This window comes from Oryzias melastigma, linkage group LG2, assembly GCF_002922805.2.
Source record: "Oryzias melastigma strain HK-1 linkage group LG2, ASM292280v2, whole genome shotgun sequence".
NCBI lineage: Eukaryota > Metazoa > Chordata > Actinopteri > Beloniformes > Adrianichthyidae > Oryzias > Oryzias melastigma.
Genome location: NC_050513.1, coordinates 16,848,878 through 16,920,652, shown reverse-complemented (window position 1 = coordinate 16,920,652; position 71,775 = coordinate 16,848,878). Strand labels below are relative to the sequence as shown.

Genomic DNA, 71,775 nt, shown 5'->3' with positions numbered 1-71,775 from the left:
CCATATGGTTTACCTTTGGGCTGAATTGGTGTGCCCCATGGTGGGTTAGTCCACGGGTTGCATGGTGGCTCCATCTGAGTTTGCCCACACTGGCTTGAGTGTGCACTCAGTAGTCTCACTCGCTGCGTAGTGGAGCTTGCTAAGTCGCCAGGCAGATTGTTAGCTCACTACGCTGTTCACCGGGTGAGTGGTGAGCGTAGGGACTCAGACCATTGACTCCCCACCTAAGGCAGTGTCACCATGAGTGTATCTTAGCCACCATGAGTAAATGAATGTGTATGTACAAGTAGGTGAAAGGGTTTGTGACTGTAGAACGCTTTGGACTTTCAATAAGCTATGAAAGTGTTCTATTGGTTGGCCCATTGTGATGAAGAAGGATTTGAGATAAAAAGCGAAGCTCTCAATTTACCAGTAACTCTTTGTTTCACTACTCGCCTTTGGTCATGATCAAAGAATGAGGCCTCAAACACAAACGGTTGAAATGAGCTTGCTCTGCTGGGTAGCTGGGTGCTCCTTTAGAGACAGGATGAGAAGCTCGGCCACATGGAGAGAGCAGGTTGAGGTAACTTCGGCATCTGGACTGGATGCCTCCCTGGAGAGGCGTTCAAGGCATGTCCCACTGAGTGGAGAACCCAGTGAGTACCCTAAACTCCCTGGAGAGTAGGGCTGTGGATCATCACTTAGGTGGTGATCCAATTCGATTCACAAATCAAGAGCAACGATTCACGAGTTGAACCACGATTCTTACTTTTTTATTATAATGTTTATTGCTATGTGTATGTCTATTTACTAGATGGATGAAAATTGAAATTATTTGTATTTAATCATCATTTATACCTTTATTTAGAACAGGTGATCAGAATCAACTAATCTGATTAAAAAAACACAAAGATTTAGATAAAAAGACATTTTTTTTGTGGTCATTTTAAAGTTTTTTTTTTGTTTTTTGTTTTTCAATCTTCTGGTTCAGCAATAAAACAACCTAAAAAGGATAAAAAATCAATGCTGTTTTGGGTCATTTAACAACAAAACCTGAAAATGTTCTACAAAATTTTATATCTTCAAAGTTCTTCAATATTTTACGTTCTAAGCATCACATATTGCTGCAGAGCTCCTATGAAAAGTCTTTTTTTCGCAGCAGAATCAGCTGATTCACGTTGATTACATCCACCTTTCAGCAGCGCCAGGCTGTTTCTTCAGAATAAGATGGAGTTTCGTTAATTACATCAAATGTTGAAGAGTTATCATAACCAAAAGAAGGTAAACACTGGAGCTAAAGCTCCGATGTTAAAGCTAATTCATTTTCTCAGAAGTTATGTCTGTGAGCGAAACTTCAGTCTCAGTTTTTGAACGGAAAAAAGCTCTCGCTAGTTTTACTTTGAAAACCGGAAGCTTCATCGTCACGAAGATGTGTTTGCTTCCGGTAGCGGTACCACGCCTCTTTCGGCTTTATTTTAGTTCATAAACTTAAAATCCGACATTAATCTGCCTTTCAGAGCAAAAATACATCGTCCCCAATTGATATTTTGATCATCTTTTGTTACAATTTACGACATTTATAAAGATCGCGAATCAGCGATCTTGGACGTCGCGAATATCCGTACTCGAAATTCTGGGAGCAGATCGCGATACCCGAGCACCTGGATACTCGTTACAGCCCTACTGGAGAGACTACATCTCTTGACTGGCCTTGGGATACCTCAGGATCTCCTCAAAGGAGCTTGAGGAAGTGGAGAGGGAAGTCTGGGTATCTTAGATTGCTGCCCCAGGATCCAGTCTTGGACAAGCGGAGGAAACTGGATGGATGGACTTTTACTTTGATCATCTACTTCAATCTCTTTTTCTGAAGAATATTTTTCTAACTAAGAAAAAGAGAATAAATAATCTAGTTGACTGTAACTCTAATTCACCTGTGAACTCAGAATGAATGTTTAAGTGGAATTATCTCTGTTCTGATAACCACAGCATTCATGATGGATTTATGATCTGAGATTAACCAAATCCAAAAGAACTCTTCAAACACCATCATGAAAGAAACTCACTTCTAATAAAACCATTTTTTTTCATCAGGTTTCGTCAGAGACTCAGAATTGAATCTGGATCTGAACTCAGTTGTATGTCCTTCAAGAGTGACCAGTCAAAGGGTCGTCTTATTTATTTTAAATCATCGGCATCTTCTGGTGCAGAAAGGTGAGCTGTATGTAAATGTTGAAATCGAGTCAAATCTGTGAAGTTTTCCTTCTATGTTTGATGTGAACTCAGCTCCTTCTCTCTATCTTCAGTGTATTAGTCTCTTTGTGCATAAACAGAATGGATCTGATTGTTGTGATTCTCCACAGAGTGGACCAGCAGAGCTCAGAGACTCCCAGTGGTCCGTCTGTCCAGCAGCATCAAACACAGCTGGATTCCATCTTTCTGGTCTGTACATGAACAACAACTGCTTTTCCATCATTCTGTCCACAGTCATCTCCATGCTGCACTTTGGAGACCAGTGGATTGTCAGTGTGTCCAACATGGAGCTGATGTTTGGCTCCATCACTTCACTCTGATTGGCTCATTCATCTAGAATTCTGTTGCAGCTGCTGGAGGACAACATTGTCACTTTTGTGAAGAAGGAGCTGAAGAAGATCCAGAAGCTTCTGAGTCAGAGGGAGGATGAGGAGGAGGATGAAGATGAAGAGGAGAGGAGTAGCAAAGAGTTACTGATGAAGATCACAGAGAACTTCCTGAGGAGAATGAAGCAGGAGGAGCTGGCTGATCGACTGCAGAGCAGTAAGAGGATTTCTCTGAAGGTTTCAGCTGCTGATAAATGAAGATTTACTGATGTCTCAAAACTCAGTTGAGGACTACAGATAATTTATATTACTCTTAATTAGTGAGATATACTGTTTTTTACATGAGTGTTTTTCCCATTTTGTATCAACTTTAATGAAGTGCCTAATGATTCCCTTTGGCATCACTAATAATGAATGAGAAGACACAATTTTCTTGAGTTTGATATTACAGTGTTACCCCAGAAATTGTAAAGACAGCCCCGTTTGGCAAAAATTGACTATACCAACAATGTGTATTTCCACCATTTCTGTCAATGACAGCTTGGCTGCAATATCTCATGCTAGCCTCGTGATGATGTTCTGGGGCAATGTGTTCCACTCTTCCACAAGTGCTACATGCAGTTCTGCCAGGTCAATTGAGGGTGGGGTAAGATCATCCAGTCTCTGCTACAGGTGGTCCTAGACCAGGTCAGGCCAGAAGTCATTGATAGCCATACAATATGAGGCCTTCTCACTTACTAAAGCTGAGCTGTGAAAAATCTGGCACCATGTGGTGGAGTGTTATCATCCTTGAACAGAAAGTTGGTGGAATGCAGGTAGAATTGGGGGATGACCTTTGATGTCTCTGAGGTAAGAACGTGCAGTGTCTGGGGCACCCACAATAACTAAATTGGTTTTGCGCTGGCTGGTGTTGCTTGCCCAGACTGTTACACCTCCTCCACCAAAGCAAGCCCTGGGGACCATCTGTTTTGCATCATTTTTGTGCGAGGTGACCCAACACTCATCAGTAAACAGGATGGAAGATCATTGTTAGATCTGGCATTAGTCATGGGACCAGGACCGGGGCAGAATGGGATACAATTCTTATGGAATCAGTGGGTCAGTGTGAGACACACAGAAGCTGGAACCAATTGTTTAGTATCAGTCACAAATATAACAGAGACAGGGGATCCCGGATGGGAGCCGCAACAGGGGAAATCCTCGAGAAGGGCCTGGCACGCGTCTAGAGCTACATTTGTGCTTGTCGTACCAGCCTCTTCCCACAACCCGCCTTCCATGCGGACACTGCCCCGCAAAAGACAGGGGCAACTGGAGAGCCCTCACAGTGTAGACTGCTAAAAGGGTGAAAGATCAACCAATTTAGGTCAGTCACACAATACGTAAACTGTGCATAAACCATGCATGATTGTTGTACTGTTCATATGCAATTCTTAGTGATTTGTGCATTAGTTACATAATATATTATGTGCACCGTATGCGCAATATAAAATACATTGGTGGTATGTGTGTGAAAAGTCAGTTAGACATACTCATCTATTGAGTGAAGTAGTATGATCATGAATGGCTGATGAACTTGGAATGACTTACTGGCAAAAAAAGCTTTTGTTAGCCGGATGATTGTTGAATTTGATGCCACATTATGAAGGTTTTTCTCGATGTGTAAAAACATAAGAAAGGTGTGTCTTTTATCCCGATACAATTACCTTCCTATCCACAAAATCTATGAATTAAAACACTGTGTATACAACAGCCATAGAGTTTCTTACAATATCCCAAAGTTGCTGTGAGTAGTGTATTTACTCTCTTGTGTCTATTCAGGATCTCCTGCTGCTGCAGTTTGTCGACATGAAGTCCAATCTGAGCAAATAAAGAAGTTCCAGTGTGTGTTTGAGGGAATTGCTAAAGCAGGAAACCCAACCCTTCTGAATGAGATCTACACAGAGCTCTACATCACAGAGGGAGGAACTGGAGAGCTGAATGAAGAACATGAGGTCAGACAGATTGAAGCAGCATCCAGGAAAGCAGACAGAGCAGAAACCAGCATCAGACAAGAAGAGCTCTTTCAACTCCCAGCTGGAAGACAAGAACCAATCAGAACCGTGATGACAAAGGGAGTGGCTGGCATCGGGAAAACAGTCTTAACACAGAAGTTCACTCTGGACTGGGCTGAAGGCAAAGCCAACCAGAACATCCACTTCATATTTCCATTCACTTTCAGAGAGCTGAATGTGCTGAAAGAGGAGAAGTTCAGCTTGGTGGAACTTGTTCATCACTTCTTCCCTGAAACCAAAGAAGCAGGAATCTGCAGCTTTGAAGACTTCCAGGTCGTCTTCATCTTTGATGGTCTGGATGAGTGTCGACTTCCTCTGGACTTCCACAAGACTCAGATCCTAAATGACCCTAGAAAGTCCACCTCAGTGGGTGATCTGCTGACAAACCTCATCAGGGGGAACCTGCTTCCCTCTGCTCGCCTCTGGATAACCACACGACCTGCAGCAGCCAATCAGATCCCTGCTGAGTGTGTTGACATGGTGACAGAGGTCAGAGGGTTCAATGATCCACAGAAGGAGGAGTACTTCAGGAAGAGATTCAGAGATGAAGAGCAGGCCAGCAGGATCATCTCCCACATCAAGAGATCCCGAAGCCTCCACATCATGTGCCACATCCCAGTCTTCTGCTGGATCACTGCTACAGTTCTGGAGGATCTGCTGAAGAGCAGAGAGGGAGGAGAGCTGCCCAAGAGCCTGACTGAGATGTACATCCACTTCCTGGTGGTTCAGGCCAAAGTCAAGAAGGTCAAGTATGATGGAGGAGCTGAGACAGATCCTCACTGGAGTCTAGAGAGCAGGAAGATGATGGAGTCTCTGGGAAAACTGGCTTTTGAGCAGCTGCAGAAAGGAAACCTGATCTTCTATGAATCCGATCTGACAGAGTGTGGCATCGATATCAGAGCAGCCTCAGTGTACTCAGGAGTGTTCACACAGATCTTTAGAGAGGAGAGAGGCCTGTACCAGGACAAGGTGTTCTGCTTCATCCATCTGAGTGTTCAGGAGTTTCTGGCTGCTCTTTATGTCCACCTGACTTTCGTCAACTCTGGACTCAGCCTCATGGAGGAAGAACAGAAAAAAACAGAGATTTTCAAACTGAAATGGAACAGCTCAGTCCAGTTCTACCAGAGTGCTGTGAATGCAGCCTTACAGAGTCCAAACGGACACCTGGACTTGTTCCTCCGCTTCCTCCTGGGTCTTTCCCTGCCGACCAATCAGTGTCTCCTACGAGGTCTGCTGACTCAGACAGAAAGTAGCTCACAGACCAATCAGAAAACAGTCCAGTACATCAAGAAGAAGATCAGTGAGGATCTGTCTGCAGAGAAAAGCATCAACCTGTTCCACTGTCTGAATGAACTGAATGATGGTTCTCTTGTGGAGGAGATCCAACAGTGCCTGAAGTCAGGACGTTGCTCCACAGATAAACTGTCTCCTGCTCAGTGGTCTGCTCTGGTCTTCATCTTACTGTCATCAGGAGAAGACCTGGAAGTGTTTGAATTGAAGAAATACTCTGCTTCAGAGGAGGCTCTTCTGAGGCTGCTCCCAGTGATCAAAGTCTCCAAAAAAGCTATGTAAGTACTTTCATTGATACAGTACCCATCAAAACATCTGCTTTGTATTGCATGAACAAAACTGGGAATATGTATTTCCTTTTTGCTAGACTGGCTTTTTTTCTTGACATGCATGTTGACTGTGGTGATAATTTGTTTTTTTTTCTATTTATTAAATTTCCCTTTGCAGACTCTGTTGCTGTAAGTTGTCAGAGAGAAGCTGTGCAGCCCTGTCCCCAGTTCTCAGCTCTCAGTTCTCCAGACTCAGAGATCTGGACCTGAGTAACAACAACCTGCAGGATTCAGGAGTGAAGATGCTTTCTGCCGGACTGGAGAGTCCACACTGTGAATTGGAAACTCTCAGGTAGAATATGTCACTATTTTAAGTTGAACAACGGACTTCAAAAGTGTCTTTCGTTGGGATTGTAACAAGTACAATTTCAACAAAATGGCTTAGAAAAACAAAATAGAGGAGATGTGACAGGAAAGGAGATGATAATGATAAGACTATTCATAAGCACTATGATCAGAGTGTAAATAAAGAAAAACAGTACCTTACTAGTACAGAAAAAGCACAGTACAGAACAAAGTACACGGGATGTTGAATGGGAGGGTCAGGGTACCAGGGGTACCCCTGAATCACTGCCTCGGGCAAGCTGCTTCCTCCATTAGCTCTGCCAGGCTTCACCATTGAACAAGGGAGGGTATGAATTTCTGGTGAAGCTAGAGTCACGATCAAGTCAAGGTTTTATAATCCCAATCTTCTCATTGCATTTTTGCCAAATTGTTGTCAGAGGAATCAATAGGGTATCAGGTTGCTCAGTGGGTGAACCTTTTAAATTTCCCTTTCTGTATGGGTGTCTTTGGGGACCTTGCTGCCATAACATTATCGTCCACAGTAGAACATAGACACTCAAAAACCAGACTATTGAGTCACAGTGGCTTGAGCTTAGACACATCAAAATGTGAGATGGGCACAAAGAGGACATATAAGACTGAGACAGACAGCCATAAGACTAAAAATCCTGGATAGTGTAAATGGACCAACAAACCGGAGGGCATTCGTGGCACTTCAAGCATTGAGGGAGGCCCTTTGTGGAAAGCCACACCTTTTTTTTAGGGAAGTATATTGGGGGGCCCAGTTCATGCCTGCTTGGCAGCATCCTTGAATCACTGCATAGGCTAAAGCATAGGATCTCTTCTCCTCTTGGATAGTCTCTCTTCCAAGCTCTATGGTAGCACCAGGAGGAAATATGGGCCAAAAGCACAACAACCTCTTTATCCAAATAAACTAACACAGGGGGTTGATAACCAATGACAACAGAAGGGAGACAGATCAGTAGAGTAAGAGGGCAACACAACATTGGAAAATTCAACATATGCCAAATTACCAGCCCAAGATGTGGATCCTTAGAGTACAACCACTCTCCACTTGCTAGATAAACCCTTCCGACTGGCTGTTTGAGTGAGCGTGAAAACCAAAAGACATAACAGTAATAAAGGCAATCGCCCTATGAGCCAACACCTGTCTGTTTTGGACTTGAAATAACTCTCAATAAAATAAGGCATAATTAAAGACATATTTGACCTTAGAAAATCACAAAAATTCAATTGAATAACTTAAAAAGCATGCTTACAGAAAAGATGAAAGACATGACATGTTTAGAGAACCATGGAGAAGACCCAGGAACAAGAAAATGTGTCTGCTGAACATGCAGAAGGTATAGGAATGTCTATCACTCCTCGGACAATCTTCTTTTCAATGTACATGTGAAGTGTGACAGCAGGAAGGAAGATATACAGTGGCTCTAGGACTTTCTCTGCATTGTTTTATGGTCAAGATAGAGCCTTAACATTCTCGTTGCCCAGTCTGTAAGAGAACATGAAGTTAGCCTAGCAGAAGCATCAAGCTCAATGATAAACTGACATTCTGGGTTGAGCATGGTTAGAATGGGAGTAGATATGAATCTGGTCTTGTGTTCATGGAAGCTTCAGTAGGCCAGAAAAAAGTCCTGTTATGTTTAAGTTAGTACAATTGAATAATTGACTGGCCAATTCAAATGAGGTACTTTCATTTGCTGAGATTACATACTTAAATTGCAATCTCATAGTTTCTTATGCATCGTGTTTTGAATTTATCTTTTAAAAATTCTCTCATTCACTTTGCTTTTCAATTGTGCTGCAAAATATTTTTTTAATACATTTTTTATTCATTCCTTTTCTAGATTAGATGACTGTAAGCTGTCAGAGAGAAGCTGTGCAGCTCTGTCTTCAGTTCTCAGCTCTCAGTCTTCCAAACTCAAAGATCTGGACCTGAGTAACAACAAGCTGCAGGATTCAGGGGTGGAGCTTCTGTCTGCTGGACTAGAGAGTCAACACTGTAAACTGGAGATTCTCAGGTCAGGTTAAAAAAAAGTCTTGGTTCCATGTTATCTCTTGTGTTTTTACAGGTTTAATCAGAAAAATACAATCCAAGAAAAACATTACCATAATGCACTTTTGGGTTGTAACCCACCAGAATGGCATCAGTGTTCAAAGTTTTAATGACTATGTTTTCTTTTTTTATGCGTTTGTTTCCAGAGTCTTCTACTGTGACCTGACTGAGAGAAGTTGTCAAGCATTGTCTTCAGTTCTCAGTAGCAAATCATCCAATCTCCAAAAACTGGATCTAAGTAACAACAACCTCCAGGATTCAGGAGTCAAACTGTTGTCCGCTGGAATAAAGAGTGCACACTGTAAACTGGAGACTCTTGGGTAGGACTGTATTGGTTTAATTTATTTTAATTTGTCTATCTGTGAAAATGTAACTACTTACAATTTTGAGTATTTACTATCAAAGATAGGGAACAAAGATTTGAAAGATTTAAATCTATGCACAATGTACTATGTACACATAACATTCCAAACAATACCAGACTATACTGTACTGTACTATACTTTATTGTACTATACTATGCTATACTACAGTATACTATGCTATGCTATATTATACTACGCTATACTTATACTACACTACACTACACTACACTACACTACACTACACTATACTATACTATACTATAACTTACTCTTTTTCCATTAACTGATAAAATAGTTGTTTTTCTCAATACTTTACTTTTTGAGATGTATTTGTACAAGATGATGATTGACAAATGGAAGTTAAGTCCCTTGTAGGTACCATATATGCTCAGCCTGCAAGATCGGCTTTGGGGGTTTGCGACTTGATGACGTGTAAGATTGCGATTGGTCCGGACCATTAGACCACCATCAGGTGACATGGGATATGACACACATGCGCCATAACAATGCACAGAGTCTTACTGAGTAAACAATCGAGGAGGTCAGAACAAGTACGCAAAGAATCACAAAAGTGGGGCGCAATATTTGCAATAAATCGCAAAAACCTTGACAACAAAATAATCCGATCGAGGGGAATCATCACAGGATAACGATCATTATTTTAATAGAGATAAATCAGGCTGGGAAGTGGGAAGTTCGTGCTAAAATGGGTGCTAGCGAGTACAATGCTAGTTTGTTGATGGTCGCACATTAAAAAAAAAAAAAAAAGAAAGTGGTTGTTCACACATATTTTTTTAAAAATACATCCAGTCACTGTTGAACTTTTTGGTCGCACGGACCGGAGGAAGTCCTGCTAGAATATCCAGCGCTCACTTTCTGCTCAGTGACATGAACACTGAGGAGATCAGTCATTAGTGAAGGAGCTGTCAATGCAAAATAATAAATATTAGCTCGAGCAGATCTTAGACACTTCTTTTTCTTTCTTTCTTTTTTAAATAAACTTTCTTGTAAACATCAGTTTCAGTACAGAAAAACTGTTCAAAATAACTAAGTCGCTTGTCTAAGTGGCGTTAGCATACTGTGATGTCATCACTGGTCGCAAGCCCCCAAGCCGATCTTGCAGTCTGAGCACTTGTGGTACCTACACCCTGCAGTTCTCTTACACCTTCTGCCATTTGTGTTGTGTTGTGTGTCTGCAGCCTGTCAGGCTGTCTGATCACAGAGGAAGCCTGTGCTTCTCTGGCTGCTGCTCTGAACTCCAACCCCTCCCATCTGAGAGAGCTGGACCTGAGCTACAATCATCCAGGAGAGGCTGGAGTGAAGCTGCTGTTGGCAGGGCTGGAGGACCGACCCTGGAGACTGAAGACTCTCAGGTATGGAGAAGTCTGCTGTAGACACACTCATGTGACCTTCACTTAGCTTTGAGGCTGGACCATCACATATTCTCTGACTTACTTAGTGTCTTTGTTTCTTATTTCAAAAGTCAATTTCTGTTTTCTCTCTTAACTGCTGCAAAGGAGCAATGAAGTTGCTTCATTCACAGACTTCAGCTCAGAAAGCAGAAGTGCCAAGAAGCTGAGAAAGTCTGCTCATATGTGGTGGATCATTGTGGTCAGCAGATGATCAACTCATTGTTTCATGAACCTGGTAGAAGTCGCGCAGAGTGGTTTCAGCTCATTTTAGCACCTCCTCTTCTTCTTCCTGCTGCTTCAACAGAACTTCACAGATGCTGTATTAAAGTGTCATGATGTTAGCATGTTCCTTCATCACTGCAGAACAATCTAGGGATTAAAGTCATGCAATCTCCATCTCCATCCTTCCTTTAAGGGTGGAGCCTGCAGGAGTCCAATGGATGACTCCAGGTCTGAGAAAGTGTAAGTGCACTTTTTCTTTTTGTTTTATGACAACAGAGCAGCTCCCATGTGGGCATCTTTGGATTGTGTTTGTTTCTCCACCAGATTCCTGCAGCCTCACAGTCGACACAAACACAGTGAACAGAAACCTCAAACTGTCTGACGACAACAGGAAGGTGACCTTCGAGAAGGAGCTGCAGTCCTATCCGGATCTTCCAGACAGATTCGATGTGTGTCATCAGCTGCTGTGCAGAGACGGTCTGACTGGTCGCTGTTACTGGGAGGTCGAGTGGAGAGGAGACGTTTCTATATCAGTGAGTTACAGAGGAATCGGAAGGAAAGGAAACAGGGAAGACAGTGTGTTTGGAGCCAACAGTCAGTCCTGGAGTCTGATCTGCTCTGATTATAGTTACTCTGTGTGGCACAAGAACAGAGAAACATACATCGGCTCCTCTTCCTCCTCCTCTTCTTCCTCTCACAGAGCAGCGGTTTATGTGGACTGTCCTGCTGGTGCTCTGTCCTTCTTCAGAGTTTCCTCTGACTCACTGATGCACCTCCACACCTTTAACACCACATTCACTGAACCTCTTTACCCTGGGTTCAGGTTGGGTTCTGGTTCCTCTGTGGTTCTGTGTAGCGATCAGAGTTATGGTTGTGGTTCTGAGAAACTCTGTTGAATGAAGGGTTCAGTCTGTACATGTCTGTCTCTTTGCTCACAAACTCCTGAAAATAGTTCCTCGTAAAATTGTCTTCATCTACAGATAAAGTATTATTTCAGGATACAAATGTTTTTAATGTTCCCTACCTCAGTAGAAATCAGAGGGTTATGTTTGGAATTAACCCAAAAAAAAAAAAAAAATCTTTTTTACTCCTAAAAATGTAAATAAATACACCCCCCCCCCCCATATTTTTTCAGATGTTGTCTCATTCTTCATAACAATCTTTATGTTTACATTTCTTTGAAAATATTGATTTTTATTTCTTTGACTTTATTCTGCAGTACAACGGTGCAAAAAGAAGTATCCCATCACCAAATCTACAAGTTCTCCTACTCAAAAAGATGAGAAACTTGTTTCCCATTTATTGTTTTTGACAAATACAATTTTATCCTGCAGGTTTTCACAAACTGTTGTTGGAATTTTGGTGCATCCCTCCATACACATCTCCTCTAGAGCTCTAATGTTTTCTGAGGCTGTTGCTGGGAACTTTCAACTGACATGGTTTCATTTGACCATCTCCCAATCTTCTTCTGGATCATTGAGAAACTTCACATAAAACTGGACATGTCCTGGTTTCATCAGGGGAACCATTGGGGCTGTAAGGCTTTGTTGTCTTGGCGGTGCAGTGTGTTACTGAGAGTAACCTTTGTTGCTTTGATCCCAATGTTTGGTTCTGGGATTTTTGCTCATTTTTGTGATCATTTAATGAATTAAGTGATGCGGGGAGACTTTGGCCAGCAAATTTCACCTTTTGTCACAAATTGAGCTTTTTCAAATGGCAGGTTTTTATCTGCTCCTGATCAAACACCATTTGAATAAAGAAATACTAAGAAATGCAGTTTTAATCTTAAAATATTTTATATAGTTGCTCAATCATGAGCAAATGCCCCAAGAATATGAGAAAAACACACAAAAAATGTGATTTTCATAGGAGTCAGTCTTTAATACATTTTTGAGAATTGTTTTCTCACAAAACAGATATTTACTCACATGAGTCATCATAAAGCACAGCCACTACTTTTTGTATCTGGTAAATATGCAATAAATATGCACATAGATCAATATACAAGTATATTAAGGTAAATAAAATATACACTTATAATATTAAATAAAAAAATAAATTGTTAGAATTATACAAGTAGAAAATGTATTTCCAGGACAGACTAAGACAACATGCTCAGTCTCACCATAGAAGACGACCATAATGGTTGACTTAACAACTGTAAACAAGACATGATAATATTACAAAATTTGACTAATAATCATTAATCAACAAAAATTTAGCGTTCGTTTTTAAAAATTGCTGAAATAAAATCTAATGAATGAAAAATGCCAAGACAGAGACTAATGATATGTTTATACTGGTGGAAGTCAGAAGATACAGCAGTTGCAATTCATAGCAACACATCTATATTTACATGTTGGTGCAATATAATTAAATTACAAGAAACATTTAATTCTGTTGTTAGTTCTTAATGAAAGTGAAATTCATTGTATAGAACCATTACACATAAACAAAAATATTTATTCTAGGGATAATGATGACTGTGGCTTAAAAATGATGAAAATCTAAAAATTTGCATCTAGAAAATCACAATATATATTCGAATGTTTAATGTAAGAATGTTGAAGTTTCCATACCACAAACTATCATCAGCCTGTGGCTTTGTGTACATTTAATGAAAGCTCAGGTTGCTTTCATAGTTGACATCAAGTCATCCTAATTTTTGGGTATGGTGTTCCTCTTGATAACAGTTCATAGATTTTTTTGTAAGATCAGATCACGGCACTTTGCTGGCTGATCAAACAAAGTAACATGTACATTAAAACAGATTTACGTACCTTTGGTAGTGTGTGATAGTATATGTAACTTTAAAAATATTACAATTTCCTCTTTCCTAGGTAAACCCTTATTGTCTTTTACATAACAAGTGGTCCGCAATTGCAGTGTTTTCTGAGATTTTAGTGATCTAATCTTTGTTAAATTTATGACTAGAAAGACGCTTCTCTTCCAAGTGAATTTTCATGTGGGTTACAAGATTAGATTTTTGTATAAAACTTTTATTACAATATTGACACGTAAAAGGTTTTTCTCCCGTGTGAGTCCTGATATGTCTCTTAAGAGTGGAATTTTTGCTAAATTTTTTTCCACATGGACAAGAAAAAGGCTTTTCTCCCGTATGAGTTCTCTTGTGTTTTGTGAGATCATATTTTTCACTAAAACGTCTATCACATTCTTCACATGAATAGGGCCTCTCTCCTGTGTGAGTTCTCATGTGTCTTTTGAGACTAGATATTTGACTAAAACTTGAATCGCATTCTTTGCAAGTAAAAGGCTTCTCGCCGGTGTGAGTTCTGATGTGTGTTTTGAGATGAGAAAATTGACTAAAACTTTTATCACATTCTTTGCAAGAAAAGGGCTTTTCTCCTGTGTGGGTTCTCATGTGATATCTGAGCTGAGACCAGGACCTAACACTTTTACCACATTCTTTACAGATATGTCTTTTATTACCCTCAGTTCTCTTGTGGGAATTATGAGTAATTCTTGTACTTTTACTAGAGTTCATATGGGAAAGTCTCTGGTATCCTTCTTCATCCTGACTATCAGTTACAATAAAGCTCTGCTGGCTGTTTAGATCTGCTTCACTGTTCTCATTTTCGTCATAAATAGGAATCTCCATAAAAGTATCAGTCTCCTGCTTCAGATCAAGCTGCTCTTCATCCTGCGTAATGCAGAACTCTTCTTGTTCTTCTTTAATCTCCAAAAGTTCTGTTTCATGCTGTTTGATCTGAGAAGGCCCTGGCTCTTCCTGCTCCTCTTTAGTCCATGGAGGTTCAAGTTCTTCCTGTTCCACGCTTACGTTCCCCTGCTGGTTGTAGCGATCCTCCTCTTGAGACATATAATGCTGGGGAAGGACTGCAGGGACACAAACAAAAAAGAGCCATTTTAAAAATATTTTGTGTATGACTGACTACCAGTAAAAATCCCAATCACCTCAGTCTGAAAGCCCTGCAGTTTTGAACCTTGATTAAAAAAAAATGTAACGTCTTAGTTTTACTCAAACTATGACAGTATAACATGATGTTGATCTTTTGTGATCATTATCATTCATATTATACCAAAAATGACCAAGAAATCATAATTTACATATACCTAATCAAACATATAAAGTATTTCAACGCATATAGAAACACAAATAGATTTCAAATCTTTTAATGTCTGTTCAGAACTTCTTTTTATCTTTTGTCAATCTGTGGTTCCAAGTGTCCTCTTTTATGCTGTGGGGTGCTGGGGGAGGGGGACAAACTAGAAGGACACAATTAACTGAACTGCCTGATCAGGACAGCAGGTGGCGTTGTGGGACTGGGTCTGGACAGAGTGGAGTTGATGGTGGAGCGAAGGATCCAGGTTAAGCTGAAGAACATTCTGGAGAACACCAGCCACCTTCTGTACTGAGTGTTCTCTGGTCAGAGGAGCTCAGTCACCATTAACCGCTTTCGCTCTCTGCCATGCTCCACTGAGAGATACGGGAAGTCCTTTGTGCCCAGCGCTATTCGACTCTATAACGCTGCTGGGAGGGGTGGTGGCAAAAGACAAGGTCACTGATCAATGTATTTATTATGGAGTTACTATCATTTTTATGTATTTTACTCTTTAAATTATAAACTTTTAAAGTTACATTTTAACGATATTCTTAACTTACTATTTATTTTATTCTATTATGGGTTTTGTTTTTCATTTTTTACTGCTTAATCACATTTAACTGTGTGGGTGATGTATGGAGCAAGGACAGTGACATAATTTCCATAAGGATTAATGAAGTCCATCCATCCATTGCTTATCAATACATATTTATAAAAACAAAACATTGACATCTTTGAACTTAAGATATAGATACACCTGAACGAAGGGAATCAAACATAATTAGGGCTTGGATATCTGGGAATCATGCAGACACTGTGGCCCTTGTGGACTGGAGTTGCCTATTCCTGGACTAAACGAGAGGTGTAACGGATCACAAAGCTCACAGTTCGGATTGGGTCACAGTTTTAGGGTCACGGTTCAGATCATTTTTCAGATTGCCACATTTTCTCAACTCTGTAGTAAATATGGTCTTTAAAAAAATAACCTTTCTCAATATCTCCACATTAGAAATTACATTAACTCACACCTGAAACATTTTGGAGTTGACACACATTCACGGGCAACAGATGGATGCTTAATGCTGCAGTCAAACTCCCAGAAGATGATTTCCCAGAGCTATAAAATTTTACATTTACAGGACATTCTCTGACCCTTTTTTAGATAGAGGGAAAAAAAAGAAGTCCATGCGGCATTTTGAAACTTGGGTGTTCAAGGACATTAACCGACCAAACAGCACAATACATGCACTGTGCAACTGACAGACAGACAGGACTCTCGTGCAGCCCCACAATGATGTCATCACTTCCATAACGAACCTGTGTCTGACACTACCGTCTGATAACCGGATTGGCGGAGAGGAACCGAAGCCTGAAAGAAGCTAAAGACTGCAGAGCGCCTGTTTACCGCTTCAAGATGGCGGACCTGAATCCTTCAACAGAAACAGCCATCGGTCCACTAGAACTTGGACCAGAATGTTCTGGAAGATGAAGGGCTTCTCTCATTTGTTGGAGTGAACATACCTATATCATGGAGCTGAAGCTGTGGTTTCCAGCAGATATCCAGCAGTCTGCGCTGACGACAGAGCTCCTGCTCGTACTGGACGATGGTTCCTTCACAGAGTCTGCAGATTTCTTCAGCAGCAGCAGCTAGTCGCTCGCTGATCAACTCTCTCAGAGACTGAAGGGAAGACATGGTTCCTGCAGCTGCAGAAGATCTTCAGCTCCAACAAACACCAAAGTCCTCTGAACAGCAGCAGCTCCGATCATCTGCTAGTCTCACAATCACAGCCACGCTGTCTTTACGTTCAACACGCATTCACTCATTTACGACACTTTAGCTAAAGAGGATTGTTCGGAACCGAACCACGTATCGAGCTTTCTGTCCACAAACGTCCGGACAAAATATCACCGTCCTCTGAATACAAGCTAACGCTGCTAGCATCTCGTGCTGTTTACTTCCGGGTCATGTGATGAAACTTTTATTTTTATTTTTATTTTTTTTATAGACGTATAAACAGCTAAACATAATCTAAATGTGGATCAGATAGCTTCCAATATTTATTTAAAACATTTTTATTCAGGAAATAATAAACAAAATTAAATATAAACTGAAAAAAACTTCTTCTGAATAAAGAAATTGCTCAAATGAAAAAATATATATATATAAAAATCGAATAAAAACATAAAAATCTGCCTCTAAAGTGAATAATTATGAGAACGATTAAACATGAAATAACAAGCAATAGTTATAAAATTAATTTTTCAAAGTTTTAAGAACATTAGAGAAGTTGCCCAATTTCCGAGAAAATGTAACACAGTAAAAGCAAATTTTTAAAATTAAACATCTTCAGGATATAAACTTTTTTTAACCAAAAGCTTTTTCTTCCTTATGTTTCTTTTCAAAGACTTTTTCAATTAAAAAAAAATTGTTCCAGAGAGATTTTTTTAAAACAAATACTTCACCTAATGTTGAGACAAAATTGGTTTTTTTATGTCTTCCTATCTGTGTGATAAATAGTAAGACTTCTATTATTTATTGAAGTCTTCTGCAGAAAATAGGCTTTACATTTAAAAAAGTTTTTATTTGTTTGAGACATTCTAGAAAATTATGAGATTTATCTGGATTTAGATTAAAATTCTTCAAATAGTTCAACTAATAGTTGTGTCACCATGAAAAAAAGGGTTTTACCCAGAAAACACCAAAGAAAAAGGAAGCTCAATAATTAAACTGTGGGAAACAGCAATAAAATCAAACTACGAGTCTTTCAAACTTAATCGGTCAAAATGGTTCATCATTTAATGGTAGCCCCGACATTTACTCCAAAAATGTGTCAGTCTATATTATGGACTGAGGTCCATTGAAGATCAGAGTTGGCTTATGGGTTCATTTTGAATTGAATTTGGTCACAAAATGCAGAAAACACCATATTAACATTTTAGGATTTATTGAAATGATTAGAACATTGTATAATGTTCTGATTAGCACTGGCTCTGAATGTTTCTGATCTATTTGAATCTTCAATCTCCATTTCAAAAGTCTACAATTTTCCTGGAGTCCCGCCTCCCTTTCCATCTTTGCTCAATAATCTATGTTCAAACCAGTTCTAATTATCCAGACTCCTTTAACTCTGACAAACACTTACTGTTCCTTTCCTGAACTGATGGACTTGAAGTCAGGATTAAGATCCTTATCTGTCACTCTTGAAAGGACACACAACTGGATCCAGTTAAAGATTCATATTTCTGTGTGATCCTGAAGGGGGAAAAAATATTTAAAACTCACTTTTCTGTTATGGAGGTTTATTAGATGATCTTCCATGTTGCTCTATTGAACTCAGATCATGAACGGACTGATCAGCAGTGACACAGTCTGTTAAAACGCCTCCTTCTGACAACTGTTTGACACTGCAGGTAGTCAATCCATTAACATAATATCCACCAGATGGAGACATGGAGCTGCAGCAGCAAACACTCCATGATGGAGCAGCATTTCACTCACTCACTCACTTTGACAAAAAAACGACAAACTTCCTGTTTCTATGATTCAGAAAACATAAAGCAGATCAACAACAACAGACACAAATCAAAGAATGAAGAGAAAAGAAAGAAAGACATGAATTCTTCCTCTCAAAGCTCCAACAGAGACTTTCAGATGAACTTTGATTCTCTAAAAGATTAGGATGGAGGAGAACAGGAAGGTTTGAGAGTCAGAAAGGAAATCTTCATGACGTTTGTGTTTCTGACTGAAACTCTTTATTCTATCTTTGTTCTGGAAAGTTCTGACAGGAAGCAGCAGTCAGCTGATCTGTCCCACTTTGATGCTGAAGACCACAGTTAGTCTGCGTCTTTTTATCAGTGCTGGCCTAGTTTTCATGCCAAAAAGAGCTATAAAAGAAAGTTCTGAGAACTCTGAGAACCAGCTTTTGTTAAAACTGAACACAAATATCACCCTGTTTGAGAATGAGAAGTGAATCGCCTCCAAGTCTGCCTTAAATTTTAATTTACTTAGTTTTACTACTTTTTTTTCTGGAAAAAATGTTTGTGCTTTTTTTGAACATTGGAGTGAGACTGAGACTGACTTCTTGCTCTATTTTTTATCTATGTTTTTCCTGCCATTTTGAACCAATGATGTGTTGAATTTCATTTCTATAAATATTAGGAAATAAGACTAAAAGGTTTTTCGCAGATTTCTTCGTATTCTTTGAGCATACATTCAGTACGAGGGAAATACTTAAGTTATTAAGTTATAATCATAAAGTTATTAGTTTGGTTGCATTTTTAAAAAAGGAATATTGATTAATATTATGACTAAAACACTTTAGTTTGACACATTTATCAATTTGATGTTTCTAACCCGCCACAGACCAGAGAACTCGTGCTGTGGTGATCTGTTCACTTCAGTATTTTGGCCTCACAGGCTTCCATCCATCCCCTTTTACTGTAAAGATGATCCTGAGAGCAGCTGTGACTGAAAGAATGTGGAATCTTCCAGATGAACGTAGAAAGTCTAGAGAGTCTAATAATAAAACTTATACAGTTCTTTCTTATGCAGTCAATGGTCAGTTCCAACAGATCAGATCAACGTTCTGCTCTCTGCTAAAGAGGAAGAACGTCTCCCTCTGAGAAGAATCCAGAGTTCATGATCACAAATCAGAGCTGATCAGACTGTATGGAGCCAAAGAAAGACTTTTTCTGACTGAAAAGAGGAGGAAAGAAGAAGTCATCCACATGAAGCTTCAAGTTCGAGGAAAAAGTACCTTCTGAACAAAAATACTCGAGTACTGAGGAAAAGTCTGATTTATAACTTAGAATAAAACATAGTGGGGTAAATGCAACACAGACTTAAAGCATCACTGTGAACCAGACCCATTGATCCTCCTCCAGATCAATAGGAGAATTCACTGTTTCAATCCAAACTGAACAGACTGGGGATCAACCTCCGCTTTCTGCTGCTCTCTGACTCCTGGAAAGAAGGGCCGCTAAACCGATTGAAGTGAAATTCAGAGAACTATTGTTTTTTCCAAAAGGAATAATTCCACACTTATTATTTTTTCTATAGACTACAGTTTAATATTAATTGCATCAGTAAAGGCAGTTTTGCATCATTTGCTTAAAAAAATAATTTTTATTTTTTTAACAGATCTGTGAAAAATGAAAAAAAAAGAAAATAAAAATCAATTTAATTTTTTTAATGTATTTATTCAGTTATACCGTGGAATTGTTTCTTTTTTCAAGACTAAAGTAAGATGACGTCATGACAATTTTCTTAATATTAAACCCAAACGTAATATATATGTTTTCCATTTATTTTTTCTTTTATTTATAATTACATGAATACAATCTATTTTGAACATATCGGAAGAATTTTGAATCATACTGAGGTCCAATCACGCTGTTTCTTTTAAATGACGTTTTTGGCACGTGACCCGGAAGTGAACAGCAGGAGATGCTAGCCTAGTTAGCTTGTGTTCAGAGGACGGTGATACTTTGTCCGGACGTTTGTGGACAGAAATTACGATACGTGGTTCGGTTCCGAACAATCCTCTTTAGCTAAAGTGTCGTAAATGAGTGAATGCGTGTTGAACGTAAAGACAACGTGGCTGTGATTGTGAGACTAGCAGATGATCGGAGCTGCTGCTGTTCAGAGGACTTTGGTGTTTGTTGGAGCTGAAGATCTTCTGCAGCTGCAGGAACCATGTCTTCCCTTCAGTCTCTGAGAGAGTTGATCAGCGAGCGACTATCTGCTGCTGCTGAAGAAATCTGCAGACTCTGTGAAGGAACCATCGTCCAGTACGAGCAGGAGCTCTGTCGTCAGCGCAGACTGCTGGATATCTGCTGGAAACCACAGCTTCAGCTCCACCACATAGGTAGGACACTTCTTCTTCATCTTCCAGAACGTTCTGGTCCAAGTTCTAGTGGAGCGATGACTGTTTTTGGTGGAGGATTCAGGTCCGCCATTTTGAAGCGGTAAACAGGCGCTCTGCAGTCTTTAGCTTCTTTCAGGCTTCGGTTCTTTTCCGCCTTTGTTGCTCCTCACTTTGAGACCCAGAAGTGGGGGAATTATTAATAATCAAAGTAATCTAAAACATAAAAAGGAGCGCCTTTGTCCAAAACTATGTCCAAAATCGGACACAGGGGTTTTGATATGATCTTTACAAAATGGAAAAAGATCACTGAAAACATAGGGCTATTATGCACTGAAACACCGTAGACGTTTTATTTCATGAACTTTAAAAAAAAAAAAAAATTAAGAAAATGAAATGGCATAAAAGCAGTTTATAAATTACATCATCACTTTTTTGTCATTTAACTGTAAACTCCAATTCAAAAATGCTGAAAAAGACAGATTTACGAGAGATTTCCTAATTATTCCTCCAAGTGATCAAATTTGATATTTTTAATAATGGTAATAAAAAACGGCCTAAAAACAGTATAATGTTTTGGGTTATTGTTATTGTTTATCATAAGCTGCATTCCCTTTACATATGTGCCCAAAACTTGATCAAAATTCTGGAAATGTTAAAAAAAACCTCAATTACACAATGACATTGTTTCCATTAAATAAACACAAACCAATTCACACAATGTCATTCAAAACCATAGTGATGTATGAGAGGTATTGTTTTAAGTTGATTCGCTAAAAGGGAGCATTTGGATGACGTCACAGCATTAGTGGGTACATAGACCATTGACAGTTCTCAAAACTGTCAAAAGAAAAAGAAGCATTTAGTCAGCCACCAATGGTGCAATTTCTTCTAGTTAAAAAGATGTATGAGGCCTGTAAATTTTACCTCAGTTATAAAAGAGAATGAGAAAAATAAATCAGAAAATTACATTGTTGGATTATTAAATAGTTTATTTGTAACTTATGGTGGAAAATACTTTATTGGTCGATAACAAAAGTTAAACTCAATACTTTGCTATATACCTTTTGTTGGCAATGATAGCAGCCAAACATTTTCTGTAATATGGCGTTTATTCTATGTCAAAACTCTGCAGAAATAAGACATCAGCCTCTCGTGAGCAGAAAAAGTCCTCGCGCGCGAGAGACTGTGACCTGGTCCCTCTGCAACGAGGGATGTATGCGCACTGGCAGAATCTCAGTGAGTGTGTGCATGCTCAACGTTTTGGTCATGTGGGCTCCTACGAACACCGACTCTGCTCGTGAAGAAACGAGGGAAAAATTAGCTTTGACAACTGGGGCGGGCACAGAGGGCTGCACTGACTTTCTTCTGATTGTTCTATTTTGAGGATAATGACGCCTTCTAAACCGACGTAGACAGGAAGTTTATGTTTGTAGAGGAGGTTGTAGCCCACCTGCCATGCCGAAACATTGTTGGGACAATGACTTTAAAGAACGGCTAAGTCTTTAGAAATACAGTGCTATCCCTTAATTGTGGGGGTGAGAGATTGGAGATTTCCGCGATTACGGAGAAGCTCCTCGTCGCCATCTGACCCCCCCCCACCCTTCTGAGCATGCTGTGTAAACATTTATTAAAAAACATTGGAGTATTGCTAAACATAGTTGTTTTTTTAAAATCCAGAACAAAAGACTGTGTACTTTACACGAACTGTCACTCTGTCTCTCTGTGCCTCAAAAAAACGATTAAAAACGTACGTTTCCTCCTTCGTGTAAAAGGTCATCTCCATACAGAATGTTCCAGTTCCATCCATAATAAACTGCCCCGGATGATAATTATCCCCCGCTATTATCAGGAAATTTTCCAGCTGATGTCATTTCTTAATCAGAAATGCGAATAAATGGGATAAAACTAAATATCTTTAGAGAAGTTATAGAATTCACAACACATTTAGTGTGTTCCTTTAAATGCTGCCACTGTTACTTAGCCAGTGATGAATATTTCTGGCAGCTTGTTTACGAGTAAACTATATTAAAACAGTAACACCGGGCTCACAAGGCTAGAGTTACAGCTCCGATGCGAGCTCCACAGTCTTTACGTAACTTTAAAAGTGCGGGAGGAAATCCCACTGCAGGCGTTTACGACCTACGTCTGCGGTCAGGCGTTTGCAGCGTTGCAAATCCGTTTTGTTGGGTTCAAATTTTTGCCGGATGACGCAGCTGAGCCGCAGCGAATAAAGGGGGGGATTACTGGTACTTCCTATATAAATGGCAGGTTATCTTGTTAACGTAGGTGAGCTAATATGAGCCATCTGCTGTAGCTGGACTGCTCCCGGATCGCACCTGAGCTGAAACGCTAGCCGTGTGAGCCTGGGGTAAGTGTTTCAATAGACTAATCAGAAGAAAGCCCTCTGTCTCTGCCCCTTATTGTCAAAATTCATTTTTCATTCATGCGCAAAAAATTGCCCAGAGACTGCGCAAGCACACAAGACCAAAATGTTGCGCATGTGCGCGCTCACTGAGATTCTGGTGGCGCACAAGCATCACTCGTGCCCGAGCGAGCAGCTCATGCATGTGGAAGTAGACAGTCTCTTGCGCACAAGGACTTCTTCTGCTCGCGAGAGTTTTAAACACGAGCATGCTGGAGTTGAAAGGGCTCGCGGTGCTCTGAATTGTCCGCGAGAAATGTGTGATACATGCGTGGAGGTGTCTTTTTTCTATGTGGAGTTTTGACATAGAATGAACGCCATCCTGTAAGTCTTCTCAAGGTTTTCACAAACTCCAAATATTTTCTACGGGGATGAGATCTGGAGACTGGCTAAGTCACTTCAGGACCTTGAAATCCTTCTTATGAAGCCACTCCTTCATTACCCAGGCAGTGTGTTTGAGACTGTTGTCATGCTGAAAGATCCAGCCACGCTTCATCTTCAATACCCTTGCTGATGGAAGGAGGTTTTCACTCAAAATCTGACTATATATGTCCCAGTCATTTTATCCTTTACACAAATCAGTTGCCTGTTCGTTGAAAAACAGCCCCAAGCATGATGTTTCCAGCCTCGTGCTTTACAGAAGATATAATGTTCTTTGGATGCAACTCTGCATTCTTTCTCCTCCAAACAGTAGAATTCTTTCCAAAAAGTTCCATTTTGGTTTCATCTAACCATAGGACATTCACCCAACCCTCCTCTGGATCATCCAGATGCTCTCTAGCAAACTTTAGACGGGCCTGTACATGTACTGGCTTTAGCAGAGGGACACGTGTGGCACTGCAGGATTTGAGTCCCTGATGATGGAGTGTGTTGTAGTGTGAATGAAAAATGTAATGTTTTACTGATGGTACTGATCTTTGTTACATTGGCTCTAGCTCTCAAATATCAAAGTACTAAGCTTATAGTTAAGAATAGTACACTCACTCAAACTGAGAATTTCTTCAGGGTTATCAGGAGAAACAAACTCTGGGTTAATTTAAAGGACCTATATTATGCTATTCTTAAGCCTTTCTGAGTAAATTATCCATATATATGATAATATAATATATTAACTTTGTCACACTAAAGAACTAGTTTTTTTATTAAATATTATTTTTTTGCAAACTTTGAAACCCTTTTGCTGAGGGGCGTCGGAAAAAATTGATTCACATTGGAATCTAGATTCTCCTTTTTAAAGAATCAGAATCGATTCTAGATATCCAAGAAGCACTTTACATTTTTTATTCCATATTCCTGCATTTATATATTTGATTTAATGGCTCGAACCTGCTAGCTTACTTACAAACCGTAATGTTTGTCACAAAACTGCTACCGTAGTTTGTTTTCTCTGGAGGCGAGCGAGCGTACGGTGCGTGCGCGCTATGGTACAACGTGGAAGAAGAAAAAGAGATTCTTCCTGTCCTGTTGTCAATGAAGGCAAATGTTTGGGCGCACTTCGGGTTCTATAGATCCTGCTGTAAGGTGCTTGACATGACATATGCAGTGTGCCAAATCTGCAAAATGAAAATCAAATATTTTGGGAAGACTTCAAATGCTCGCGCTCATATCTCCCGCCATCACCCGGAGCTTAAAGTTTTAAAAGTCTTTCTCTGCCTTTGTACTATTGAAATAATCCGACGCTCCAAGATTTCATGATGTTACGATCACAACTATTAACGGAAATTCAAGCAAACCCCACGATTTGTTTTTTAAAATGTAAATATTAAATTGTGCAGATTTTGACAGAGATTATTTAAGTTCTTAGTGCTTAAAAATACACAAAGTCCTTTAAAAGTATAAAAAGTCTTTTTGTATTTTTGCTCCTACAGTTCTCCCCCAGCACTGTGTGACTGAAGACGAGGGTCTTTGCAACCAACAGAGGAACTTCAGAGTGGAGCAGGAGGAAACAGAATATACACAAACTAAAAAGGAAGGCCTGGACCCCGAACCTCAACCTCCACTTATTAAAGAGGAGCAGGAGGAACAAGAACCTCCACAGGCTCAGGAGGAACAGGGGCAATTAGAAACTTATCCGATTAAAGACGAGCAGGAGGATCCAGAACCTTCCCCGATGAAAGAGGAACCAGGAGAACTCTGCATCAGTCAGGATGAAGAGCAGCTTGATTTGAAGCAGGAGACTGATACCTTGATGGAGATTCCTACTTATGAGGGAAATGAACACAGTGAAGTAGATCTAAACAATCTGCAGAGCTTTAATGGAACTAATGGTGAAGATGAAGAAGGAAACCAACATGAAGAATCAACATCAACTCCAGATGAAGAGACAGAGCCACAGAACAGAGATCAGAGGAAGAGAAGAGACAGAAGTCATGAGCAAAGTGTGGACAGCTCTAACATGTCAGAAAGTCAGTGTAACTCTGATGTTAGAAAAAACTTAAAGAAAGGAAATGTGGTAAAGAAACACAAACAATCTCTAATCTCCTCTGCAAAGTCTGGTGAAAGCTCAAGAATAGTTGGTAATCGCTTTGTCTACACAAAAACAGACACCGATAAAAGACGTTATCTCTGTAATGAGTGCGGTAAAAGCTTTTGTAACATGTCTCAGTTCAGATTTCATTCAGCAACCCACACAGGGGAGATGCAGATTTCTTGTAAAGAATGTGAAAAAAGTTTTTGTCAAATATCAGATCTCCGAAGACACATGATGACTCATACAGGAGAGAAGCCTTTTCCTTGTAAATATTGTGATAAAAGTTTTACCCGTATATTTAATCTCAAAACACACATGAGAACCCACACAGGAGAGAAGCCTTTTTCTTGTGAAGAATGTGGTAAAAGATTTAGTTGTACTTCTGATCTCAAAAAACACGTGACAACCCACACAGGAGAGAAGCCTTTTTCTTCTAAAGAATGTGATAGAAGTTTTTTTCAAATATCTGATCTCAAAGGACACATGAGAAGAACTCATACAGAGGTGAAGCTTTTTTCCTGTGAAGAATGTGACAAAGGTTTTAGTCAGTTATCTTATCTAAGAAGACACATGAGATCTCATACAGGAGAAAAGCCTTTTCCCTGTGAAGTTTGTGACAAAAAGTTTAGCCGTATATGTAATCTCAAAGAACACATGAGAACTCACACAGGAGAAAAGCCTTTTCTTTGTGAAGGTTGTGACAGAAGTTTTAACCGTATAAGTAATCTTAAAAGACACATGAGAACTCATACATTAACAAAGTATTTTTCTCATCAAACAATGTTATAAAGGATCTAGTGCAAAAAACTACACTCGCAATTTATTGCTGATAACGATTGTAGTAGAAGTATGCATACCACAAATGGATCACCACATTTTGTGGTGGCGCTAGTTTGAGAAGGAGGCGCACAAAAACAGTTCAGCTAAGCTAAAATGTTCAATGAATAAATAAATGACATCTGATCAAAAATGTTCAACAGTTCTGAAGATGCTCAAACTGCAGTCACCAAACTTTTTCACACTAACTTGTTCTTGTTTATAGTTGCATCATTTAACTTAACTGCTCAAGCTACTTCACAGAATTTAAGTTTAAGTGTTAAATGATAAAAGAAGGTTAATAAAAGAAAAATAGGAAAAACACTTGAATCTCTTTATTAAATTTGTTCTCTTATTAAAGTTGTTACGAAAGTATTGGATTGCGGTGTCAGCAAATACCCAAAATAAAATGACTAGGGATCAGGTTGGGCCCCAAAAAAACTTAATGGCAACATCCTTAATAGTTACCAAAAGCTCTCTTAAAATAAACATTATGGAGCAAATGAAAACACAAATTTAGAGATGGAGTGTTCAATCCAAATAAAGGAAATATATATATATTAAATTTCTTTGACTTTCATAATCTATAAGCTACAATTATTGATCCAAATAATAAATTATTGATATATTTCAATATAATGACTTTTGAACTGATTTACAAAGAAATTGAAATGTTTTCACAAAATTAAGTACTTTAGATCAGGGATGCTCATTCCTGGTCCTGAGATCTACTTTCCTGACTGTTTTCCAGATCTTCAACCCTGCCAGCTGCTGATTAGCTCAGTCAGATGTCTCTGCATTCTGATTACCTGGTCCAGGTAATCAGCAGTAAGCAGTGCAGTGACAGCTGTAAAACAGGCAGGGTGCTAGATTTCAAGGACCAGGAATGACCAGCCCTGTTTTAGACGTACCTGTAAATAGAAATGTGTTAATCTGAATGAATACAGTCAAATCGTTATCTCTTAACCTAGGCACGTTAACCTTGGAGAGTGGGGTCATTGGGAACCCACAAGACAGAGCGCTGAACTTTTATTTATTTTTTGAATGATTTTTGATTTTCACTGATGTTCATGGATACCACAAGGGTTTAATGGTTTCATTGTGGTTGTAGGTTTTCCTGAGAGTGTGTATGTTGTCTTGAGTCTGTTACCACGGCAGCACAAATATTTTGTAAACATTCCTACTTTTTGTTTAAAGCAGTAATGGAGCGTTTACTTATCACATAAAATGTGTTAAAATGATGTGTTAGAATTAAAGACTAGTTTTATGGGTCATGTAAGTAATTGTTTCATTAGGAAAAGATTTATCTAAAAATGTAGTAAGTTAGAGTATGTATAAAAACAGACTGGTGTTTCTAGTTTGTGTTCTTGTGTTCATATTTTCTACTAGAGACTAGACCCGTTTACCTGTTCTTTTTAGTTTTCATTGTTCTGTCCCTATCTTTACTGGGAAGAATAAATTGGATGTGAACATCAGTCAGAAGTGTGGAGTCTTCCCCTCAGTGTGGGTTTCTGCCTTTATTGGTTCTCTGCAGGTTCCAAAGCTGGGGCCTGTTCCAGAAAGCAGTATGTGTGTAGTTACGTATGTGATATACTGGGGTAAGTTGGTTAAAATTTTCCTATTTGATTCCAAAACCACATGTAACCTTCAAGATGTAAAGTTAGGGAAATACGTTTTTGAACAAGTCCTGGAGGGGTCTGAAAATGTCCACTTTAGGCGCATGTCCACTTTGAGAGAAATCTCATATGATTTTTTTCCCAAATAATGTATTTGTGTACTACTTCTGCAAATAAGCATTTGAACACCTGTCTATCAGCTAGAATTCTGACCATCAAGACCTGTTAGTAGGCCTTTCAAAAGTCCCCCTCCACTCCTTTTATCCTAAATCACAAGCACGTATTTGAGGTCGTTTACTGCATAAAGACACATGTCCACCACATAAAATCATTAAAAGACTCCAACTATTCAATGCAATGTTATTTATATAGCCCAATGTCTCAAAAACAATGGCGTCATTGGGCTTCATGCCGGTAATTTTACAGAAGCAGAAGGTCGGTCATAAAATGTAAACTATAGCTAATTGCTGAACTAATCAGACTACATAAAACTGGTTATCTACATGAGAGGAGCTGGTCAATGACCTGAAAATGACCTGGAACCACATGTCCAGGCTTGTTTTAAGTTTGGCAATGATGATGTCATTTAGAGGATCAAGAGGACTCATGGGAGAAAGTCATGTAGAATCCTGTATGTCAAATGATCGACTGTGTTTCCTGTCAGGAAGTTCCCGACTACCCATGACTGGCAGTTTACATCATGTGTTGCAGCAAGAGTTTCCATGTTTCTGAGGATTTTCTTTAAAACAACTCAATTCCAGATAACTTCATGTTTGTTTTCTTCATTTCAGGAAATCATCTCTGTGTCCTTTGATCTGTGCTGAGTCAGGACTTTTAGTTTTTTTCTTTCGACTTTAGATCCATCATTTAGAATCAAGTATTTATTAATAAATATTTTTATTGACAGTAAAATAAAAAGTTGTTGTTCACCTTTCGGCTTATTCCATTAGGGGTCGCCACAGCGAAACAGCACCCACTGCTTGATTTGGCAGAGTTTTTATGCCCTTCCTGACACTACCCTGTATTTTAAGGGTGCAGACTGTAAAATAAAAGTAAATATATTTATTGTCCAGCAGTGATTGTGGTGTTTGTGAGTCTTTTATTTTGAAATTCTTCAAGAATGATCATCGTGGTGGGATTTCTAGATCTGCATGAACTCATCCTGAATCTTTAAACACTCGAGCATCAAAGAATCAAACTGACTTCCTTCACTTTTTCTCAGCATGAAGCCTAAGATCCAAATTTGAAGCTACAACCTGAAGATGTTTGGATGTGAACAGCAGGAATGAAATGAAGACATCCATCAGGAGCAGAGAGGAGGACATCTTCCTCAGGCTACAGAGGGGAAGCAGCAAATTTGCTGCTTTTTTACCAAAGAAACGTTGAAAACACACAGAAAAAGGTAATCATAGAAAAGAAATATCTTAAAAATATAACATTCGGATTGTATTTATAATTTTAAAAAGTATATTCATTTTCTTTAATTTATGCATTTTTAAGCTGTATGTTGCTGGTGAGACTCTGCCTCACCTGACTGGATGTCACTGGGTGTAATAATCAATGACAAATTTTCTTGGAAACCTCAAATAGCTAAAGGATTTGTAATATTACACAAGCTGAAATGTTCCCTAAAGCATAATGCATTAAATTTACTGTCCAACTCTCTGATTGCTCCACGCCCATAATACTGTATAGAACTTTGGGGCACTACTTATAAAACCCACTTAACCCCAATCTCAACATTACAAAAATGGCAATAATAATTGTTACTGGAAGAAAACAGAGACCAATCAGAACCATTGTTGCATTATGCCTCTTTTCTCTCTCTTCCTTATACAATAATGTTTAACCTCATCAATGATTCACTCACTCATTGATTGGTCCAGTAACCAATTCACATTAATGTATAAATCTATATAAAGTAAGAAAGTGATCATATAAGTAGATCAAAATAAGTTATTACCTCATGATGTAGAAAAAACACAAAGTAATGGAAGACAGACTTTCAACAAGTAGAGCACAACATTATTCACTTTTTGTCAGAGCTACCAATGACAGATTTTTTTTAACAATCTGGTTTCTGTTTGATTTTTCTCAAAATCCTGGAGCTGATGAATATCTGAATCCAGCTGATTTTTCTGCACAAACAGCAGAAAAAGTCCACTTCCTCTTTCTGCCCAGCTCTCCTACAATCATGGAAGAATTTCAGCACCATGATGCTGAAATGTCTTCCTGTCAAATTTAAAAGTGCTGAATATATATATTTTTATATTTTTAAGATAATTGAGATGAACATTTTCAGGTAAGATGAGGAGAGAGTTGATTACTGATGGATCAATGTTTGTTGGTTTGTTTGATCAACTGACTTAAGTGCAGAAATGGTGACACCCACAGCTGCTCCCTCAAGAAAATGTTCAAAGAACTGCAGGGCGTAAGGTTGACCTCTGGAGCGTGTGGACAAAGGTAATTAAAGCTCCAAAAATGAGAGAACTAGAAGACTTCCCCACACTCCATAGTAGAATGAGAAGATGAACTATAGTTCTCCATCAGTCCACCGGGGGAGCTGCAGCACAAAAACTGTTTACTTCATCCTGGGAGAGACAGTGGAGCTGATCTCAGATCAGTTCTTGGTGGAGCTCTGACACTCATCTCCACTTCCTCTGATTCCTCCATCACTCTGCTCCCCGCCTCCAGGAACAACATCTCTTGCCATCACTGGGACATTCATACCCATTCACAAACCAGTGGAGCAGCATTGGAGGTAAGGAGGGTTAAGAACACAACAACGGCTGGCTCGCTGGCAGGAGCAGGGACTGCCAATCCTTCAATCAGTAACCGACCGGCTCAACCATCTGAGCCACTGCCACCCTAAACCACTCTACTGACCTCAGAGTCTGCAGTTTGAAGCGGACTCCTCACCAGATCCTGGAGCTGCTGAATATCTGAATCCTGAATGTTGCTGTCTCTCAGATCCAGTTCTGTCAGGTGGGATGGGTTTGACTTCAGAGCTGAGCCCAGAGCTTCACAACCGATCTCTGACAATCTGTTGAGGCTCAACCTGAAAGCAGACAGAAAAGTTTGTGTGAACAGATTGAAGTGGATCAGATGTTGGATGTTCAAGCTCTGCATCTCCGTGTATGAATATATCTGAATTGAACTGAATTACTTGTTGTGTGAATTGATTTGAGTTTAACCCATTAATATTTTTTTTTACTGCAAAGTAATGACACTTCTGTCTTCTGCTCCATGGCGTCCCTTCATTTCTGACTATGTCTATTTTTCCTCCCACTAATACCATACAAAAAAATAAATTTCCAGCTTCTATTTAGTACTTTACTGTTATCATTTTCAAAATTGATTTAGCAATTTACAATTAAACATAAAATAAAATGATGTTTCAATACATAGTTTGCTTTGAACTGTAAAAAGCATTGTCATTTGAATAATGGCATGTAAAAATCCATGACAATTTAAAATGCAACTGATTTTGTTATTATTTAGCATTTTATTCATAATATTTATCTCATATTGAATTCCATGTTTTAATATTGAACACTGAGTTGCAAAATATATGTTCATATTCCAAGCCTTTAATGCTCAATTAATTGTCAATAGCTAAATTAATTTTCAAATTGCATGAACAAATTGAATATTGATTCGTCAATTGAGAATTGGATGTTACGTTGAATTTGACTCAAAAACACTTCCATAGAATCCTGCCTGTAAAACATTAGCAGCTATGTTTTTCCTTTTAGCTCTTCACTTCAGAATTGAAAACCACTTCTCTTGATTTCCCCCTTTTTACACTTTCACAATTATTGCCTTTGTTTTTAAAGTAGAAAATACTTTGAACAAGCAAATTTACATCTGTTTGGCCTTTGAGGCATTTTTGTAGGCAAACCAGAACATTGAAATAATTTTATTATATTTTATTTTAGTTAGTTTTTAATAAATTCATTGTTTGTTTTTATTGATTCATGTATTTTTAAGTTTTATTTATCATTTCCTGACATAAAACTTTTTTATAGAAATATCTGAAGAAGTTTTCATTATATCAAGAACCAGTGAAGCAACATTTGAGTTTTTATTATTATTATTATTATTTAAAAAAAAAAAGTTTCTGCACTTGACCCGGAAGTAAATAGTACGGTGTGCTAGCAGCGTTAGCTTCTGCTGAGAGGACGGTGGTGTTTCGTTGGGACGTTCGTGAGGTTTGTGGACAGACAGGACGATACGTGGTTCGGTTCCGAACAATCCTCTTTAGCTAAAGTGTCGTAAATGAGTGAATGCGTGTTGAACGTAAAGACAACGTGGCTGTGATTGTGAGACTAGCAGATGATCGGAGCTGCTGCTGTTCAGAGGACTTTGGTGTTTGTTGGAGCTGAAGATCTTCTGCAGCTGCAGGAACCATGTCTTCCCTTCAGTCTCTGAGAGAGTTGATCAGCGAGCGACTAGCTGCTGCTGCTGAAGAAATCTGCAGACTCTGTGAAGGAACCATCGTCCAGTACGAGCAGGAGCTCTGTCGTCAGCGCAGACTGCTGGATGTCTGCTGGAAACCACAGCTTCCGTTTCACGCTGCAGGTATGTTCACTTCAACAAAGAATAAATGCCCTTCATATTTCAGAACATTCTGATCCAAGTTCTAGTGAACCGATGACTATTTCTTGAAAGATGCCGGTTCGCCATATTGAAGCGGTAAGCTCTGCGGTCCTTAAATTATTTCATGTATCGGTTCTTCTCTTCCCCGTTGTTGCTCCCATAGACTGTATATAAAATAACTGGACGAAGCAAGCCCCCCTACTTCCGTGTTCCATATAGGAAGTACCACTGGGTTGCAAAAAGGCCAAAGTCCCATTGACTTACATTGAGAAACAGACAGTTATTTCTCAGTCATTTTATATCTCAGAATAATCATTCTTCCTCTGCTGCTTTCTGATTAACTTCTTTTTTCTAATCCTAATTTATTTTTAAAGATTTTTTTACATTATAACAAGTTATTAGAGTTATAAATTGACCAATCAGATGGCTCAATAAGCGTTTGTGGGTCTGACGTCGAACGTCTGGGGGGTTTGAGTGACAGATGACGGGTAGCCAATGGGAGCAGACTTCATCAATGGGTCTGTGAAGACCTTTTAACACCTACTTTACAATTTAACAATGTACCAATCATTGTCCTACTGTTGTTTTCCTCAATGGAATGTACCGATGCAGCAGTTTAAAACAACAAGAGGAGCATGCTGTCGACATTTTTAGATGAGGATTTACTTTGTAGAAATAGATTTCACTCTGAGGTTATGTGCTTTGGACTTTTTTCTTTGTTTAACGTTCGTTTTTCTTTTTTTCACTGTTTTGATTGTAGCTTATAAATTATAGGTTGCATATATGCGCATAAAATCACCAACCAAAGTTTCATCTTCGCTGCACTTTTCCAGCTTCAGCCTGAATTAGACGCAGCCGTCTGAGGAGCGCGAGACAAACTTGAAAGGACCTGGTCGTATTTTCAAACAGATAAAAGATCCAGCTGTTCACTTGTTAGGATGGTTATTTATTTTAAATACTGCTGAACGCGCTTCTCACGTGCATCTGATCAGACTCTAATGTGGCAGCGCATGTGAAGAGACGAGCTGCTACGGTGCGCATGAGGGGGGCACACGCCGGTCTGCAGCAGCGTCACCCAAATGCTCCTTTTATCTCGACAAAAAGGAATAAATGTAAGTAAATCCAAAAGGACCGCTGACAGAATCAAATGTTGGAATGGTTCTCCCTCAAAGGCTTGAACAATGACTTGTACGATTCTCCCGAGCCGCCGTTATTAAAGTAGAAGCTGTTTACATCCTGCGGTCTCGTGGTAGAGGCGTGGAAAGAGGTGGACGGTTGCAATAAACTCACTCCTGATTGGCGACAGTACTTCCTGTAGATTCCATGACTCAGCTATGACTCAGACCAATCGCTGAAGATTGTTTGCAAATGGCGGTATCCGTTTCAGGAATTGACGGTGAAAGCGGCGGCCTACTTTCGCGAGGAGAAGTAATGCATTTTCAATGGGGGACCTCAGTGCTCGCTCAGTCCATTATTTTTACAGTCTATGGTTGCTCCTCGCTTTGCTTTTTAAGTAGTTCTGAAATCAGTCCTACAGGTTGTTGCCAAATATGTCATTGTATCTCTCTTGCTTCCTTTTTACTTTTTACTTTATTTAGAGTGCTTCCAGTGGTCTTTTAACATATATTTTATGGAGCATACATCCCTGTTTTGTAATTTAGCCAGGGGTGTGACTTAAACTGAAGTGTGACTTATTTGTGTATGTGTTTAAAAAAAAAAAACATAAAAAGACTTATATAATCGCTATTATTCCACCAACAACCGACTACCTTTTAGTAGTTGTTTCTGCTAACAGCCGCTAGAGGGTGCTGTTTGTTTATCATTATTTCTCCAAAATAACCTAAGAAACCTTTATAAATGCTAAAATAGTCCAAAAAGTTAGCAGGATGACATTATAACTTTCAACTTTACTACACTCTGACTCCATATGAAATAAAGTAACGACTAATCAACACTATTTTAATAGTTGATTAATCGTGGATTGGTCGACTAATCGTGGCGGCCCTACAATGAAGACATACATCAAATTCAGAACTGGAGCGGAGGAGGGAGACTTTTTTTCCCCAATCATGGCAGTTGCTGCATCACGAATTTCTACTTTCTTTCATCTGTTCCTGATCCAACTCAATTTTAGTACTGAGAAATGCAGTTTAATATTGTCCAGTTCTGGGTTAACGAGACTGCACACACGTCAGCAGCTCTGGCAGCATTTTAATATGTCTTAAAACTTGATTCATCAGTCCGGGAAAAACTGATGATGTGGTATTGGTACTGCATCCCCACTATGTTCCAAGTTTCTGTTGTTTCTGATACCATCTGGCGTTTCGGCCACCGCAATAATACAGAACCTTCTGGCTATTTGAACAAAATTTTATTTTTTAGCTGTCAATTATCACTTTTAAACAGACATTTTGGATATATTTTTGAAACCAACTTAACTGCTCATATAAACTCAAAAAATTAATACAACGATGAACTTTTACGTTAAAAAAGTAGCTTTTTCCATGAAAAAATAAAAGAAATATAAAGAACATTTGATTTGTGGATTTGATTATTCAATAATTTATTATCTTATTAAAGTTTGATTCGGTGTTGCTTTTTCTTTTTTTAACAAATTGATTTGAATTTACTGCAGCTTTATTTGATAGTGGATTTATTCAGTCAAGAGGAAATGTTGTCAATGAATAAAATGTTGTGTTTTTCTTTTGATTATGTGTCCTTGCAGATCTTCCTCAGCATCCGAGTAACCAGGAGAGACGCTCCAGTGTGGAGCAGGATGAACAAGAGGAACCAGAACCTCCACTGACTAAAGAGGACCAAGAGGAACCAGAACCATCTCATGTTAAAGAAGAACTGGACGAGCAAGAGGAACAGGAATTGCCTCAAATTAAAGAGGAGCCAGAGGAGCTCTGCATCGGTCAGGATGAAGAGCACTTTGATCTGAAGCAGGAGACGGAAACCTTGATGGAGATTCCTACATTTGAGGAAAATGAGCTCAATGAAGCAGATCTAAGCAATCCGTGGAGCTTTAATGTAACTGATGGTCAGGGTGAAGAAGGAAGCCATTATGAAGAATCAACTACAGATGAAGAGACAGAGCCAGAAAACAGAGATCAAAGAAAGAGAAAAGACAGAAGTCATGTCCTAAGTGTGGACATCTCTCACATTTTAGAAAGTCAGTTTGATATTAAAACAGAGGAACTATCAGAACAAGAGATCTATGGAGAAACATCCAGAAAAAAATCACCAACCAAAACATGTGAACAAGACAGGAAAATGGAGAGATACTTTTGTCTACAGTGTGGGAGGAGTTGTACAACCGCTCGAGGTTTGAGGCGTCACATAAGAACCCACACAGGAGAAAGGCCTTTTTCATGTAAAGTATGTGGCAAAACGTTCAGCCGTAATTATCATCTCACACGACACATGTTGACTCATTCAGGAGAAAAGCCTTTTTCCTGTATAGAATGCCATCAGAGTTTCAAACAGAGTTCCGTTCTCGTAAGTCACATGTTAACTCATTCAGACGAAAACCTATTTTCCTGTCTGGTGTGCCATAAAACCTTCAGGCGCAGTTTTCATCTCAAATGTCACATGTTAACTCACACAGGAGAAAAGCGATTTTTCTGTACACAATGCGATAAAAGTTTCAGGTATAGTTCTAGTCTGACGCGTCACATCTTAACTCACACAGGAGAAAGGCCTTTTTCTTGTACTGAATGCAACAAAAGTTTCAGTCGAAATTATAACCTTAAATACCACATGTTATCTCATACACAGAAGAAAAGTTCCTGTGCCCCCTAACATTATTCCTAATAAACATGGTCCTACAAGAAGAAATTAATTTTGTTTCTTCAAATGCATTTCAGAGCACGCTTCGCTACTATTCAAGTGTACATAGTTATAAAGAGAAGTATCTTTTTTATTTTTTAATACATTTGATCTTTAGCTGTTTCTGAAGCCCTGAAGTTTTTAGTTGTCATCTAATAGTAAAAAGGTACGGGTTCAAATCCTAGCTGTCTTCCTTCTGTTTATTAGAATTAGCATCTTCTCTGCGTATTTATCTCTCCTTAAAAGGTTAGCTTCTGATTCTAAAATTGTCCCTTTGGTGTGTATGTTCCTATGTGCGTTTTTTTGTCTCTGTGGCCCTGAAATGATCTGTCAAACTGTCGAGGGGGTCTTGACCCTCTCCAGTAGCTCAGTATGCTCCAGTGACCCTTAACAGGAACTAGCAGTTATAGAAAATGGATGAATGAATGAACTATATTTATTGTGTTTCTTTCTCAGAGCTGATTTTTGTATTATGTTGTAATACCTGAAAAAATAAAAAAAAGCTGAATTTGTTGGCCTTGTTATTAGTATTTTTTTTCAAACCACTTCAATCTATAAGTTGTATTAAGTCGTATATCACTCAATCAATATCTTCTGGTTAGCTAAGTTTAGTCTAGACAAGGTGTTGGTAACGTTAGGCTCTCATGTTGAGGGTGGCCCCCTCGTGCCAAAGACTGACACCTCCACACTCATCACTTCATGTTTTCCGTGGATTCCCTGAGCATGTGCACAAATTGATCTGTCCAAATGCAGTTCTGTTGTTTCTGTTAAATCGTTATGGAGAGATGGTAAAGCTGCTGCTGTCTCAGTTTGGGCCTCGTCTTTAGTGTTACATATTTATCAAAACACTTCTTAAATTAATTACAAATTTGAGCTCCATTTGAAAAGATTACTGACTTATCAGTCCTTGAGGATTGGTTTCATGTTGAGAATCATGTTTGATTTTTTTTTTTTCAAGCATAGATTATGAAAAATACAGGACAAAACACACACATATTTCAAACTCATGACAGAAAAAAATCAAATGCATTGATCATAAAATGGAAAACAAAAAAAAACACTTATGTCACATTTGGTTCATTAAATTTTGTAATTATTAACTAAAGTCAAGTAGTGTTTGATTGCTTGAAAAAGAGTGAGAAGAAGCAAATTTATATAGTCCCACCTCTACTTAGTTACTACTTTTTACAGTTTTGCATAGTCGTGTAATCCAGTTCAGATCAGATCAAATTAATTTTTTGTTCTTTTCGAGTAGCAAAGTGAAGTGTTTGTTGATTAATTTAATAAAACATTATTTCATGACATCAGTAAACAACTAATTATCATCAAAATACAATTTCATATTAATTTAGAAAGATAATCATTACACATTGAAGATCAAGTTTTCAAGCAACAATAGAGTGCTTAATACGGAGCCCTAAAGGGACATCGGTAAAAAAAAACTAAAGTGTGAAAAAAAAAAAAAAAAAAACAATTACTAACTGGTGCACACCACTTACTAACAGTTTGTAATTTTTTTTTTTTTTTTTTACTTGAATTTTTTTTTTCCGATGTCCCTTTAGGGGCTCCGTAGCTTAATTATCATTATCTGAAAGAGTTCTAATGTTTTCATTAAACATTCATGATTCACACAATATCTAATAATCATTGATTATCATTAGAACACATAATTACATTAATCCAGTAATCATTGCTACATATTTCAGATCAAGTAAAAAAAATCAATACAACATCAATTAAAAATGCTGGTTCATTCTGGATTGGACATGTTGTGGTCACTGTAAACCAGGTTCAAATCTGGATCAAAACAAAATATTTAAACTGTCATTCAGACTCACAAATAGAATGTTATCAACGTACCGGAATCAACATTTTGTTGGTTATTAGTTTGATTGCAGTATGCAAACTTGAACTCTATTTCAATAAATCCTTGAGGTATTTCAAAAAAGCTGAAAATAACGTAAATTGCTTAAACTTTGAACATCTTAAAGTTTGAATGGTGTCTCTTGGCGAAAGTAGACAGAAGTTAATAAGTTTAGAAGTGCACAAAGTATTTGACGGATTCATATCCTGGGGTATATTTTGCTCAATATTTTCAAAGACTTTTAAGTTTTTGAATGGCAAAAGTAAAATATCATGATATGGACCAAGATATTTGTTCAGAGTTACTTTTCAGTAACAGATGGAATTATTTGTGAAGGATTTGTGCCACAAACAGTGTGATTTGAGGAGAAGGAAGTTTGGAATATTTTTGAGACTGAAGCTGCTAAAAATAGTTTGATTGAAGCAACAACAGCTTTTCTGGAAATACAAGCAGGCTCTTTTCAAACCACCAAAACTCAATTTCTTATACCTAAAAACAATTATTTTTTCTGTCAGCCTCTCCATGATTCTTGACAAACTGAAGCTGTCATTCTGTACCCTTTCTTTCATCCAATCAGAAGCAGGTAAATATCTCATCGCCAGTTTGTTCGTTTTGGTTTGTGATACTTAGAAGCCTTTATCATCCTTTTCAGTCAACACAAAGCCTCCACACAATCTTCTTATTCATTTAGAATCATACAAAAGTGATAAACCCCCCTCTCTACATCTGCCTCACTCTCTTTTGGCCCCTAAACACACAAAAAACTGAGCTCAACTTAACATTCCCTCTGTTTCTGCTCTGATGATTTATTCATTTTCATTTTTTCATAATAAATTCATCATCAGTCAATAGATTACTTTTGTAATTTTTACAATGCAATCTGTAATGAGATCATTCACATCTGTGCAGTTATTTTTAGCAGTGGAATAAACTTCTTCCTTGTTTCTCATATCTGGACACAGAAGGTTTATTTGACTCTGCTTTCTCTATAAAAAGATCTTCAATATTCTTTGTCTCAAAATGCTGCTTCCAAAATAAGTCTAAAGAGAAGCATGCTATACTGCACAGAGGAAAAACCTGCAAAACACGGAGAACGTGAAAGGTAAACGGCGATATAGCGAGGGAACACTATATCAAGTTAGTCCACTGGTTAGTCCTTACACTATTTTGAGAAACGATTTAAACAATATTAATAACAACAAGGATTATTCCCTTTTGTGGTGTGAAATTAATGGAAGCAACTGTCAGACGATTCACGTCTCCTGCTGTCCATTAATGTCTAATAGAAACCTTGAAAACGTCCTGTTAGATGAAACTTGAAAATAACGCAATTCTGGTTAAAAATACATCAGGAAAGCGTATATATTTTACTACCTAAAATGACTATAATCAATATCATAACAGGTGCACATAATCTGGGGCCCGTTTCAGGAAGCAGGTTCAACAAATTTAGAGTTCAAACATGAACTCAGAGTCACTGGACTCAAAATTCTTGTTAATAAAAAGCTTGTGAAGTAAGGAATGTTTTTTTTCCGTCAATAGTTTAACGAGTAATCTCCATCAACGCATGAATGCCTGTTTTTCATACCCCCCCGGTTGTCCAAGCAAGTATAACCCCAGAACAGAATGCATGATGCTAAAATAAAAAGTTACCAAAAATTCTATAATGTCGTCATAAGACCAACAGCAGGATCTTGCTACTGTTGATGTGAAAGTATAAGAAAATTACTGCATAAATTTGACTTTCATGGCAGGTGTACAAGGAGGAAACCATTGTTCTCCAAGAGTCAATTCATTCTTCACTTTCTTCTGTCTTCTTCTCTTCAGAACAGCTTTGATCCTTCAGATATTTAAGAATCAAATCCTAAAATATTGAAATTAAATCTGATCATCAATGGTTTGTTTTTCTGTGATCAGATCCAGAGTTGGTGAAAGTGTTGCTGCCCTCTGCTGGTTAAAGTGTCCAAACAGACCAGATTCTGCTGGATATGAACAGTCTCTGGTTCTGGAACAGAGCACGTCCTCTCCACGTCCATGAACTTCTGCAGGTGGACACAGAGAGCAGCTGTGAATGTCTGCATTCAGGAAGAAGAAAAGAAGTTGCTCTGGTGTGAATACATCCCAGTTCTGTGCAGGTGAGACTAGAAGACACATCAGCCTCACCGTTGAAGATCTGCATGTGGACAGCCACCAATGTGACATTTTCACAGAAAAAAACAACAAAATTATCATAAAAGTTGATGGTCACATTCACATTAATAGTGAAAGCAGAACAAACAGCTGATGTGTTTTTGTAGTTCTGTGAATCCAGATCTGACTCATCTCTTCATCTCCACTGAAGTTGACTGACATGTGAGTTTAACAGTTTTCATTTACTTTAAATAATTATTTTAAATCCGATATGATTTTATTTTCAGTTCTCTGAACCAGTCACAAACTACAGGCTCTGTAATCTCCTGATGAGTAACTATTATTTGATTATGTCAGCATTTTTTACATCAATCTGGTTCTTCAAACATGAACTTCATTTCCCATCAGTCCATCTGTCAGGAGACAACAGTTGCCAAAGCGCTTCCTTCAGGAATGACTGGAGGTAGAAGGATTTTTCATTCTTTAACACCGAAACCATCAGTAACATCAGAGTCTGACCTTCATCAGATAATTATTGAAGGACAACCTCTAGGTTTTTACTATCTAGTGGAATTTATTGTTTCTGCAGCTGCCTAATAGAGTGGATTGTAAAATATTTTCATTAGATTTTTTTTAATATATTTAAGAAAAATATTTAAAGTTTTACCCAGATGTGATAAAGTTATTGGAAAGATTCTCTCTGCTTACATGTGGTTTTGGAACTGAAAATAGATGGTTTTATTGACTAACTGGTGTCAAATACCTGCTTTCAGGAACAAGTCCAGCTTTGGAACCTGCAGAGAACCAACAAACAGCAGAAAGCCACACTGTGGGAAAGACTCCACACTTCTGACTGATGTTCAGATCCACTTTATTCTTCACAGTAATCATTTGAACAGAACACTGAACACTAAAAAGAACAAAGAAACACTTCAAACCTCTGCTAGAAAAAATGAATCACATGAACACAAGACAGAAACACCAGTCGGTTTCTTTATCCGCTTGTTCTTTACTACTGTATTTAGAAAAATCTTGTTCTCTCTTACTAATTTACTTGACCTTGCAAAATATAAACTGCAAACTCTGCTTTTTGTTTAAAAATATAAAATTCACTGATCATACAAAGTCTTGGAATAACTGATGTATACAAAAAAAATCTATGTTGTCATGGCAACACGCAGACACATGCATCATCTCAACAAAGTATTATTTTTGTGCCCAACTTAGTTTTTGTGAAAGTTTCTTATTGGTAGATGTATTATACCATAAATTCTTTCGTTTGCCATGAAAAAGACATCACTCATGAACTTTCATGTGGGTTTTGAGACTAGATGTACAATTAAAACTTGCATTACATGCTTTACAACTAAAAGGCTTCTGTCCTGTATGAATTTTCATGTGTCTTTTAAGACTAGACAGTTCACTCAAACTTCTACCACATTCTTTACAAGTAAAAGGCTTGTCTCCTGTGTGAGTTCTCATGTGTGCTTCGTAACTAAACATTGTCCTAAAACTTAAACTACATTCTTTACAAGAAAAAACCTTCTTTCCTGTGTGAGTTCTCATGTGTGTTTCAAGACTAAACGTTGTCTTAAAAGCTCTGCTACATTCTTTACAAGTAAAAAGCTTCTTTCTTGGGTGAGTTTTCATGTGTGCTCTCAGAGCAGATTCTTGACTAAAACTTCCACCACATTCTTTACAAGAAACAAGTTTGTATCCTCTGTGACTTCTCATGTGTGTTCTGAGAGAAGAAGGTAGGCGGAATTTTTTGTCACATTCTTTACATGAAAAAAGCTTCTCTCCTTTGTGGATTTTTATGTGACATATGAACTGAGACATGGTATAGAAACCTTTTTTACATTCTTTACAGACATGAAGTGTTTCACCAGACTTGGTTTTCATGCGAATATGGAGATTCTTGACCATTCTTGAGCTTTCATCAGACTCTACAGAGGAAGGTTTCTTTTCTTTAGGAGATTGGGCACTTTCCTCACCCAAACTTGCCATCTCTGAGTTTTTTCTAACATCAGAGTCACAATGACCTTCTGACATGTGAGAGCTGGCCACACTTTGGACATGACCTCTGTCACTTCTCTTCCTCTGATCTCTGTTCTGTGGCTCTGTCTCTTCATCTGAAGTTGATGTTGATTCGTCATCCTGACTATCAGTTACATTAAAGCACTGCTCATTTTTCAGATCTGCTTCAATGTTCTCATGTTCCTTATAAATAGAAATCTCCATCAAGGTCTCCGTCTCCTGCTTCAGATCAAGCTGATCTTCATTCTGACTGATGGCAAACTTTTCTTGCTCCTCTTTAATCTGTGGAGGTTCTGGTTCCTCCTCCTCTTTAATCTGTAGAGGTTCTGGTTCATTCAGTTCCTCTTTAACATGTAGAGGTTCTGGTTCCTTCAGTTCCTCTTTAATCTGTGGAGGTTCTGGTTCATTCAGTTCCATTTCAATCTGTAGATGTTCTGGTTCCTTCAGTTCCTCTGTAGTCTGTTGACGTTCTGGATCCTCCTTTTCCTCTCTGAAGTTCCTCTGCTGGTTGCAGAGATCTTTCTCTTCAGTCATCCAGTGCTGGGGGAGAACTGCAGGAACACAAACACAAGAAAAAACATTTTATAGCTTATTGGAACTTTGTGTATTGTCCAGCCAATATCAGTGCCAATATTGATCGACCAGAAACTCAGCTTCAATATTCAAATTAATGTTGGCCACATGGCGAGATGCACATTGCTGCTTTGCCCACATGTATTTTAAATGTGTCTAAGGCTGGATTTTGTTGTTGGTGCCACACATCTAAAGTTTAACTTAAAGAGGTTCTACCATGAAAATTCTACTTTTTGAGATTTTAAATGCATTTTACTCTTCATTCCTCACTGAAAAGAACCCCAAAGCGGTATTTTGATCCGTTCATGCATTTAAGAGTAATCCTCTAAAAACCTGCACTGTCTGCAGCAGCCCCTCCCATACCCACGAAAATGAGCGGTTGGAAATGTGCTGACCTAAGCACAATGCCAACAGCTCCCTCCAGGAAGAGTCTGTGCTGCAAGCTCCGCCCCAAGACTAAACCAACACCCAATTTATCCCTTTATCCAGTAATGATCTGTAAAAACAACTTGGATTTTAGCAGCATATATCTTCCAGTTGTCTCATGTCTTCAATAAATTCCAGCTCAAATAGGTGTTACTTAAACCGTGCTGCTCCTGGGTATCATAAAAACACGCTAACGTAGCTGGAAAGTGTGGGAAACGGTCAAAATAAAAGAGGTGTCCAATGTAATTTCTACAAGGCAGAACTTGTGTTCCATCAGATCACTATGGCGATGCATGAACACCTGAAAACAAAGCATGTTGTGACTGAGTTTGATCACGCTGAACAGTTTCGTCTAGCATAACATCTAAGCTAACATTTTGTTAGCATAAAGCCTAAACACTTCAAGTTTAGAGATAATGATAGTTTAGATGTGTTTTACATCCAGTCCCCGATTAGTCGACTAATCGAAAAAAATAATCAGAGATTAGTCGACTATTGAAATAGTCGTTTGTGGCGCCCCTAATGTGCATCCGTCTTTGAAGAAGTTTGGGTTATTTTCATGGGAGAAATACAGAGATGCAGATTTTGTCTGGGATGACGTCATGAAGTGAACAGCAGCAGCAGGTGGAGCTTCAGGAATCGAGCCGTTTTACTTCCAGGTAGGAACAAACTAGGGGTGTATGGGATCATGGATGATCTGTGGTGCGTATGGTTCAGACACACACACGCACGCTGGCTTAAGAGAATCTTTCAGGGAGGAGCAACAGCTGTCCCGTGCTGTGGCAGGACGAAGCTGCTGCTCCATCTATAACAGGGAAGGGCGGTATGGCAAGCAAAAGGTTTAAAAAAAAAAACGCCTGCAAAAGCGGGCAGTGCAGTTTAAATATTGAAATGTTCCTGCAGTTTTAATAAATCAGTTAGTACCAATCAAATAATTTAAGTTTAATTTAAACTGTTTTATTTAGGATTTCATTTGGGGGGTGGGGGGCATGAGAAAAAAAATGTGCATTTTTGGAGTTACTGCAGAAAGATTTGATCATTTCAAAACTAATTTCAGGCATTCGTCTCTCAGTTTTTGTAGATTTAGTGTCAAGACATGAACATTTCAGAGATAATCTGACTGCAGCACATACAAGTTCCTATCAAATTAAAATTAAGTCTTAAAAACATTGTTCTAAAGCAGCAAATATATTGCAGTTATTTTATATTATTTTCTAATTTCTTCTGAACATAAACTATAGGTACTGCTGTGCAGCAGAAGATAATAAAATGTAAACTTAAAATAAACAGTTCTGGTAATAGATTTAATCATCATTTCACTCAGTCATCTGACATGTGTACATGTTGGAGGATTGATCAAACACATAAGATCTCTTCATTTAGTGTCATGTCAGGAGTCGTTAAAAACAAGTTTATTTTACTATTATTAGATCACCTCATTAAGAAATGAGCATAAACGCCACTAATGTAAATTCATTATTGATACATAATAAAAAAACAAATTATTATAATTCGGAGTTCTATTCGTTAATATTTTAACAAAACCCTCAAACTCAACAGAACTCCAGAACCACAATCGAGTCCCCGCCCCCCTGTGCGCGGCTGTTACGAGCCTGCGCAGTCTCTCCTTCTCTCCTCTTTCAGCCCCGCGTGACACGTGACGCGCGGCAATAGACAGACTGTTATGGGCTCAAAATGGGGACTTTAATATTCAAAAGCGCAACGGAATTTATTCGCAACCGCAACGTAAGATTCGCAACCGCAATTGCATGTTCACACATAAATCAAGATTCAGTAAACCACAAAATAAATCCTGTATCCTGTATCCAAAGATTTGGGTTTGTTTTTCGAGCATTTACTTTGCGGTTGTGAATCAAAATCCTGCATGTGAATTCCTGAAGCTGCGGTTGCGAATTGTGTCCCTGTCTTTACACGTCTTTCTGATAGTGGATGACCACAAACCTAACGGTCCAATCAAAGAGCAGATCGGTTCATGCTGTCCATCCCTCCGCAGTCTTAAGGTGGAATTGAACAATAATATATATTACTGCATTGGAAATCACGTGACATACGGCGTGACAAACGTGTGGCTCGAGTAATGAATGGCGGAGGTCCGAAGAAGTACCAAAATAAGCACAAAAGGAGACGCAGTGTTTTACAATCGACTTCAAAAACCTTTAGAACAAAATAATCTGATGGAGAGGAATCATCACAGGACAGGAATCACATTTTAATAGAGAGAAATTAACCTGGGAAGCGTGAACTGTGTGCTAAAGTGGGTGCTAGCAACTCAGGGGTAGCATGCTAGCTTAGTTCTCCCATGTATGTTTTTATTAATGTTTCATATTTTAAAACATGGCGGATGTTAAGCGCTCATATTTACGTTCAACTAGGGCTGGGCGATATGGGAATTTTCATATTGCGATATCGTTTTTTTCATTTTGTGCGATAACGATATTAAAAACGATATCAATCAAAAAATCAAAGTAATCTTTATTGCAAAGAGCTTTAGGGCTTCAGATTTTTACACCTCAACCCCCCCCCCCCATTAAATCTTAGTTAGTTCAAATTAAACTTTCATTATTTCTTTGTATTAACTGTAGTATTGAAACTAACTGTGAGGAACATTTAAATATTTCTAATAAATATTGTACATATACATAATGTACACAATAGTTAAACCATAACGGTGGTATGTTTTCAATAGGCTGTACAGAAATTCTGATTTATTTTAATCTGACTGCAGCACATACAAGTTCCTTTCAAATTAAAATTAAGTCTTAAAAACATTGTTCTAAAGCAGCAAATATATTGCAGTTATTTTATATTATTTTCTAATTTCTTCTGAACAGAAATTATAGGTACTGCTGTGCAGCAGAAGATAATAAAATGTAAACTTAAAATAAACAGTTCTGATAATAGATTTAATCATCATTTCACTCAGTCATCTGACATGTGTACATGTTGGAGGATTGATCAAACACATAAGATCTCTTCATTTAGTGTCATGTCAGGAGTCGTTAAAAACAAGTTTATTTTACTATTATTAGATCACCTCATTAAGAAATGAGCATAAACGCCACGAATGTAACTAACAAATTTATTATTGATACACAATAAAACAAATTATTCTAATTCGAAGCTCTATACAAAAGCTTTTGGTTAAGGGCGGCCGTGGTGCAGTGGTAGGGCGGTCGACTCCTGATCAGAAGTGAGCGGGTTCGATTCCCGCCTTGCCCGCCCATGTGTCGAAGTGTCCTTGGGCAAGACACTGAACCCCGAATTGCCTCTGGTGGGAGGTTGGCACCAGTGTTCGGCAGCGGAGCCACCACCAGTGTGTGAATGTGTGTGTGAATGGGTGAATGGGTCTGTGACTGTGAAGCGCTTTGGGCCCTCGAAGGAGGGTAGAAAGCGCTATACAAGTAAACGCCATTTAATATTTTAACAAAACCCTCAAACTCTAAACTCTACAGCCACAATCAAGTCCCCGGCTCCCTGCGCACGGCTGTTCTGAACATGCGCAGTCTCTCCTTCTCTCCTCTTTCAGCCCCGCGTGACACGTAACGCGCGGCAATAGACAGACTGTCTCCTTTTTCTTTTTTCATGGAGGTTCTCCTCTAAATCAGGTGTTTAAACTCCTGATTTTAAACTCTGTGGGTCTGTCGGTCAGAAACAGAATAATCCAGTCGGACCGAACCATTTTCAATGTAGAGGAGGGGGGTCCGCAGACGATGTTTCTAAAACAAAATATATAAACATCGTTACCTTGACATTAAAAATAAAAGTATTTGCGATTATATATTGATTATTGGTTTACTGAAATTATGTTTTCTGTTTTGCCCCCCCCCTCAGTCTGGGCTCCTAGAATCAGCCGCTCCGTAAGAAGAAGAAGAAGAAGAAGGGCGGGTCTTCCGGGGGTTTCTCCCGTGTTCATTTAAAATGCAAGTCTATCGCAATAGACTCATTTCACTATCGAGAAAAAGTATTATTGCAATAATGATAATTATTGTTTTATCGCCCAGCCCTAGATCATATGTATGGATATAGTTCACTTTGAAAGGCTTAAAAAATCATGGTAGGGCCCCTTTAAAGTTTAAGTCTCATTAGATGTCACACACCTAGATGTGTGAAATTTGTTCTCCACATTTGATCCACCCCGTGGAGGAGCAGTGAGCTGCAAAACCAGCTGCGCTCAGGGGCCATTTGGTGGACTTTAAGCCCAAGCTACCAGTAATCCAAACCTTAAACCGTCCTCTGGGTTCATGCAGAAAAGAAAACATCCAGCACGGGCCCAAACGCATTTAGAAAATGATGTGACAATACTCACAAAAAAATGCTAGTGTTTTGAAATCAAGTACTTCTAAAAAACAAACACATAAGTAGAAACTGCTTAGTGTGGACAACATGTATTTAACTGCAAAAAAAACTAAACATTATACACAGTTTCTGATTTGTGAAAGCTTGTATTGATTTGTGAAATTTAGAAATAGGATGATTTTATCGCATTTTTTGTACTCTGACCACATTAGGACAGGTCCTGTTCAAAAACGGCTGCATCTAGAGAACTCAAACCTGGATTAAATGATCATTTAGATAGTAAATAATACTTCAAACAAGGTTGATTTGGGAAAGTTTCGATTGATTTTTTGAATTTGTGAAATAGGGTGATTTTTAGAATGAATTCAGAGGTAAGAATCACTGTACAGCAGTGTTCCTCATTCCAGGTCCTCGAGAGCCGCCACCCTGCCTATTTTCCAGATCTCCAAGTCCTGCCAGCTGCTGATTCGTTCAGTCAGATGTCTCCACATTCTGATTGAATGAACACACCTGGTCCAGGTAATCAGCAGCAAGCAGTACACAAAGAGCTGGAAAACAGGCAGGGTGGCGGCTCTCGAGGACCTGGAATGAGGAACACAGTTGTACAGAGACAAAAATGGCTATGGGCTATTATGGTCAGGGTTTTGGTTTTTTAGAACACTTTTTCCTTATTTTTTGTCTGATTTATTCTGAAGTACCTGTTTTTGTGTTTTGTTTTGCCCCATACTGCCCTTGTCCCTGCTATCCTTGATCTTTTGGACTCGTGTCTCGTCAGCAGAGTCAGTATATGTGTCCTAAATTTGCACACATTTACTGGCATAATGGTTTTCTGGCATTCATGCTCTGCAGCACTTTGTGTTTTTAAAAAATAAATATTCGTTCTTTAACACCTGTTGACCTCTTTTTTGTGCATTTTGGTCCTCGACCTACAATTCAGCTTTCTTGTACTTTTACCCACAAAGTTTCAGCCTGATCTGATGTAGCATTTTGTAGTGCTGCTCCATTGTCATTTCGATGGAGAATTATCTTTGCTTAAAGCTGTGATGTAAGCACCGAGTTGTCGTCAAGACGACTGAAAACTAACCGATTCTTTAAATGTTAATCAGTTAATCAGGTTGGTGATATTCATTGACTGCGGTCAAGTGAGCCGCTGTCAAACCAGCCGCGCTACAAAAAAGTCATGTGCCCGTATTACACGGTTTACGGCAGAGCATGAAACTCGGTGGAAGAGCTTTCTGTTGGAGCATTAGAACGTCAGATGTGCTTGGAGTAAAATGAAAAAGAGAAATAAAATTCTACAAAAAAACTATGTATTCTATCAGTGCATATTTGTACTAATATTTGTACTAATAATCTGTTATTTATTATGTCCTTTCTAAAAACAAATGTTTTCAATAATGAAGTTAAATAAAGTAATTTAAAAAAATAAATTAGTCCATAAGTCCAGGCCTTGGACACTATATGCTTATTGTACAGGTCACCCTCTACTACCTCACAAAGACTTGTGGACTAGAAATAAGTCCAAATTTACAAATGTCCAAATTTCTTGTCAAAAATGCAATGTTTAAGTACTATTTTTCAAAAACTATACAGTAAAAGTACACAAGTCTTTGTGAGGTAATAGAGGGTGACCTGTACAACAAGCATATAGTGTACAAGTCCTGGAATTAAGCACCAAATTATTTTAAATTTAAATTCAAAGATGGCTATTTTGACTTATTTCTCGTCAAAAATGCAAAGTTTAAAGACACTTTTTCCAAAAACTATACAGTAAAAGTACAAAAGTCTCCTTGGGGTAATAGATGGTGACCTGTAGAACAAGTATTTCCTGTCTAAGGCCTGGAATTATGGACTCATTTATTTTTAAATGACTTTATTTAACTTCATTATTGAAAACTCTGAACATTTCTCTTTAGAAAGGACATAATAAATAACAGATTATTAGTGCAAATATGCACTGATAGAATACATAGTTTTTTTTTGTAGAATTTTATTTGTCTTTTTCATTTTACTCCGAGCACATCAGACGTTCTATTGCTCCAACAGAAAGCTCTTCCACCGAGTTTCATGCTCTGCCGTAAACCGTGTAATACGGGCGCATGACTTTTTTGTAGCGCGGGTGAGGGAACAGCGACTCACTTAAACGCAGTTATTCATTGTGTGGTTTCAACAATAGCATTAAGCTTTATGGAATGTGTGTGTTTTAACATACCTATATCGTGGAGCTGAAGCTGTGGTTTCCAGGCGATATCCAGCAGTCTGCGCTGACGACAGAGCTCCTGCTCGTACTGGACGATGGTTCCTTCACAGAGTCTGCAGATTTCTTCAGCAGCAGCAGCTAGTCGCTCGCTGATCAACTCTCTCAGAGACTGAAGGGAAGACATGGTTCCTGCAGCTGCAGAAGATCTTCAGCTCCAACAAACACCAAAGTCCTCTGAACACAAGCTAACGCTGCTAGCATGCTAAGGCCTCGTGCCGTTCTTCTTCTTCTGTGGTTTATCAGCGGTTCGTAAACAGCGTCATGGCGCATTAGCGCCACCAGCTGGTCTGGAACGTAAATCAAACTATTTTTACCTCCATACTAAATCAGATTCTTCCTCTATTTCTGTCTTTATCAGAGATTAAATCCAACATCAGTGACTCGATTATATATTCATGTTATTTTACTGTATGTTAAGTATTTTAAAACGTCAAAATGCAAAAAGAAGAAACAGGAAGTAAAAAAGAAAATAAAATAAATATATTTACAGAGAGCAGGCAAACTCCACACAGAAAAATCTTAGGTGGGATTTGAACCAGCAACTACACACTGTGAGGTGAGAACACTAACCCCAACTGAACTGTACAGCCTGTAGCTGCAACTTCTAAATCATAATATTCATCAACCATAAAAACAAGACGAAACATAAAAATGCATAAAAACAGGGGGAAAAGTCACAAGTATATTTTAACAATAGACTGCAAAGATTTAATAGCTGGTGTGATGTTCTTCCTCTTTCTCTCTTCCTCTTTTTAAAAGAACATAAAAAATGTAATGTATTCCTAAACTATAACAATGTATGACGAAATCTATAAGAACCAAAAATTGTATAAAGAAAATTAAAAAGCATCACAACCCTAAAAAACATGGAGAATAACAACCAGTATTCAAAAAAAAATAATTCTGGTAAATTAAAAACACAGGAGATCATTTTGAAATCATTGAAAAATAGAAAAAAAGTTTTCCAAAAACTAAATAATCAGTTCAGAAAATGCATAAAATATAAAGAGCTTCTTTCTCACCTTCAAAAACTTTAATAAAAATTGCTGATGATAATTAATTTAAAGGTGAGACCAAATATATATATATATATATATTTTTCCCTTTCGTTTAGTTTTTCTGCCTTAAATGTGTGATACGTTACATTTGGTTTATATTAAACAACTAATAACACTTGTTTTTATTTAAACTTTTTTTTTAAGTTTGAGAGTAATAGTTTCCAATATTATTTATTTTAACATTTAATAATATAAAATATAAAGCAAAGTGTTTATTTTTTGTTTCTCCCTGAAGAAATGAATGTGATGTTGGAGCAACAACAATGTTATAATAGATTTATTAATATGAGGTTGGAAGCTGAAGAAGGAGATATTTGTTATTGAGATAAAATAAATAACTAGTTTATGTGAAACGGTAATAATAATAATAATAATATCCATATCTGGGAATGTGGAGAAACTAAAATAAATCCCTTGAGGCTTTTTCTGAGTTCACTAAACAATTATCAGAGCTATGCTAGAGAAATTCAGGAAAAAAGGAGACAAATCACAGATATTAAGGGGCCACCTTTTATTAAATAATCCTGGATCAATGTTAAAGAAGAAATAAAAGAAATAATTAAAAAGGAATTACCTTCAAATGTATGGCTATATCTGCTTGGTGTGATTCCTGGTGACATCTTCAAGAGGAAACCAAGAAATACACCTTGAATATTGTTAATCATTGAAAGAAAAATGGAAAAGTTCCAAAATTAGTTTGGAAAAACTGACTCTTTTCCTTCATATGGAGTTTGATGTTTTTAACGAGAAATGGAGAAAAAGAATATTTCTGTCTTTAATTTGTAAGCAAATGAATAACTTAGCATGAATATATATGGGAATGACTGTAGACAATTTCCCAATTCGAAAATTGGATAAATGAGTAAACCAATGAATGGAAGATGGAAGCTCAGTTGAGATCCGACTCCTTTTATTCTTCTTTCTGCTGTTTCTGACTTATTGTGTGTCCATCGTCCGTTGGTGAATGCATGTAAAAATATGCGCCGTGTTTAGTCATGTGCTGTTGTAACATCATTTTGTCTATTAAGTTTTGTGTTGTGTTAGATTCTTGGTTGTATTTGAGGTATCAATAGACTCAATATACAGTATATCCCCATGATCCCGTGACGTATTTTTGATTGTAATTTAACAGTGAAACTTTGTATTTAAGAAAGATTGTAGTCAAAACAAATAAAATTGTAGCAAAGACAAATCACATTGTAAAAAATATAAAAATTGTGGTCAAAACAAAACCAAATCTTAGTAAAAACAAAAACAAATCGTAGTCAAAACAAAGACAAATTGTAGTAAAAACAAAAACAAATCGTGGTCAAAACCAAACCAAATTGTAGTAAAACAAAAACAAATTGTGGTCAAAACAAAAACAAATCTTAGTAAAAACAAATCGTAGTCAGAACAAAGAAAAATCTTACTAAAAGAAAAAAAGAAATTGTGGTCAAAACCAAACCAAATTGTAGTCAAAATAAAAACAAATTGTAGTAAAAACAAAAACAAATTGTGGTTAAAAAAACACATCTTGGTACAAACAAAAACAAACTGTTGTCAAAACAAAAACAAATTGTGGTCAAAACAAAAACAAATTGTAGTCAGAACAAAGACAAATCTTAGTAAAAACAAAACCAAATAACGCTTACAAAGAAATTGTAGTAAAAACAAACCCAAATCGCATTGAAAAGCAAAGACAAATCGTAGTCAAAACAAAAGCAAACTGTGGTAAAAAAAGACAAGTCCTAGTTGAAAAAATCTAAATGTTATGTTTTTATTATTCAAAATAATTTCCTTATGAATTTGCTTCTTCTTTGACAGAAATCATACCTCAGTGTGAACACAGCATTATATGCCTATTAATGAAGAGACCATTTAAAATCACCAAACTAAAATGAGATTATAGAGCATTGTTTTTTATTCTACAGGCTCAACAGCTTGTTTATTCCTGAGACTCAATAAATAAGCCTGTGACCCCGGGATGTTTTTTGGAAACAAGTTAAATTTTTGAGACTAAAAAAAAGTTGTTTTAAAAAAAGACAAATCGTATTCACAATAGACGTGTAAAACAAAACTAAATGTGTATTCATATTTTTCTGCAAGGTTGTACACAAAGTATTATTTTTGTGCATAACTTTTTTTATGAATATGTTAGTTATTAATAGATTTACCTCATAAAATACTTTATTACATTAAAAGGAAAAAGACATCAGTTAGAACTCGCATGAACTCTCATGTGAGTTTTGAGATGAGATATATTATTAAAACTTGTATTACATTCTATGCAAGTAAACGGCTTCTCTCCTGTATGAGTTTCCAAGTGTCTTTTAAGACTAGACACTTTACCAAATATTCCATCATAATCTTTACAAGTAAGATCCTTCTGTTTTGCAAAAATGTCCACGTGTCTTTTGAGAATCCATTTTTTACTAAAACTCTTACCACATTTTTTACAAGTGAAAGACTTCTCACCTGTGTGAGTTCTCATGTGTGACTTGAGAGAAGAACTTCTACGAAATTTTTTGTCACATTCTTTACAAGAAAAAAGCTTCTCTCCTTTGTGGATTTTCATGTGAAATATGAACTGAGACAAGTTATAAAAAACTTCTTTACATTCTTTACAGACATAAACTATTTCCTCAGACCTGGTTTTCATGCAGATGTAGAGATTATTGACTCTTGAGCTTTCATCAGAATGTACAGAAGAAAATCTCTTATCCATAGAAGACTGGGTGCATGCCTCACCCAAACTTGCCATCTCTAAGTTTTTTCTAACATCAGAGTCACAATGACCTTCTGACATGTGACAACAGTCCACACTTTGGACATGACTTCTGCCAGTTCTCTTCCTCTGATCTCTGTTCTGTGGCTCTGTCTCTTCATCTGCAGTTGATGTTGATTCGTCATCCTGACTATCAGTTACATTAAAGCTCCACTGATTGTTTAGATCTGCTTCACGGTTCTCATGTTCCTCATAAGTAGGAAACTCCATCAAGGTCTCAGTCTCCTGCTTCAGATCAAGCTGATCTTCATCCTGACTGATGAAGAACGTTTCCTGTTCCTCTTTAATGTGTGGAGGTTCTGGATCCTCTTTAATGTGTGGAGGTTCTGGATCCTCTTTAATGTGTGGAGGTTCTGGGTCCTCTTTAATGTGTGGAGGTTCTGGATCATCTTTAATGTGTGGAGGTTCTGGATCCTCCGTTTCCTCCCTGAAGTTCCTCTGCTGGTTGCAGAGATCTTTCTCTTCAGTCACCCAGTGCTGGGGGAGGACTGTAGGAACACAAACACAAGAAGAAGTCATTTTGTAGGTCTACAGGACTCTGTTATTGTCGAGCAGGTTTCAATATAGTCAATATCGGGGCCGATAGTGATCTCGGTCGACCCCTAAACTTAGCTTCAATATTCAAAATTCATGTTGAGTGAAGCCAAGATATGCATTTCTTCATCGCTTGCTCATCTTTTAAAAGCGTCCAAGGATGGATTTTGTTGGTAGAGCCACTCTTTTTAAGTTCCCATTAGATGTCACATACCTAGATGTTTGAAATTTGTTTTTGCATTTGATCCACCCCGTGGAGGAGCGGTGAGCTGCAAAAACAGCCGCGCTCAGGAACCATTTGGTGGTTTAAGCCCAAGTTACCAGTAATCCAAACCTTAAACCGTCCTCTGGGTTCATGCAGCCAAGAAAACATCCAGCACGGGCCCAAACACATTTAGAAACACAGCACTTCTCTTCCTGTTACCACCAGTCAAAGTGAGAGAAACATCAGTGGCATACATCGGTGGATTTTTTTTTTTTTTTTGGAACAATACAGAAAATCTCAAATTATGCAAATATTGGCCAATACCAATAGTGGCACAGATATCATCCCACTCTATCGCTCTTTTTGTCTCCTTTGTCTGGTCCATCAAGAAATGTAGACAAATATGATACATAAAAATACAGTTTCAGTCTCAACTACAAAAGATACACCTCACGTGTCAGATGATTCATAACCCCCCAAATGTAACTAATCTGACAGGATTTTAACAAAGAGAAAGTTTTGAAAACTACGTCAGTGCTGATTTCTTTTCTTGGCCACACGGAAACGGAGGAAGGGTTATGTTAACACCTGAAACAAACATTTAGCCTTAAACGCACTTAAAATATGTGAGGATAATGCAGCAATCTCCATCTTCAGCATAAGTATTACATGTGGTCAACATTATTCCCATCAGTTTTTGTGCTTGGTCACACATAAAATAACATCAGCCTAATAAAAAAAACATTGCAGATCGTTTTAATCTTTGCTTGTTTCTTGTCTCTCCCTACTTAAAAGCAAAAAGTTCTCATGCTGAGAAATATGATTACCTCTGGCTTGAATACTGTAGATTTAAAATACTATTCAGTAATAATACTTTTATCATAAAATTCACAATAAGCTAATGCAAATATATATTAAGGTCAGTATTAATATGGATTCCATGATGTTTTGATGGAGAACTAACTTTATAGCTGTGAGATCAGTGCTGATTCATTGTCAATATGACTAAAAACTAGGGATGTCCCGATCAGGTTTTTTTGGGCCGGATCCGATTCCGAGTCATTTGATTTTGTGTATCTGCTGATACCGAGTCGAGTTGTTTTAGCACAAAATTTGTTGAGTGTTCATGAATAGCTGATATCATTATTAGTTTTAATTTATTGGTTTTATTTATTTATTTTTATGATTATGTGCTTCTTTTTTAAGTTCTTAAGACATCACATTTTCAGTTGTATTACCACAGTAGTTAATTTTCTTAACTGTTGTTTCTCTGTCAGATAAATCAAACAGGCATATCAAAGGACAGCTCGGGTCCTAAGGAGTTATATCACGGCGCTAGCATGTAGCAGTTAGCAGCTGCTGTTTAGCCAGCATGAAGAGCTTCACATTAAAAAGAAACAAAATCTTTTTCTGTTGGAATACCTTTAGAAGTTGTTGTTTGTGTTATGACAATTGAGACACTTGCTGTCAGTTTAAAGCGTTTTTAAAAGAGTTATTGGTCCCGGAAGTTAGCTTTCTAGCTAGCTTTGTTTACATTAGTCTTCTGCTTGAGCTGCTGCCGTTTTCTGCTGCGTTTTCTGGTGATGAGATTTTGTGATCTTTTCATGACATGCAGACTTGTAGTGGAGTATTTATCCGAAATGATAAGATGAAATATAAAGCTCTCATCATAATGAGAATAAATTAAATATCCGATCCTGATCGGACAAAGGAGTCCGATTGTGATCGAGTCCCCAATCACGTGATCGGCCCCAATTTCCGATCACGTGATCAGAAATTGGGGCCGATCACGTGATCGGATCGGGACATCCCTACTGAAAACTAACTGATTCTTTCATTATTAATCAGAACTTTTGATAGTATTTAATTGTCTGATTTCTACAATGACCTTTAGCCATCTGGACTGTGTGTGTTTGAACATACCTATATCGTGGAGCTGAAGCTGTGGTTTCCAGCAGATATCCAGCAGTCTGCGCTGACGACAGAGCTCCTGCTCGTACTGGACGATGGTTCCTTCACAGAGTCTGCAGATTTCTTCAGCAGCAGCAGCTAGTCGCTCGCTGATCAACTCTCTCAGAGACTGAAGGGAAGACATGGTTCCTGCAGCTGCAGAAGATCTTCAGCTCCAACAAACACCAAAGTCCTCTGAACAGCAGCAGCTCCGATCATCTGCTAGTCTCACAATCACAGGAAGAAATTATTAACAAAAACTTTTCTCCTATCTTTGATAGATGTTTGATCATCTATCAAAGGATCACAGAGTCATTTCAGCTCAGCCTTCAGACTAGCAGAAAAGATAGCACATGTGAAACTTCAAGACAAAAGAATCCAACCAACAACATCTGATTGGCTTAGCTTTGGAGGGAAACCTGCAACACCTTTCTGTGGTTGGTTTAGCTTTCCCTCCCCCACTAGTCCACTGCACAGGGGTCAGCATTCCAAAGGGGGGTGGTAATCTCATCTTCAGTCACTTCCTGTCGTTTCTTTCAAAACTAAAGACTTTTTTAAACACGCAAACTCACAAAGACTTGAAAGGCTCAAAGTCACACAAGCACCAACGTCCTCTGAGCACACGCTAACAATGCTAGCATCTTGTGCTATGACCTCTAGGTCACGTCCAGAAACTTTATTTAAGACGAAACCATTGACTGTATATAAAATAACTGGACAGAGCAACCCCCCTACTTCCTTGTTCCATATAGGAAGTACCACTGGGTTGCAACAAGGCCAAAATCCCATTGACTTACATTGAGAAACAGACAGTTATTTCTCTGTCATTTTATATGTCAGAATAATCATTCTTCCTCTGCTGCTTTCTGCTTAACTTCTTTTTTCTAATCCTAATTTTTTTCCATTATCACAAGTTATTAGAGTTATAAATTGTTAAAAATATTTTTACATTATTTTTACAGTCAATGGACAAAACGTATAAACTGCTCAACTGAACCACTATGTGGTTAAAAATGCTTTCAATGCTTATATAAAATGTTTCTATTCTTGAAAGAAAATCTAAAAAAGGGATTAAAAAAAACAGTTTTGGGTGACATTTATGAGATGAGGTCATCACTCTGTTGTTCGTTACAATGTTCAGATTTTACTGCAAAACCCATCTAAGAATAAAGAGACTTTCTCCTGTTTGTTTAATGTCTTCTTAAACTATATTAATGTATAGAAATCTACAAGAAACAAGAAAATTTAAAAGCATCATGACCTTGAAATACTGTGTCCATAGAGAATATGAATTTAAAAGGATTAAATTTGGTAAATTACAAAGAAAAGCAATGATTGTGAAATCATTAAATAGTAAAATAAAATGGAGAAGTTTCCTCAAATTCAATAATAATTAGACCAGAAAATGGATGGCTGTTAAATACTTAAGAGTTATTGCTGATCACATCGGAAAATTTTCCAGCCTTTACGTGTTTCAGATCCAGATCTGGGAATGTGGAAAAACTAAAATAAATCCCATGCTGCTATTTCTAAATTCACTAAACAATAATCATCTGTGTTATTGTAGAGAAATTCAGGAAAAATGGGAGACCAATCACACATATTTTGGGACCACACTTTTATTAAAGTTTACCGGATCAAAGTTAAAGATGAAATAAAACAAATACCTAAAAAGGAGTTGTCTTCAAATGTACGGCTATATCTGCTTGGTGTGATTTCTAATGACATCTTCAAGAGGAAACACATAAATATACATCATATATTATTAGTCATTGAAAAAAATGATCACAATAAACTGGAATAATGTAAAAATTAACGCATAAGAGCCCATGGTGACACCAGTGTAACAAAAAAATATTAGAATTGGGTTCTGTGATCCACTTGGTATGTGGTGCATTCCACATCATTTTATTTTTAAGGAAAAATTATGGAGTTTGATGTTTTTAAAGAGAAATGTAGTAAATAATATTTCAGTCTTTAAGTTTGAGATCATTTATAGAAGAACCAAATGAATAACTTAACATAATTATGTATGGCGATGACTGTGGTCACCTAATACGATAATGGATAAATGAGTAAATGGAAGGCCAGTTCAGATCCGACTCCTTTTGTTTATATTTATTTGTTTTTGCCTTCTTGTTTGTCCATCGTCTGTTGGTAAATACATGTAGAAATATGTTTATTCATGGGATGTTGTAACATATTTTAGTCTGTAAAGTTTTGTTATGCGTTAGATTCTTGGTTATGCTTGTGATTATGATGTGTCAATACTTTATATATTTTCTAGTGATCCTGTGACATATTTTTGGTGACAAGTTAACAGGGGGAACTTTGCATTCAAGACTAGGAAAATATAGATTCAAAACATAGACAAATTATGGTCAAAACATAACAAATCGTAGTCAAAACCAACATGTGAAAAACAAAACTAAATTTGGTATTCATCTTTTTTTTACAAAATAATTTTGTCTTTAGCTTCCTTTTGACAGAAATCTTATCCAACAGTTTTGGCGTGAACATAGCATTGTTCAAGACACTTGGATATGTACACCTGCATATGACTATACATTAAATGATCTAAAATCACCAAATTACAATTTCTCAGATGAACTAACCTACTTCACTGTTGGACTAACGCAGCTTTTTTTTTTACATTTCAAAGAAACAGCAATCATTTCTCAGTATAGGACTTCACACTTAAAACAATACATGCAGTTATTGAAACTGCAGGACAGGAAAAATTGCAGGGAGTAGCGGGTTCGGACTGCAACCAGACATTCCCCACACAGACCCCACACCCCTGCACATTAATCGATTGTCAAATTAATTGTTGAACGATCTGGTTTTAACGCGTCAAAATTTGCTGCACATTGCCACATTAGCCTCACAAATTGTATATGTCCAAGGTTAAATTTTGTTGTTGGCTGCATGTATTTTTTTAGTTTTAAGAGAGAAGTTCAGCACTGGCCGCACATATTTTAGAAAGTATATGCTAATAGTCACTTTTTTTTAATTTATATATACATTAGAATATATTGTGTTCAAAGATGTCATTAGTAATTTTGTAAATAGTCCTCAATGAACAAATGTTTTGATTTGATGGGTGTGCTTTGAAATACTTTATACTATATATGTTTATAAACTTGGATCTTGTTTTGCCCATTTAACTTGTCTGAAAAATGTATCAGAACTCTGAGTTTTGTGATCTGTTGCTTCCCTAGTGGAGAGCACTTTATCAAGAAAGCTGTTTCTGCTGTGTGTGGGTTAACATATGATATTTGAGATGATACATTTGCCTGAAACTTTTGCTGCATTCTGTACACGAAAAAGGCTTTTCTCCTGTATGAGTTAACATATGAATCTTAAGATTATGACCTCTACTGAATGTTTTATGACAATCTGTGCAAGAAAAAGGCTTTTCTCCTGTGTGTGTTAACATGTGTTCTGTGAGAACAGAATTTTTTCTGAAACTTTTTTTGCATTCTGTACAAGAAAAAGGCTTTTTGTCTGTATGCGTTACCATGTGATCTGTGAGATAAGACTTTTTCCTGAAACTCTTTTTACATTCTTTACACGAAAAAGGCTTTTCTCCTGAACATGTTGACATATGATGTGTGAGAATTGAGCTTTGCTTGAAACTTTGGTCCCAATCTTTACAGGAAATAGACTTTTCTCCTGTATGAGTTAACATGTGAATCTTGAGATTGTAACCTCGACTGAAAGTTTTGTGGCAATCTGCACAAGAAAAGGGCTTTTCTCCTGTGTGTGTTAACATGTGATCAGTGAGATGAGTACTACACCTGAAACTTTTTCTGCATACTTCACAGAAATAAGGCTTTTCTCCTGTGTGAATTCTCATGTGTTTTTTGAGATTAGAGTTTAGGCTGAAGTGCTTTTTACAAACTTTACAGGAAAAAGGCTTTTCTCCTGTATGGATTCGCATGTGATACTTCAAACCCTGACCAGTAGTACAACTTTTTCCACACTCTTTACAAGAGTATTTCCTCACTTTCCTGTATCTTTTGGCAGGTTTGTTTGAGTCTGACTCTTCATCTGTAGTTGATGATGATTCTTCATGCTGGATTTCTTCTTCATCTTTATTATCATTTATATTAAAGCTCTCCTGATTGTAAAGATCTGGTTCACTGTACTCATTTTCCTCATTAGTGGGAGTCTCCATAAACGTATCATTCTCAAGCTTCATATAGAGCTGCTCTTCATCCTGACTGATGCATAGCTCTTCATGCTCATCTTTTATCTGAGGAGGTTCTGGTTCTTCCTGCTCCTCTTTTATCTGAGGAGGTTCTGGTTCTTCCTGCTCCTCTTTTATCTGTGGAGGTTCTGGTTCTTCTTGCTCCTCTTTTATCTCAGGAGGTTCTGGTTCATCCTGCTCCTCCTTTATCTGTCGAGGTTCTGGTTCCTCTTGCTTGCCATGGAAGTTTTTCTCCTGGTCTCTCAGATAATCTTGGGGTAGATCTGGAGTGAGATAAACACAATTAGAAAATGTTAGTTTTTTTTTTTCCAAAGACAGCATTTCTACCTGCGCAAATACATCAATCATTCCAAGGTGTGAAAATGATTGGGAAGAAGCAAACTTAAACATCCCATTTCTCTTATACTTTACTTCAAGATCCACTGCAAATGAAAATTATGAGGTTTTGGGTGTTTTAACATGTTCTTATAGCATTTTTCACATAGTGGAAAACATATATCCAGAAAATTAAGATAGAAACTGTGTTTCTGGGTAATTATTTATTCAAATTCTGGTGAATTAAGAGCAGATGAAAAAATACCATTTTAAAAAGCTTTGTAGCTGTTAAAAGGAAAAAATACTGCAGAAAAAAAGACAAAAGCTAACAATTTATTTTTCAATAAACACATATAAAGCTAAAACATATAAAGTACTTCCAAACGCAAATCTCAACATACACACATATAAAAAATTGCTAATTGTAAAAAAAAATAATGTACCTTTGAAGTCAAGGTATATGTAAAATACTTAAGATTCTCATACATAAAAACAATCAAAGTGAGTACATTATGTTTAGTTTAAATGTAGAGACTATTTTGGCCAACAAGTGTGTGTGTAACTATAGAGTGTGTGTGTAGACAAGCCCCGCCCATTTTAGTTTATCACTTAGTCCTGGTTGTTTTATGATGTTGCTTCCCTCTGTTGCCATCTTCTTCTCCCTCCCCCACCCCCTTATTTTTTTCCGTCCAGTCCAATAACAAAGAAAAAATAAATAAATAAATAAAATAAAATATAATCAATACAAATAAAGTTTAGCATTAAATACAACAGGGGTTTATACTCAATAAATCTCTGTTGTGATAGTAAAATCTGCCCAACACAAGAAGCTCTCAGCCCACATCTGTTGGCTCAGCTGTTGGACAGGACAAGTTAAAAAGATATATATATACATATACATACACACATAGACTCTATTCTACTACTATTCTGTGATAATTTTTCATGTGAGAAAGCTTGGTGACGACAGCTTTAGTATCTTCCGAACTATTGAACATTTTTAAACAGATGTGATTCCTTTGTTCATTATAAATCCTGACAAATTAATTATGTTTTTTTTATCGTTGTTGCAGCAGAAATATGTAGGTGAATATTCAAAACTAGCTCATTTCTGTGTAACTATATATTAGTTTTGATTGTTTTTTACAGAATATGGAATTATTTATTTTAACTTCGTCAACATTTGTGGACATGACATTTTGAGTCACATTAAGGCAGTGTTTCAAAGAATGGTCTTGTTCTGCTCTGATGTTGATTGATCTATGTCCATTTTGTATTTTAATAATCATAGTATATTTTCTGCTGGTTCTATAGGCAACTCATTTGAAAAGGTCAAACATTTCAAAAACAAATATGTTAATAAAGTAAAAATGGACGATCATATGTAATAGCTGGGGGTTTAAGTTAAAAGTATTTAGGTACTCTGTAAATACTCGCACTAGGGCTGCCACAATTAGTCGACTAATCGACATTTAAAACAGTTGACGACTAATTTAATAGTCAGTTAGTTGGTACTTAATAATACATAGAGTCAGAGTAGTAATATTACTGCAAATATTCCGGCATCATGCTAGCTATTTTGGCAAACTTAAGCTTTTTTTTTTTTTAGCTTATCAGAATATTTTGGAATTAATCAAATATTTTGCCACCATAACTAAGGCTTTTTTTTATTATTTTAGGTTATTTTGGAGTTTAGTTAATATTTCAGCTATATGCTAGCTGTTTTGGCTAACCTATACTTGTTTTTTCAGTTTTTATGCTAATTTTGCATTTAACTAATATTTTAGCTGGTTATCAGCTTCAGGGTTTTCAGCAATTAGCTTAAGCAATTTCAGCATTTTTAACTATCAATTTCAGCATGTTCAGCTATCATCACTCGCATTTACACCAACGTTATTGCAAGTAATCTAGTTTTTAGTTAGTTTAAAGCTAATGACGTGTATGGTCTGATTAGTCAACAAATTGGAAAAAATAATCAGTGATTATTCGACTATTAAAATAATCGTTTGAGGCAGCCCTAACTCACACGCAGATCAGTTATGTAATTTCTTTTCTCAAAAGTGGCAGCATCCAGCTCTGCTTTTGTTCTCTCTTTAAGACCCAAAAGGAGGATGTTCACTTACATGACCAAGCTAAAACTGGTAGGGTGAACCACTTCACTTTGGGTGTCATTTTTGTACGGAGATGTTTTCAATGTTGATATATACCTGATTGTATATTTAATTTTCCTTGAATAATTAGGGTTGTCAGGGTAGATTTTGGGTCATAAAGATATTATAAAGGTATTAACAGTAAGATTTTTTTGTAGGATTTTAACAGCTGGTGTAGCTGTAGCAGCAAAAACATAATAATATTTTTTAATGCAGATTAAGAAAAGCACTGAATACTCTTTGGAGTAATCTCGGGTGATAAATTATTTGATTTAGTTCTTGATGTCTTATTAATACCCAGATGGTTTTATGTTCACAAAAGCTAGTTTTAAAAAAATCAAACCACTCTTTAAACTCCCACTCAGATCATCTTTGAGCTATTGTAAAAGTCTTCCCAGTGGTCTTTTATTTGTTATTATTTTGTTTTTAGTCAAAATTAAGAATATCTGTGTTGTTTTTCTGGTACATAGTTTCTGCAGATCAACAGTGATTTATTTGAAATTTGCTTCTGAGTTGACCAATAGCTGCAGAGTAAGCCCACTCATCTTCCCATCATCCCTCTAAAAAATTGACTAAATATAGAGGACTGGACTGAGTGACCCTTCCCCACTCACATTTCAAATAGGAAGAACCTGCTGGCTCCAAGGAACCAAAATTCCACTGAGTTCTTTTGAGAAATATCTGTAATTGTATTTGTCGAATAACCATTCTTGCTCTGATGCCTCCTGTTGCATAAAATAGCAACTGAACTGGCTTCATTTGTATGGAGCTGGAGTTGAGGCATCTTCTACAGGTGACGTCACAACCTCTCTGTCCACCTTTGTTATATGGCCAATGCCCCTAATGTAAATTTTGTGATGCAACAACAAAATTAAAACAACAGTACTGGTACTACCAGCCGAACAGTTTTAGCCAAATACAAACTCGGACAAGGACAATAAAGACATCATTGGATCTATTTATCTGCAGGTGGATGCAGTGAACGTACCTATGACGTACAGCTGAAGCTGCGGGTTCCAGTTTGAATGCGGCAGTCCTCCCTGTAGACAGAGCTCCTGCTCGTTCTGGACGATGGTTCCTTCAGCAGCAGAAAGTTGTTCTCTGTCAGAATCTTCCTGAGGTTCTGAAGACATGGTTCCTGCAGCTGCAGAAGATCTTCAGCTCCAACAAACACCAAAGTCCTCTGAACAGCAGCAGCTCCGATCATCTGCTAGTCTCACAATCACAGCCACGTTGTCTTTACGTTCAACACGCATTCACTCATTTACGACACTTTAGCTAAAGAGGATTGTTCGGAACCGAACCACGTATCGCTACATCTCTGTAGAAACCTCACGAACGTCCCAACGAAACACCGCCGTCCTCTCAGCACAAGCTAACGCTGCTAGCATGTCGTACTGTTTACATCCGGGTCACGTGCAGGGACTTGATTTAAATTTGAAGTTATAAAAAATTTAAAAAGAAACGTATAAGCAACTAAACCTAATGTGTCAAAAACAATAACATTTATTATTTAGGAAATAATTTAGAAAAGAAAACCTAAATAGAAATACATATAGTTTTGTATCATAATTACAGTGGATAAATGTGTAGTATATAAAATAAAGTGTGTAATTAAGAAACAGCCTTTTTATTACAGATATGTTGCTTACAGTTTGCAATATTTTGCTTCCCAAACCACACCAGGGCCCAGGTTCGACTTGATTACTGTAACAGTGTTTTTACAGGACTACCAAAAAAATCCATCAGGAAACTGCAGCTTATTCAGAACTCTGCTGCTCGGGTTCTCACAAGGACCAAGAAAGTAGACCACATCAGTCCAGTTCTGAGGTCTTTACACTGGTTACCTGTCTGTCAGAGGATAGACTTTAAAGTTCTGTTACTGGTCTATAAAGCTTTGAATGGTTTAGCACCAAAATATATGACTGACCTCCTGACCCAGTATGTACCAGCCAGACCTCTCCGGTCATCAGGATCCGGTCTTTTATCAGTTCCTAGAGTCAGAACTAAACATGGAGAAGCTGCATTCAGCTTCTATGCACCACAGATCTGGAACAGACTTCCAGAAAACATTAGATCAGCTGAAACACTCAGTGTATTTAAATCCAGGTTAAAGACTCACCTGTTCTCAGCTGCATTTGATTAATATGTATTCAAACGTTTACGTCCGCACTTTTTATCTATGCTTGTTTTAAATTCAGCTCTATTTACTTTTTATGTTATTTTATTGATCACATTTACTATTTATTTCTCTAATGTTGTGTTATGTAAGCATTTTGAATTGTTTTCATACATTAATTTTAAGGGTAAATTTGTTAAAATCCTTTCCTTCCAGTTGTAAAACTGGTGGTTATCCTTTATCCTTTATCATAGCAACTTACTCTCTGAGCATAAGAGCAGAGTTTGGTTCAGACAGAGTACTTAGCATGATGTGTTCTTTGATGGTCCTGCTAAAAGAGGCACAAAGTTTATTAATAAATATTCCTGGAAGCAGTTTTTATTGCTTTTTTGCTTTAATATTATCTTTATTCAAGTTTTTATCTGTTAAATGAATGGATTGTTTTTAGTTATTCACATGTATTTACGTGCGACCAGAACAAACAGTGATGGAAATTCATATCGGCCACACCCATCCCCACCGCCAGCGTCACGGCTCCGTTGCGCGTGCGCCGCAGTCTTTTCCGGACTTCGAAAGGAATTTCCACTGCAGGCGTTCACGTCTTGCATCGGCGGACTGACCTCTCCGTCGCTGCGAATCCGTTTCGTTGGGTTCAAATTTTGACGGACGACGCAGCTTATCTGCAGCACTTTTTGTGAAGTTAGCGCTATTCACGACTTAAACCGGAAACCGCGCGAGCGAATGTAAAGTGCATCCGGCATATTTTCAAAATAATAGCCGGATTTTGCAGTTGATATCTGCCAGAGAAGATGGAGGAGACTCCAGGACCAGTTTGTGAAACACAAGAGAAAACAAATTCTCCCCAGTGACTCCGCAGGTGGAACACAGAAGGACTGGAAATATGCAAAAATGATGTCCTTCCTGAACCCACATGTCCAGCCCAGGAGGTTTGTCTATAAATGTTTGACTTTATTTAACATTACTGAAAGCAAAATGTTCATTTTGTGTCCTCTCGTTGGAAATGCACACGTTTAGCTCAAGAAGCAACATACGCCCTGCACTCTCCCAGGAAAGAGAGGCGACAGAAAGCATAGGCGAGGCCCCTCCCTCCCCTTCACCAGCTGCAACCTCTGGGACTCCTCCCTCTCCCCTTGCACCATCCGCTGCGGTTAGACAAGGCCGGTCCCGCAGCCCAAGAGAAAGGTCAAACCTGCATCAGACAGCTGGAAGCAAGAGGACCACCTCTAGATCCTTTGAGGAGAGACTCGTTAGTCTTTTAGAGGAACAGTCAGATGAAACTGTGGTCCCAAAAGGTCGAAATGATGAGGTCTACCACTTTGCACTAAGCCTAGTGCCCGCACTGGCAGGCCTAAGCGAGGAACAGCTGTACAACGCAAAGATGGGCATTTTGAGGGACATACGAAGAGCCAGAGTTGATGGGGCAACTGGCCACCTTAATAACCACCACACACCGCCACAGACCCCACAATCCTTCCAAACCCCACCACAACATGTTTATTGTAATCAACCCTCATCTCCACGGCCTACAGGTGCATATGCAGCCATGTTGACCGACGAGTTGGACCCACAAGCAAGAGATTTTTTTGACTTGTAGTTCGCTGTGAGTATTTTTGTTTGCTGTGCGTATATATTTTTTTTACTATAGTCTTAATATTTGTAAATAAAACTTGTTTGTGTTCTTATGTAGTTATTTACCGTAATCTGGGTCTGTGCGACTAAAATAAGGTGTAGCACACTTTTTGCACATTTTTCCAAAATTACAACACTTTCTTCTTTTAGATTACTATAGTTTAAGAATACTCAAAACTAGTGGGATTTAGTTGATTTAGTCTTGTATGTTTTTTGTAGTCAAATCTAAATGTTATTGTTTGTGTGAAGCCAAATTTGCTCTATTAGTTTATTCGAAAATGTATACATACATTTCAATCTCTTTAGATTTGCTTTTCTTAATTTCATGTCTCTAAATTGATTTCTAAAATATATAAAGAATTTTAAACGTCATTGATATCTAGTTAAGCTGTGTTTCGTTTATATAGTTTCTGCACATGACCCGGAAGTAAACAGCAAGCGGTGTTAGCCTGGTGTTAGCAGCGTTAGCTTGTCCTGAGAGGACGGTGGTGTTTTGTTTGGACGTTTGTGAGGTTCCTGGACGGAAAGGTCGATACGTGGTTCGGTTCCGAACAATCCTCTTTAGCTAAAGTGTCGTAAATGAGTGAATGCGTGTTGAACGTAAAGACAACGTGGCTGTGATTGTGAGACTAGCAGATGATCGGAGCTGCTGCTGTTCAGAGGACTTTGGTGTTTGTTGGAGCTGAAGATCTTCTGCAGCTGCAGGAACCATGTCTTCCCTTCAGTCTCTGAGAGAGTTGATCAGCGAGCGACTAGCTGCTGCTGCTGAAGAAATCTGCAGACTCTGTGAAGGAACCATCGTCCAGTACGAGCAGGAGCTCTGTCGTCAGCGCAGACTGCTGGATATCTGCTGGAAACCACAGCTTCAGCTCCACGATATAGGTATGTTCACTCCAACAAAGGATAGAACTGTTCAACTTCCAGAACATTCTGATCCAAGTTCTAGAGGAGAGATGACTGCTCCTGTTCAGGGATTCTGGTCCGCCATTTTGAAGCGGTAAACAGGCGCGCTGCGGTCCTTAGCTTCTTTCGGTCTTCGATTTCCTCTCCGCCTCACGTGGATCTGGCAGCAAGGTGGGTGCTGATGCACCGTCTACAAAGTGCAAGCTTCGAGAAAGGGCATTCTGTAAAAATCAATAATCTCTCAAAAATGAATAAATGTCTACATTTATATGAGCTAGTAATGAAAACTCATCACAATATTCATGCTACAATAAATATTTTTTGAAAAATATTCTGCCGTATTCTTGATTGTAGTAGGACAACACAGTCATGATTGCTTAGTCCAGAAAGTGTGGTGGCTGTCGCTTTAATGTTTTCTGAGCTATTGAACGTTTTTGACAAAATATGATCCACATTAAAGTATTTAAAAATCAGACAAAGTGAATTTCTGACAATCTTTGTTGTACAAAAACAAGGTCACGTTTGGTGACTGTCCATATTTCAAAAACCAAAAATATTCCTAAAAATTCAACAAAGTAACTTTCCCCAAAAATCTTTGTTGTAATAGAATTGCACTCCTAAGATGGGTCTTATTTCAAAGTTTGGTAACTGTGACCAAAGTATTTTCAGAGCTCTTGAGCATTTTTGATTCATTATTATTCATACTTTTTAAATAAATACTTAAAAGAAGTGACTTACTTTTAATATTCTTGTTGTAGTAGAAACATATGCTGATGGTTGGCCACAGGGGAAGGTTTGGTGACTGTAACTTGTGAATTTTCTCACTTATTGAGCATAATTTTATTATTCAAAGCTTGATTAAGAATAAAAATATATAAAAAATGACTAAAAAATAACTGAATATAACTAAAATAATAAAACTTAAACCATTCACAAAATCACAGTGAATCAGCTCATTTTGACATGGAAAAGGCGTCTTTTCTTTTTGGCATTGTACTGGTATACTTCACGTTACTACTGTAGAGCACTCATAAATTTGTACAGTCAATGAGAGCGATGTGGTGCAAAGCTTTTTTTCTCCACAGCCTTATCTGCCGATAAACGTGGATTAAAGACTTTATTACTGTGCAGCGCACCTTTACTCCGCTTCAGAATCCGCTGGAATTACGTTAATTGCATTAAAGGTTGAAAAGTTACAATAGATGAAAGTTACAGTTCTAGTGTTAGAGGATTTTAACAAACTTTTTTACTATTTGTTTCAATTGCCGCCAGCACAAGACGGCATGGACTTAAACTGAACAACTGAAATGTACATTCTAATTAAATAAATCAATAATTCTTGTTTGAGGTGTGCTACATCTGCACACACATGGATTTTTAAGGTGCACCTTTGGAAAAACCCAGTTCACACTCTAGATATATTTCCTTCAGCAGGTTATTTTTCCCAAAAGCAAAAACCTATCTTGTTTTCAGTACAGAGGAAGTTCAGCTCCATTCGAGATTTTATGTCTTCAGAAACACATTTTATTCCATTGTTGAATTCTCAATTCTGACCTTGATGTGCCGCAACGCTCAAATCCCCCTGCTGCCGCATCGACGCGCCACATCCGATACACTGCAGGTCTCCAGGTTGAGTCTATACATTGACCTCACATCAAACTGAACACTTCTACCACGTTCAGTGTGAACGCAGCTTAAAAATGCTTCTTCTTGTGTTTGTGTCCCTGCAGTCCTCCCCCAGCATTGGGTGACTCAAGAGGATCTCCACAACCAGCAGAGGAACTTCAGAGTGGAAAAGGAAGAACTCAGATCTCCTCAGGTTGAAAGGGAACAGGAGGAACCAGAACCTCCACAGATCAAGGATGAGCAGGAAGAGCTCTGCATCAGTCAGGTTGAAGAGCTGCTTAATGTAAAGCAGGAGACTGATACCTTGATGGAGATTCCTATTTATGTGGAAAATATGTACAGCACAACAGATCTAAACAGTCAACAGAGTTTTTATGCCACTGATAGTCAGGATGAAGAAGGAAGCGCACCTGAAGAATCAACATCAACTCCAGATGAAGAGACAGAGCCACAGAACAGAGATCAGAGGAAGAGAAGAGACAGAAGTCATGTCCAAAGTGTGGCCAGCTCTCACATGTCAGAAGGTCAGTGTGACTCTGATTTTGGAAAAATATCCAAGACTGTAAGTGTCTTAAAGATACAGGAACAATCTCGAAAAGAAAAGAGTTTTTCCTTTATTAAGCCTGTTAAAAGAGCAAAAATTGCACACGGTGTGTTATTCCAAAGGGGAACTCAGGCTAATAAAAGACTTGTCTTCTGTGAAGAGTGTGGTAAAGTTTTTGGTTGCAGGGCTAGTCTCAGAATTCACGTGAGAATTCATACAGGGGAAAAGCCCTTTGAATGTAAAGAATGTGCTAAGAGTTTTGGTAATAAATCTAATTTCAAAAAACACATGAGAACTCATACAGGAGTCAAACCGTTTTCTTGTCAAGTATGCAATACAAGTTTTAGTCAAATATGTAATCTGAAAACACACATGAGAACTCATACAGGAGAAAAGCCTTTTTCTTGCAACCAATGTAATGCAAGTTTCAGTCATAAATGTAGTCTGAAGATACATGCTAGAACTCACACTGGAGAAAAGCATTAATCTTGTAGAAAATGTGATCAAAGTTATTTTAAAGAGTCCAGTCTCCAAAGACACACGAGAACTCATACAGGAGATTTTTTTTTCTTGTAAAGAATGAAAGAGTGTGACAATTAATCGATGTATCCAACCAGATTGAACTGTCTGTGGCAGTTCAATCTGCCTCAGACAAAAAACAAACAAATAGAATTACATTGACGTAAGCTAATGATGAATGGTCATATTCATGCTACAATTTTTAGAGAAAGTCATTGATTTTATTTTGTAGAAATTTTAATTTAGATGTGAATCATGTCTGATCAAAAGCGTTCAATAGCCTTGAAGACACTAAAGCGACACCATATTTTCACAGATGATTTAGTATCACATTACTGTTCTACTACAGCATACGTTTGTTGGAATTTGTTAGGAATTTTCTACGCAAATATGGAACAAAACCAAAAAAGATCATTAGCTCTGAAGATTAAATGTGTTACAAAAGTATCTGATTGGAACTGTATCTCAAAAATTGGTTCGGGTCCAAAAAAACGTGATCAGGACATCCCTAGTTTTGCATCTATAAGGCACATTTATCAATATAAAAAAGAAAAAAAAACTAAAAGATTGATTTATGGGTAATGATTCTATGCAATGAGTCCAGCTTTCAATAATAAAAGACAATATTTTTCACAAGATCTTTTTTTAAAGTATCTGTGATTATAGATGCATTTTTTTTATCTGTATCTCTTGAATGCCTTTAACCAATTATTAACATTTCTTAATTTTTTCACTTTGCAATATTGTGGGTTTTTAAAAAAAAAAAAATATTTGTTTAACAGTGGTTCAAAACCAATGTTAATTTTATTTGGTTGATTTTTATTGTTAGACTTTTCTATTATAATTGTTATTTTTGTTTTAAAGTTGTTGAGTTGGCTGTTGTGGTGGTAGTTTATGCTGAGAAATTGTGCATGAGTAACCAGTTTGTGAAGAAAATGATTTTTCCAAAACTGTCTTAAGGAAGAAGTGGGTAAAGAACCAGACAGGTGTTTTGTGTGTTTGTGTTGTTGTGATTCATGTTTTCTAGTAGAGATTAGAAGTGTTTCTCTGTTCTTTTTAGCTGTCAGTGTTCTGTTCCAATCTTTCCTGTGAAGAATAAAGTGGACGTGAACATCAGTCAGAAGTGTGGAGTCTTTCCCACAGTGTGGCTTTCTGCCGTTTGTTGGTTCTCTGCAGTTCCAAATGCATTTGATTTTATTTAAAACAAAATTAATTTCCTCCTTTTATAAAAATAAACTGGTGTTAATGAGCTACAAAGATTTTTTCATTTTCAGATTTTTTTTCTTTAAAGCTGCTTTTATCCTTAAGTACCTCTCCAATATTGCA

The 71,775-nt window shown here is 37.7% G+C and overlaps 5 protein-coding genes and 1 long non-coding RNA gene across 7 annotated transcripts; 3 read left to right on the top strand and 3 right to left on the bottom strand.

The window, feature by feature from the left end:
* The first annotated feature begins 2,595 nt into the window (after positions 1-2,595).
* On the top strand, positions 2,596-14,159 carry LOC112156747 (NLR family CARD domain-containing protein 3). 2 transcript variants are annotated; one of them, XM_024289074.2, is made up of 8 exons: positions 2,596-2,772; positions 4,374-6,174; positions 6,344-6,517; positions 8,379-8,552; positions 8,734-8,907; positions 10,152-10,325; positions 10,780-10,826; positions 10,911-14,159. In XM_024289074.2, exons 1-8 carry the CDS (start codon positions 2,706-2,708, stop codon positions 11,480-11,482), a joined length of 3,183 nt encoding a protein of 1,060 aa, XP_024144842.1. In that variant the 5' UTR covers positions 2,596-2,705; the 3' UTR covers positions 11,483-14,159. The 2 variants fall into 2 exon arrangements, with proteins under 2 accessions (XP_024144842.1, XP_036070523.1); XM_036214630.1 differs by having other exon boundaries at positions 10,780-14,159.
* LOC112156819 (zinc finger protein 84) lies at positions 12,447-16,243 on the bottom strand. The gene is made up of 2 exons (XM_024289199.1): positions 16,190-16,243; positions 12,447-14,441 (listed from the first exon to the last, which is right to left on the bottom strand). Exon 2 carries the CDS (start codon positions 14,422-14,424, stop codon positions 13,495-13,497), a length of 930 nt encoding a protein of 309 aa, XP_024144967.1. The 5' UTR covers positions 14,425-14,441; positions 16,190-16,243; the 3' UTR covers positions 12,447-13,494.
* A 4,242-nt stretch (positions 16,244-20,485) lies between these two features.
* On the top strand, positions 20,486-27,718 carry LOC112156807 (gastrula zinc finger protein XlCGF17.1). Its single transcript, XM_024289182.2, has 2 exons — positions 20,486-20,535; positions 24,826-27,718. The coding sequence occupies exon 2, from the start codon at positions 25,068-25,070 to the stop codon at positions 26,214-26,216; it is 1,149 nt and encodes a 382-aa protein (XP_024144950.1). The 5' UTR covers positions 20,486-20,535; positions 24,826-25,067; the 3' UTR covers positions 26,217-27,718.
* Positions 27,719-41,137: 13,419 nt separating this feature from the next.
* LOC112156799 (zinc finger protein 664) lies at positions 41,138-49,902 on the bottom strand. Its single transcript, XM_024289168.1, has 2 exons — positions 49,849-49,902; positions 41,138-42,871 (listed from the first exon to the last, which is right to left on the bottom strand). The coding sequence occupies exon 2, from the start codon at positions 42,852-42,854 to the stop codon at positions 41,580-41,582; it is 1,275 nt and encodes a 424-aa protein (XP_024144936.1). The 5' UTR covers positions 42,855-42,871; positions 49,849-49,902; the 3' UTR covers positions 41,138-41,579.
* Positions 49,903-58,011: 8,109 nt separating this feature from the next.
* On the bottom strand, positions 58,012-64,338 carry LOC112156783 (zinc finger protein 501-like). Its single transcript, XM_024289140.1, has 2 exons — positions 64,077-64,338; positions 58,012-60,886 (listed from the first exon to the last, which is right to left on the bottom strand). Exons 1-2 carry the CDS (start codon positions 64,219-64,221, stop codon positions 59,646-59,648), a joined length of 1,386 nt encoding a protein of 461 aa, XP_024144908.1. The 5' UTR covers positions 64,222-64,338; the 3' UTR covers positions 58,012-59,645.
* Positions 64,339-67,678: 3,340 nt separating this feature from the next.
* On the top strand, positions 67,679-70,089 carry LOC118599576. Its single transcript, XR_004948983.1, has 2 exons — positions 67,679-67,739; positions 69,491-70,089. It is a non-coding gene; the product is annotated as an uncharacterized LOC118599576 (long non-coding RNA).
* The last annotated feature ends 1,686 nt before the right edge of the window (positions 70,090-71,775 follow it).

Bases quoted from the DNA above. Each gene is read 5' to 3' on its own strand.
- LOC112156747 (XM_036214630.1), top strand. From the start codon at position 2,706: ATGAAGATCACAGAGAACTTCCTGAGGAGAATGAAGCAGGAGGAGCTG. The intron at 6,175-6,343 runs GTAAGTACTTTC...TTCCCTTTGCAG, and splicing joins AAAGTCTCCAAAAAAGCTAT to ACTCTGTTGCTGTAAGTTGT. The intron at 10,326-10,779 runs GTATGGAGAAGT...CCTTCCTTTAAG, and splicing joins TGGAGACTGAAGACTCTCAG to GGTGGAGCCTGCAGGAGTCC.
- LOC112156819 (XM_024289199.1), bottom strand. From the start codon at position 14,424: ATGTCTCAAGAGGAGGATCGCTACAACCAGCAGGGGAACGTAAGCGTG.
- LOC112156807 (XM_024289182.2), top strand. From the start codon at position 25,068: ATGAAAGAGGAACCAGGAGAACTCTGCATCAGTCAGGATGAAGAGCAG.
- LOC112156799 (XM_024289168.1), bottom strand. From the start codon at position 42,854: ATGACTGAAGAGAAAGATCTCTGCAACCAGCAGAGGAACTTCAGAGAG.
- LOC112156783 (XM_024289140.1), bottom strand. From the start codon at position 64,221: ATGTCTTCAGAACCTCAGGAAGATTCTGACAGAGAACAACTTTCTGCT. The intron at 60,887-64,076 runs GTACGTTCACTG...ATCTCACTCCAG, and splicing joins GCTTCAGCTGTACGTCATAG to ATCTACCCCAAGATTATCTG.